This window comes from Tachypleus tridentatus, chromosome 13 (genome assembly GCF_004210375.1).
Source record: "Tachypleus tridentatus isolate NWPU-2018 chromosome 13, ASM421037v1, whole genome shotgun sequence".
NCBI classification, from domain to species: domain Eukaryota; kingdom Metazoa; phylum Arthropoda; class Merostomata; order Xiphosura; family Limulidae; genus Tachypleus; species Tachypleus tridentatus.
This window is the reverse complement of record NC_134837.1, coordinates 159691352-159742102: the sequence shown is the minus strand read 5'-3', so window position 1 is coordinate 159742102 and position 50751 is coordinate 159691352. Positions and strand designations below refer to the sequence as shown.

At 32.8% G+C, this 50751-nt stretch overlaps 2 protein-coding genes across 5 annotated transcripts; both read left to right on the top strand.

Moving 5' to 3' along the window:
* The first annotated feature begins 10974 nt into the window (after positions 1-10974).
* Positions 10975-22972, top strand: LOC143239109 (beta-1,4-glucuronyltransferase 1). The gene is made up of 3 exons (XM_076479940.1): positions 10975-11421; positions 18266-19446; positions 20951-22972. The coding sequence occupies exons 2-3, from the start codon at positions 18280-18282 to the stop codon at positions 21131-21133; spliced, it is 1350 nt and encodes a 449-aa protein (XP_076336055.1). The 5' UTR covers positions 10975-11421; positions 18266-18279; the 3' UTR covers positions 21134-22972.
* Positions 22973-36940: 13968 nt separating this feature from the next.
* Positions 36941-50270, top strand: LOC143236048 (GSK3-beta interaction protein-like). 4 transcript variants are annotated; one of them, XR_013019433.1, is made up of 3 exons: positions 36948-37165; positions 38808-38863; positions 39748-46497. XR_013019433.1 is itself a non-coding variant. In XM_076474292.1 (3 exons), the coding sequence occupies exon 3, from the start codon at positions 48237-48239 to the stop codon at positions 48624-48626; it is 390 nt and encodes a 129-aa protein (XP_076330407.1). In that variant the 5' UTR covers positions 36948-37165; positions 38808-38863; positions 48205-48236; the 3' UTR covers positions 48627-50270. The 4 variants fall into 4 exon arrangements, 3 of the variants coding, with proteins under 3 accessions (XP_076330406.1, XP_076330407.1, XP_076330408.1); XM_076474292.1 differs by lacking the exon at positions 39748-46497 and adding an exon at positions 48205-50270; XM_076474291.1 differs by lacking the exons at positions 38808-38863; positions 39748-46497 and adding an exon at positions 48205-50270 and having other exon boundaries at positions 36941-37165.
* Positions 50271-50751: the final 481 nt, after the last annotated feature.

The window sequence follows — 50751 nt, the reverse complement described above, 5'->3', positions numbered from 1 at the left end:
ATTAGGGACATCTAAAGCAGATAGCCATCTGCTTTATCAAACTATCTATAATCACTGTCTGTTTCTTCTGTCTTTGGTCATAGTTAAACTTGGCCCAACTATTTTTTACATATGATTAACACGATCCATATAAAAGTCTTTTTTTGGTTATTTCTTTTATGGTTTAGGAAAGGCAGCCGACGCTGTTCCCTAAGAAATCATAAAAATAAGTTATATGTTGAAGCCTAATTATATACGCTACTTCTTCCAATTCATAACCAAGGTTATTGCGGAACCTAGTGTGAAACCCTATTAGGAAATAGCCGAAAACCATACACATAATTACAGCTTCAGGACCCTATGTATAGTTTATTTACCGATATAAAGACTCCAAGTATTCACTAACGGCAGGCACACTGTTGAGTATACATCAAACGTGAAGCCCCACTTTCTATAACTCCGACTTGGACCAACAGCAACGATCAATTTCAATGCTCTGACCTTTCCTGTGACTCCAGACCACCCTTACTGATGAGCTACAAATTTGAAAAATGTATATAGGTACAGGATAAGGAAGATGGTTTGCATTATGTGTGTTCATACCTTCCCCTTTTCTGATTTTTTGTTTAATAGTGTTATAAAGTGTTATAACAGAAATCAATGTATTTGTTTTCAAATATTTGATGACATACATTCTAGATTCAATATCTCATTTCAAATATTTGACCTGATATAGAAATAAATCTATAGCTAAAATATCACAATTAATCAAAATATTTTTCAGCTGCAAATTATACAAATTTCAAAGAGCAATTAGAACTTATTTGAGCGATTTAAACTCATTGTTTTAATTTTGTTTTCCACATCAGCGACACTTGTCTCATACTCTTAAATCTGGCAGCTGATTTTCCGATAAAAAGACTGTGTCTGACAATTTTTAGCTTAAATCTGTACGATTACCTGGTATCTGAAGAAGACCGTGCCTGAGAATGTTACACTTAAATCTCTACGATGATCTGAGAGCTGATTTTCCATAAAATAAGATTATGCCTAAGAATTATACTTAAATCTAGATGTTAAGTTAACAGCTGATTTTTCATGAAAGAAAAATACTCAGAAATTATACAGTAAAATCTGTGTTATAACGCAGATAAAGCTTTCGGTATTCAGAAGGACAGTCAACTGTTAGTGAACCAATAGATATATTAAGAAGAGAATAATTTTTGCTTGAAGTCCTTGAAGAGTTCATGTGTGTTTTAATTATTCGCACCATTGTACAGTAGTGTGCTGTTTGTCAGTCAGTTAGAAGACACTAAAATTACGCGATATAAGACCACCTTACGATGAAAATTGTACAGTCGTGAAGCCAGTAAAATGTCAGATCAAGTCTCTATATTCACGGATTTCTGCGTGATCACACTGTTAAAAGGAATATTGATTTTCCATGAAAAAACAACAACAAGAAAATAAAACAACTGTGCCTGAGAATTTAAGATTAACTCGCTGTACGTATATCTAGAAGCGTTCCATAATTTTTGCGTTCACCAAGGGTATACATGAAACCATTATTTAGACACACACTTAAAGCTGTAGTAATTCAGAAGAGCAGTCAATCGTTAGTGAATCAACAGATATATTAAGCAGGGAATAATTTTCGCTGGATGCGCTTGAAAAGTTCAAGTTGTATTTTGACGTGTACTGTTAGATTTGTCGACATACGATCTATAAATTTATTTTAAGAAAATTTATTTCAGTATGATAATGTAAAGAGCAGAAAATATTAAAAGAGGCACCTACCTCCATCTACCGCAAAGATTACCATCCGTATAGAAAAACTGTCTTCACATTTTATATGTAACGTGGAATAATTTCTAAACGCAACTATGATTGCCCTCATTTGCTTTAACCCGTTCAATAATTTTCTATTTGGTACCATGTTCGTTTCTTACATCTTTAATGAGTTAAGGTTAGAACCTGCACGAATGACCTATATATATTTTTTAGATTATTTACTTGCAATTGATGAGGAGAAAGAAAATTGAGTGTAGCCTGGGGTTAGCATGCTTTGAATTGAATCTGAAAATCCACGGTTTTTGCTCCTTTGTCGCAAAAATCCACTCCACAGTTTCGTGCTGTGGACACGTTATAAGACTGACGGTCCAATCCCACTTTTCAATCTCATGAAATAATAAAACAGGTACTGGTGGTTGATGTTGACTAGTTCCTTTCCATGTAGTTCATCAACTCCAAATTAAGGTCTATCCTTTGTGTAGCTTTGCACAACAACCTAAAACAAAATAGTTGATTGAGATAAGCGTAATTTTGAAAATAGTTTTGTACGGTTTTACCCGCAGAACAAAATAACAAACTTACGATTAGGCTGAAGAGCTTGAAAATATTTTATTTACTTTTTCTTCAGTCAGAAAAAATCGTAATCTCTCAATAATTGTAGGAATCGATGAATGACTTAAGTACTTGTGACGTAACTTACACATTATACATACCTATTATTGGTAAATGATGTTTTGTTTTGTTTTTGGAATTTCGCACAAAGCTACTCGAGGGCTATCTGTGCTAGCCGTCCCTAATTTAGCAGTGTAAGACTAGAGGGAAGGCAGCTAGTCATCACCACCCACCGCCAACTCTTGAACTACTCTTTTACCAACGAATAGTGGGATTGACATTCACATTATAACGCCCCCACGGCTGGGAGGGCGAGCATGTTTGGCGCGAACCCGCGACTCTCAGATTACGAAGCGCACGCCTTAACGCGCTAGGCCATGCCGGGCCGTGATAAATGATATAAATTTATCTTTTCTCTCACATGTTTAATTTCTTTTCTCATAATAGCCGTAACTATCTCAGTGAAAAAATACTACAATACGTATTATCATATAGTAGTCTACCAACTTTGGCCGTTTCAAGGTTACTTAAGGAAACTTTACAGATATAATAATATACAGTATCATCTTTTGTTTAAAATATTTCCATTGGTTCTTTTTTAACGTAAATTATCACTGCCTTCATTAGCTGGGCAGTTGGTCTTATGTCAGTATCAGTAAGAAGGATTGGTTCCTCTCGCGTGTTTTTATCACAAGTATAGCGAAACTGTACAGATAGTTAAAAACCGAGATGCACAACTGTTCTTTGAGTCACACGCATGAGATGTCACTTCAGTGCAGGAGGGTACCTAAACTATTTGGTACTTGGAATGGATTCTTCTTTGCCCCCCATAAGTAATTGTAAAACTTAAACACACAGTAAAATATATTATTTTTGCAAACAAAAATTAAACAGTATAGTACTGTCGTAAGCAAATTCGAAATAACAAACAATGCAGGGCATTAACATTTCAGGGAACAGGTAATATTGCATCTTATTTTCAACGCTCAGCCTGTTCTTCGAAGGTAAATAGTGAGGATCCACAGTCTTTGTTTTCGAGCTTTAATTTCTACAAACTGATCAATAACCTAATCAATATTCACCTTCTTTGCATATTCATATTCAATTGGAAGTACAGCCAGATTTAGCAATCTTGTATGACTCATGGTCGAGCAAAATCAAACGCTGATTTTGACAGCTTGCAAATGCCTCCGAAGCCGTCCAATTTCCGCACTGATATCTTCATCAGAGAATTTATTTCTGAATCAAATTTGGAATAAACTTCCGAATTTCCTCTTCTGTTGAACAACCAAAGTGTTTGGCTGAGTAATAGCGAAGATTGATGGAATTTGATTCATTGTCTTAGAATAAATCTCTAATTCTTGATGAAAGTGATCAAAACATTCAAACATAGTCCTTTTTACTTCAAATGGCAATGCGAGACCAGTATTCTTGCCATTTCTCTTGGTATCCTTTTTCGGAGGTTTGCTCTCCTTCTTCTCTTCATAGAAATGTCCTCACGCTTTGTACATGCATAATGAATGGCCCTCTCTACAAGTTCATTGCGCTAATATTCAAGAAACAGTGTTGGAGCTTGGAGCTTCACAATGCACTTTTCAATGCTGATTCCAAATGTTTGCAAATACTTTTTTGTGAGATTAATTTATTCGAGATATTTACACTAGAAAGAAAGGTAACTCAAGAAAGAGAAATCACATACACCAAAAAGAAAATATGAGGTGATCCTCTTGTATTCACATTTTCTTTGGGATCGCACAGTACATCAAAAGTTGAGGTCAGTTTTTCAAAATTTGCCTTCACTGGGTTCACAACGTCATAAATGAGCGCTTCATCTTGTCTGGGAAAATATTTTGTCTGTCATGCCTACATTCTACATCAGTATTTCCCATCAATGAGGTAAGACTGAAAATAAGGAACAGATACTATCCAAGGTTTCGAAAAAATCACAAATGAATAAATGCTTGCAAATGAGTGCATTCCGCAAAGGTTTAGAAAGTGATTTGCACAGGGCAAAAACAAAGTCTTGGGATTAATTTGACTGAACACAACCATGAATTCCAGTCATAGTTGCAGCGTTGTCATATCCTTGACCAGGGCACATGTTTATGTCCAGCCAGTCTTTCGCCATATATCTCAGATTATCCTCTGTGAGCTCAGCAGAAGTCTTTTCGGCAATAGGGAAGAAACCCAAGAATGATACCTTTACTTCAACCTTGTCACATTTAATATGGACGTATCTTATCATTTCACACATGTATGTGGAGTCACAGTGTCAAGTGAACAAGACTTGGAATGTCAGTTGCAGCCAGCTGGCTATGCTCAACAAACTGATGACTAAAAACGTCAACAAGCGTTCGCCTTTTGACTTTCGATGTTATTTTTTATTAAATATTTGATTTTTCGTTTGTAAATTTTGTATTGTCAATAAAAATAAAACTTTATTTTATAGTGGAAATTAAGATTAAACTGTTGTAACAGTTTGAATATTTTTTAATATGTTTTCACACTTTAGCGAATTTTTCATTTGGATTGAAAACTTCTTCTGATATTTCAACTCTCCTGATGGCACCGATACTAAGGGCTCGTTAGGCCGATCGCGATGCAACAGACATAATGATTGAAAATCTGTTTATATTCTCAAATTACATGCACGACACCATTACGGTGTGAACTAATGTTGCTGTAGTGTAATTTTATATCAATCTTTCTGCAGGTAATAATTTACAAAGCAGAAGTAGGATAAAAATTGTCCTTAGAGACAGATCCCGTTGACAGGCGAAATATTATTTTTGTCGTTATATTAATATAAATTAATAATTTATAATTGTCATCATACCTGAAACACAGACACTTCAAACATATGACATGATATCTATGAAATCTTTTAAGTTACAGATTTGATTTTCTGGCCAGTTTATGATTTATAATACGATAAAATATGTACATAAAATAGCTATTTATTACACAGTTACGCATACCCCACACGGTTTTTGATCTGTAAGACAGTTTTTCATATATATATTTAACATAGTATTAGTACGCCTAATAACGTCATGCACTTTGTTGACATAAGTGAAGCAAAAAAAATGGTCTAAAGTATTAAAAATAATATAAATAGATAGTAGCTGTTTGATTTTATTTCATACATAAAATTTATCTATGTCTCTCTTTTAATAATTTGGGTTATGCTTGTTTAAAGAAAAAAGAAGTTACGACTTTACCAATGCAAAAGCGCAAAATACGATACTGGTCAGGTTTCCCTTCAACTCACATTAATTTTCGCGTTTACAAATAATAGAAACCGTTGTTAATTGACAATACTCAAGTCCCGCTTAACTTACACTTATCACGCACACGAAACATTATAAGAATTGTTACATCGTAGGATAATTAAGGAAGGAATGCAAGGAGTTCCAGAGCCTACACTGTAATGAAGAAGCTAACCCCTAGATTATATTTATGATTTTGTCATATTAACTTGAAAAACTATAAAACAAAATATACGCATAGTTGAAGTGTACAGTTCTTGACGTCACCAATTTCAAAACTTCACTGTTTTCAAACTATTTTAGCTAAAAATAAAACCGAACTTAACGCAAAGATCAAAGACTTGAACTTCAGTTTCGTTTACTGACAAGTTGATTTTGTGAAGGCAGGAAATTTAACGAGTTGCACCATCTGAATAATAATTACAACACGAGGTACAATTTAAAATTAAGGCTATCAATTTCTCATCAAACCTGTATCTATCTCTCTTTCGATACGCCTCGTAAGCTCTCGAACAACGGTTCTTTGTAAACGCCACCTGCTGGCTTAAGTAAAGCGTGGGTGTTTTGTTTCCCAGAGGTTCCCAAGATAGTCTTAATAAAGTAGAAAAAATTGAGTTGTCACCATTTTTTTTTTACGTGAACGCTGTTCTTACAGTAAAAAGCAAACGTAATAGTCTCCCCCAGTGGCAAAGCGGCATGTCTGTGGACTCTTACCGATAGAAACTGGATTTCGATACCCGTAATGGACAGAGCCATTGTGTGGCTTTGCGCTTACTTGTAAAAAATGAATCAGTAAACGAACGTAATCAATATTTAACAACAAACAAAAGGCAACAGAGGATCGAATCTTGGATTGTTTCAGTTATCACGATAGATGTCGTTAGATAAGAGATGTTTTGGTTTGAATTTCGCACAAAGCTACTCGATGGCTATCTGCACTAGCCGTCCCTAATTTAGCAGTGCAAGACTAGAGGGAAGGCAGCTAGTCATCACAACCCACCGCCAACTCTTGGGCTACTCTTTTACCAACGAATAGTGGGATTGACCGTCACATTATAACACTCCCAACGGCTGAAAGGACCAGCATGTTTGGTGCCACTGGGATTCGAACCCGTGACCCTTGGATTACGAGTCGAACGCTTTAACACACTTGGCCATGCCGGGCTGATAAGAGATGATAACAGATGTAATGAAATAACATCATAAGAATTAGTTTCTTAAGTTAGTTTCTATAGGTAGAAGGGTGCTCACCGTATAGAAAGAGTCATGTTTTCCTTGTTTTATTCTCATATTTTTGTTCTTTTTATGGAGCTTTGTTAGGCGTATTTAGCGCAGTGATTAGGGGGCTTCATTGTGGTTCCCACAAAAAGAAAAAATCGTACTTAGGGCTTCAAGTGCGTTGATGAGAACACAAAATTCGATTAGTTAGTTTGTTTTTGAAATTCGCGCAAAGCTACACGAGGGCTTTTGCACTAGCTGTCTCTAATTTAGCAGTGTAAGACTAGGGAAGTCGATTAGAATAACCTACGTGTTTACTGTGAGTGATGTAAATTATCATTTCATAATTAGAGAAAGCTAGAGCAAATAGCACTCGAGCAGCTTTGCATGAAGTTCAAAACTAAATAAAAGCGTATATTTTTAATGTCAATATTAAATTAAGTATATTTTTAATTTCAATATTAGATTAATCTTGTTCTATAAAAACGACGATGCAAGATATGTCTATTTATATTTTAACTCAACAGAATGCTTTCATCAAATATAATAATTTTATATGTATTGGAATACATATGTATAAGAAAGACAAACAGGTGTAAAAAAATCTACTGAATGTGATTTCTTAGAAATTGGTAAGTTGATTTTAAACTAGCAAGTTATAATTAATTATAGTTAAATTGGCACACACAGTGATAAACAAACTGTTTCCAATTTAGCAAGGCCCGGCATGGCTAAGCGCGTTAAGGCGTGCGACTCGTAATCTGAGGGTCGCGGGTTCGCATCCCCATCGCGCCAAACATGCTCGCCCTTTCAGGCGTGGGGGCGTTATAATGTAACGGTCAATCCCACTATTCGTTGGTAAAAGAGTAGCCAAAGAGTTGGCGGTGGGTGGTGATGACTACCTGCCTTCCCTCTAGTCTTACACTGCAAAATTAGAGACGGCTAGCAAAGATAGCCCTCGAGTATCTTTGTGCGAAATTCAAAAACAAACAAACAAACCAATTGAGCATGATCACATCTCAAACACGATACGATAAGTGTATATGAAATAACTATTATTTCTAAGCATATCTAATTTTTTTTCCTAGTAGTAAGCTAGGCAGCCTCTAATATTTTTTGCTTTTCCTAATTTAGCAGTCTGATTATAGAGGGAAGGGAGGTAGTCATCACCTCCCACCGCCAACTCTTGTGCTGCTCTTTTACCAACGAATAGTGGGATTGATCGACACATTATAACGCCCTCACGGCTGAGAGGGCGAGCACTTTTGGTGCGACTGAGATTTTAACCCGCGGTGCTTAGATTACGAGTCGAGTGCCTCAACCACCTGGCCATGACGGGCAGCCTATAATATTATTACAGGATAACTCTTATCACTACCCTTTAAAATAGAGTAACATAGGCGCTCTCCTATCCTCAGGCATCTTCTCACTTACTACTGATGTACCAGAAATGATTCAGACCAATTTCAAAGTTTTTCACAGAAAGCTTAAAGTTAGGAACATTTCTTATATCGTAGTAATAAATGAGAATACAGCGTTTAAAATTTCAGCCATTTCAAGCTATTGCACAATAGACTTGCCATCATCACCCTTTAAGAACCTAGTCACCATTTTAATATCTTTTTGACCTTTAGTATAATTTGAGAATCTTTAATGTTAGCTTTAAAATTATCTCTCAGCTGTGTTTTCTGAGGTTATTTGAATTTCCTAATCTCTACTTTCAACGTTATGTGCGACCCTAACGGTGTTTGTACAACTCTTTATTACATGTAATGATATACAGTTAATTAAGAATTGTTTCACGTTATTAAGGGTCTGTATGTGTGGAAAATGTTGGCTTATATTTACTTTCAAAGCTTATATAACTAACTCTCCTTCTTTCTGTCTTCATCTTAGGTTTTAAGCGATAATGGACAGATGCACGCAAATATCTTTTCACAAAGCTGCTTGTAGTGCCATCTACGCTTCGACTTTTTCAACATTCTTAGAGTTTAATGTTTACTGATTAAAAGTTTCACCGTCCTTTGCATTTTTAAATGCCACGATCAGATGAGAAAAACAAAAACGAAATATTTACCTCAACTCTGAACAATAACGAAATGTTCAAGTAGCTAAATAATACCAATAATCTACTATATATATTTAATTTCATTTCTCGGAATGGTTTATAATCATCGATTCATGTATTTTTATTTTAGTGAACTGTGTGCTTCGTATTTACAGCAAAACATGTTACAATATTTTTATGTTCTCGTTTTGTAAACGGATCAGATGAAGAGTTGGTAAACTGTACATCGATATTATTTCGTGTTTCTGTTTACAATCACAAAATACCAACGGACGTTTTTCAAACTAATTTAGTGCATTCTCTAAATAATAACAGTGATGAGGCATAAGTAAGATAAATTCTACGAACCATTCACATTTGTAAATAAAACTAAAATCGACTAATATATATATTGTATATATATATATATATATATGCATATATTAATGATTATAATGTGCTGGTTTGCTCAGGGCAATACTTCTGCATGTCATTTTAAGTAGTATATATATATATATAATATACATATATTAGTGTGTGTGTATATACATACTAATATATGTGTGTGTGTTTATATATTTTAACATTCTTAAATTTGTACTCAGCTGCAGGTCAAGGAAACAGCTATATAAAATACGATATAATGAACTCTTTGTGACTATGCAGTGTGTAAGTTAAAATATTATACAATACACGAAATTTACTTTTGATTTCGATTTAACGACTTAATGGTAAACAGCTATATAAATTTTTTAATTTCGAATTATAGATATCAGAAACTGTTATTTACTCTTTCAACATGACTGTTACAAAAGATCTAACGATTTTCGTACAAAAAAGTTTGAATTTTCAGTGGATAATATCATTTTAGTTTAATTCTGTGCTCATAAAATTATGAATTGCGCACTGAAAATTCGAAGCTGTTCACATTTGTTACTTGGTGTATGTAAAACACCATTAGTGAAATGAGGCGTTTTATTAATGCCATCAATTACGTAATATTAGGGCTGTACCGGTCGTTGATGGCGCTTTTCGAGGGATGTAAATTCTTCGCCCCTACTTAAAAAAAAATCTATCCTTCTCTACAAGGATACAAATTCACTTACCCTATGGGTCGACACTCTTTATTGGCGCATCACTCACACTATCCTAGTGGTAAGGCTTTGCATAATATCCATTAAGCTTTCATTAAATGAATTATCTATGTTTTTATAATAACGATATAAACAGTTTTGTTGATAGGGAAAGTGATTATTACTTTGTTCGGCGGAAACAATGAGTCTATTTAAACACGGTTTATGATTACTTATAGATTTCTGCCAGATTTTTATCATGATATCAAATTATCAAAGGTGATGCAGTTCTAGTACTGAACTACCGATATGAAATATTAATAGCGTGACAGTAAAGCATATGGTTCATAAGTTAAGACACACAAATCAAAGCCTACGAGTCACATTCGGCAAAAGAAAGAAAAGTGGTTTTCTTTTTCAGTACTCGCGCAAGCAAAACAGATTTATATTACTGAGTTGAAAAACTATAATTCTAGTGCTGTGCATAACTCACTTAAAAACGAAAAGTTTAGATGTGAATGTGATTTTTAAAAATTAAATTCATGTTGACAAACATTTCTGATTTTCTGTCACATATTGATAATAAAAAACATTATTTTTAAGGAAAGTACAACACAAATAAATATGTTGATAAAAGACATTAAGATCCCACTGATTATGAGATACATGTATTTTTGTTTATTATACAATGAATATACATCCTTAAAGCGAAAAATAATCACTTATATTCACATGTTATTATTGTTTTATATTTATTAAATATTAAAAAAAAACATTAGTTTACTAAAATGATATATCTCGTGAACATACGAGAGAAAATTTTATTTGAGTGTATGGCGATCTAAAGTTAATTGAATCACGATACGAGGACATCACCGCAGAACTTCATTTTGTAAATTGATTCTGTGGCAGTAATGAGTACCGTAGAACGCTAGAAACTGAAGCTAGGCATTGAAACACCAGGGGACACTGATACGTGGGACGATGTCTGTTTAGTTGCAGTAGATCGATCTGAAGAGGAAGACTTAGTTCATGCAGGAAAAGCCTACTTTGAAGGCAGGGGAAGGTATAGAAAAAGTGTAGGGATATACCTGCTGAAAATATATAAAGGCTTTGTATCAAAACTTGTCAGAAGCTAGAACCTCACGTTTTTTGCTACCTTTTCAAAGGACGCGTGTTTACATCTTTCAGCGTTAAGAATTTTATTAGTTTTGAGCATTTTGCGCCAGTATGACGTTACTAAAGTTTAGGCTTATCTCCGTCCCTAGATCTTTAGTAAGTTCTGAGAAAATGAATTTCTTTCTTCCTCCATCTGTCTATGTTTGTATATCCATAAATGCTACAGCTGAACGTCGAAACTGAGTAAGAACGAAGTATTATTTTGTTTTCCTATCACAACTTCTCGTGATTCCATGTTTAAAATCACTTTATGGTAAGTTGTTTCCTTATTTCATTATAAAAGCAATATACCATGAATTATTACAACTCTAAGAGTATTGACTTCTTAATGATATTGGTATTTAGATATGATCGAAATTAAAAACAAAATTCATTTGATGTACAATTGTTTATATTTTATTGATGTATTTTTTTTTTATTGTTTGTTGAACAAAAAGCAACACAAAGATCGAAACCGGATGTTTAGCGTTATAAAGTTTCAGACTTATCCCTGAGACAATGGGGACGCTTATATTAATTGAAACATTTAAGTAATTTGAAGCTCAAAGTATGAGATTAAGATCTTAAATCATGAAAAGGTAACATATATTTTAAACTCTATTCATGAGTTTTATTATTAACAGTTTATAACTTATAAGATTACCCAATATTATTATATGTTTTTACCGTTTTTTGTATAACTTGTTTTATTCAATTCGAATGTTATTGTGGGATATTCTCTCCTATGTACTAACAATATCCTCCCTTATTTATTGATTTCTATATTTATAATGAAAAGAAAAGGTAGGAATATAAAGTTGGATTTTGTTTTCACTCTAGTTTGATTACATCGTCATTTATATTCTAATATATAATTTGAACTAATGTTAATATACCTGAAGGTTTAATTTCTAAACATTTCCTGCAAGGTTGGTTGAAACATTATTATCAAAATAAACACAGAGTACAGTACTTTTTTTCAGTGTTAATGTTCATTTCTGTCTTAGTTAGAAACGATACGAGTAATTACTGTTGTACTTTCTTGTATAATAATTTTTTCTGAATAATACATCCTGTAAGTACAAATTTTAAATGTATTAACATTCATTATAAAATATAATAATGTTAATGGGTTTGGTTTGTTTTGAATTTCGCACAAAATTGCACGAGAGCTATCTGCGCTACTCAAACTTAATTTAGCAGTGTAAGACAAGATGGAAGGCAGCTGGTCATCACCACCCACCGCCAACTCTTGGACTAATCTTTTACTAACGAATAGTGGGATTGATTGTCACATTGTAACGCCCCCACGGCTGAAAAGGCGAGCATATTTTGTGTGACGGGGATTCGAACTCTCAACCCTCAGATTACGAGTCGAGCGACTTAACTACCTGGCCAGGCCGGGCACGTGATAACTGTATAATAAATAAACTGGGTATAAGCATAACATTTTAATATCATATACACTGCTGACCAAAATCTTAAGGCCAATGAACATAAAAAATATGCATTTTGCGTTGTTAGACTCAACCACTTATTTGAGTAGAGCTTCGAAAGATGAAATTAAGAAAAAGAAAAAATAAATAAAAAACTTTTTAGCATTTTATAAAGCAAATGTGAACACTATGAAATTAGCTTAAATACTAGTTGGACAAAAGTTTAAAACCATACTGAAACGAAGCGTTAATCGGTAAACACGTAACGAAATTTAATCATTTGTGTTCAAGCATTAGCGTTGTCAACATCTCCCACTGACATCTCCTGTATTACATTGGGTAAAAACATGGCAAAGGCTAAAAAAGTTGACAGAATTTGAACGTGGCAGAATTATTGAGCTGCAAAAGCAAGGTCTATTTCAACGTGCCATCGCTGGTGAGATTAGGCGTAGTAAATAAAACTGCTGTTGAAATTTTCTTAAAAGACCCTGAGAGATACGGAACGAAAATTTCAAGTGTCGGCCCAAGAAAATTTCGCTTGCGTTGAGCAGGAGGATTCGACGGGTTGCCCGACAAAACACCAGCCGATCATCGAACTAGATTAAAGCCCTTACTGACGCAGAATGCAGCTCAAGAACAATAAGATGGCATCTACGAGAGAAAGGCTTTAAAAATCGTAAACGTCTTCAAAGGCCACGCCTCCTTCCACAGCACGAAACAGCTCGGTTAAACTTTGCTGAGAAGCACCAAACATGGGACGTAGAAAAATGGATAAAGGTTTTGTTCTCTGATGAGAAAAAAATTAACCTGGATGGTCCAGACGGCTTCCAACGTTACTGACACGATAAGGATATCCCATCGGAGACATTTTCTACACAACACAGTGGAGGAGGTTCCATCATAATCTGGGGTGCTTTCTCCTTCCATGGAACAATGGAGCTTCCGGTTACACAGGGGCGTCAAACAGCAGCTGACTACATTGGCATGTTGAGAGAACATCCTTATTGACTGAAGGCTCTCGATTTTATGGAAATGACTGGATATTTCAGCAGGACAACGCTGCAATCCATAATGCCTACAGGACAAAGGACTTTTTTATGGCAAATAACGCGATTCTTTTGAACCATCCAACGTATTCGCCCGAACTGAATCCCACTGAAAATGTTTGGGGGTGGATGGTAAGAAAGTCTATAGAAATGGACGTCAATTTCAAACAGTGCATGATATTCATGAAGCCATCTTCACCACTTGGAATAACATTCCAGCCAGCCTTCTGCAAACGCTTATATCGACCATGCCAAAGCGAATGTTTGCAATGACCGCCGTGGAACTCACTACTGAGAACCCGTGTTGGGAATTCCCTACCCTGTTTAAGGTTTCCTTTTGGTATGGTCTTAAACTTTTGACCAGCTAGTATTTAGGATAATTTCATAGTGATCACATTTTCCTATTAAATGCTAAAAAAGTTTTTATTCTTATTTTCCCTTTTCTTATTTTCATCTTTCGAAGCTCTTCTCAAATAAGTGGTTGAGTCTAACAACGCAAAATGTATATTTTATCTTTATATTCATTGGCCTTAAGATTTTGGCCAGCAGTGTATATGTTCCTTTGTAATCCAGCTTTGCCGAGTACAAAAGTCGGAGTAGGAGCGTTCTTCACATGTACGCTATACATATCAATTAATCCATTCCGATGCCATAACTATTGAATATCAAATAAACGACCCGGTATGGCCTGGTGGGTTAAAGTGTGCGATTCGTAATCTGTGGGTCGCGGGTTCACAACCCCGTCGCACTAAACATACTCGCCTTTTTAGCCGTGGGGGCATTATAATGTGTCGGTCAATCCCACTATTCGTTGGCAAAAGAGTAGCCCAAGAGTTGGCGGTGGGTGGTGATGACTAGCTGCCTTCCCTCTAGTCTTACACTGCAAAATTAGGGACGGCTAGCGAAATTCAAAAAACAAAAACAAAACCAATATCAAAGAAACTTGTCATTTTAACTCACTAATCCAATATAAAACCAAATTCATATTAAATTTTCCCATGTCTTTAAAAATGTAACTATTTCATGGAATAACCCTTATATCTTTTTTTTGCAGTAGCTACAGTAAATATTTGAGTTTGAACAAAACTCACACCACACACACACAAATTTTACGAATAAAATATTGTAAGTAGAATTTTCAGCACATGTCATTATTTTCAATAATAACCAAAATATACAATAATAAAATATTCAGCTACAAATAAAGATATTACTACTGATTATGTTCTCTACACTTCTGATGTACACTATTTATTCGCTAATTTTCCTTCCTTTAAAACACATAAGAATATTTGCTTATAATAATTTGAGATGTAACTTGAATTTAGGGATATATTTGGTGGTGTAATAATTTCTAAATACCTTTTTTTGCTTTAGGAGAATGGCTTGTATATTGTTTGATTTGCTGTTTAGCTTTTGGAATATTTTATGGAGGCGATTACTTGAATCTTTGTTATTGCACTCATAAATCTACTCGCATAGTCGTTATTGTTTGTTCGTGGATTTTTTAGATTAATTGAATGAGCAGGAAAATTTGTTGTGTATACAAAGATGAGAATAAAGATAATATTACATCTGATTCACAATGTTTAACTTCCCGTTTATTCTAGGGTTAGAATAAGCACATAACGTGAATTAGAAACGTATTTCAATAATTAAATTATTTTAGGTTATTTCGAAGTTCTTGATGTATAATATAGTTTTCCATAGAAGCAAAATTTAATACACGAAATGTACCGAATTTAGACAGTATAAATCTTGACCACATCTCTGCTGCAAAATGGAATGCTTTGAACAAGAAATGACGCAATTACTTTGTCACCTGCCGCGTTCTAGACTCGACTGATACTCTTCCACACTTCTGATTCACCACTCTTGTTTTATTACAATTTTCTGGAACAACGAATTCGACTGAAAGTTCTCACAGAGATTTTGCTCACCTTTAGCCAGTTTGTGTTTATTTTTTGTATTTTCAAGAGAAGATAAGAGCAGTACAGTTTCCTTAAAATAACGTGCAGAACGATTAAGGTAAGACATGTAAAGTCTATTACAGGAGCTTCAAAAAAAGTTATTTATGTATTGAAATATCACTTTTTTAGTAGAAGTCGTTCACCAGATCTGTCGGGTTTTCACCAAGGGCAGAGCTGAGTATGTAATATGTCGCTCAAAACGTTAGTCAAACTGTATATTCATTTAATTTAAAATAATCTGCTTGTTATATTAGTTATTTCTGCATTTTTCTTCAAATATAAAAATAATAGAAGAAAACAGATGAGATTTAAGGGATATGTTTCTCTTGCCGCAGAGCCATTATCCTAAACCATTGAATTACCGGTCGACTACAATAGACTTCTTAAGTAAAGTTTATAAACTATTCGTGAACTAAATTACTTATAAGTGCATGATTTTCTTAATTACATGGTCTCTAATAACATATAACTCTGGAATAAACGTAATCAAAAATACTTTTGGTTAGACATTATAATAAATAATTATTTATACAAGCTTTATTCAATTGGTAAATTATTAATTTTTTTTGTTCTTATTTTTAAACTGACAACGACCAAATGTTAACAAAACGATAAATTATTTTTAGGATATTCTTTATGTAATCACAAACCAGTGACTAATAACGTACACTTCATTTTATGTGTTAGTAGTTTACACATGTAACCGAAGTACATTTGCTATTTGTAAAACAAAACAAAATAAAATCGACCATGTAAACCAAATAAATCGTACTTAATTTTGTTCAGCGTTTTGCTAACGCGATTTTATGGGGGCTTAGAAAAAACTGATTTTTAAGATAAAATACCTCAGCTCGTACATCTAAATGTTCTTTCTCATAACGTTAAAAGTATCGTGATTAGATGAACGTTAGAAATATTTTTATTGCAATGTAATTGCTTTACTATCACCATAACATTCAAATAATAATGTAATAGTTTTTATAGTTTTCTTCAATATAGCTCTTCAGCAATGGTAAAGTTTAAATGTACTGCTCAGTGATAAATGATGCATACGTATATTGAGCAATAAACAGTATTTCAAACTAGTGCTGCTCTCAAATTAACTCATACACGTTATTATATATGAGCTTTAATTTTGATGCCACTTATTTCTGCAAAATTTGAAAGCTGTCAAAATAATTCAAATTCCATAGTCAAATGTTTATTTTGTAAGATAGCAAACAAGGTAAGTGAAATTGGTAGAAAATCAAATTCCTTTCTTATGGAGGTATACCGTGCATTTTCTGCATTCTTACATTTTTCCAAAATTTTAGTTTATTAGCAGTATATGCAGTTTTCATATTACATACAGTCAAGAAAGACGTTATTACTTTCGCTCTAGCTATCAGCTGTTTGCGTCGTTCTCTTGAAATAACACCAAGTCTTACCATGTGAAAGACAATAGTAAAGTTGCATTTGTTTTATGAAAGTAGACAGCAAGTTTCTGCGTGGTAGCGCAAATGATATCTCAAAGTTACAAATTTCCTTGTTTTCTAATTGGAATGACAAGTTGCCTGTGACAGTACAATGCTGTAGTTTCTTTGTTAAATTCGTGCAAAGCTACGCGAGGGCTATATCCGCTAGCCGTCCCTATTTAGTGGTGTAAGACTAGAGGGAAGACAGCTAGACATCACCACCAACCGCCAACTATTGAACTACTCTTTTCCAAAGAATAGTCTAATTATAACGCCCCCACGGATGAAAGGGCGAGAATATTTCGTGTGACGGAGATTCAAACCCAGGAACATCAGATTGCGAGTCGAACGCTCTAACCACCTGGCAATGTCGGACCCTAATGCTATAGATTTTAAGTATATAACACGATACTTTCTCAGACTGCAAAGTATTTATATACAGAACATATAGACCTTATACAAGGATATATTGCCACAAAAATTCAAAAGCTAACATCCACATCTTCCAGTACAGGCGATCTTTCTTTATGGTGAACACCCTTCCCCCCACACTGATGTTTTGTTATTAAACAAAAATTATTTTCTCAGTTTAAAATTGTCCTCAGTTTATTTTCCTTGTAGAAACCCAGGTAGTTCCTCAGAAATAGTATATTACTTGTTAATGTTTACTAGTCGAATTTCTCGTTATATATTACGTTATTCATTCTTAGATCAGTGTGGATACAGCTAAAACACACATTCACTCCAAGACACTGAATGGTTACTGGCTAACTCTAGATCTTACATTAGAAAAGTGTTCTTGATATTCTGACTTTTAGATAAAAGATGGAACATTTTGTAGACATGTATATGAGACATTGCAACATCGTTAACCTTTATTCATATAATTTATAAATGTTAAGTATTGTCAAATTCCAATTTTCAACCTTAATTATTTAGTGAAGCAGAAGTTTCTGAGATTGTTGCATAATGATGTACAGCATAAAAATCGAATATTATGCAAAAAAAGTAATGATTTTATCTATTTTACCAAACACTGGTTTAAGGACGTATTGAAGTTCTTACCTATAATATGATAATAGTAACTATTTACTAGTTGTAATTTAACACTTAATATTTAAAATAAATAAAATTGTTTTAAAATCTCTGTTTCTATTGCGTTAAGTAATATTATATTGAATCACAATAATGTTATTTTTTTGTTCTTTACAGACTGTTACTTAGTTATGGCCTCACAATGCGCTCAACGATTTAGAAAAACTTCTTTCTCCACGTATCTGATTGCTATATCAATCCTCACCTGCTGGAACCTTGTTGGTTTTCTTATCCTTCAAAACCACTACAGTGGAGAACAAAGATGGACGTTCAGTTTTTTTACTGAATACACCCAGGCCTCGCAATTTACTTCTCCAGCTCATCAGCTAGGACTTTTAAAAAACCAAACTGAAAGATGTCCATTGATTATCACGAAACAAGACTTAGAAACTTCTCAGTATAGTACGTTCATTTTTAACGTAAGCAAGGGAAAGCTTGATAACTCGAAAAGATATACAATTCACGACTTTGTGGTAAATAGAACAGACTGCAGTCATTCATCATACAGTGATAGTATCTGCCTTGCAACACAGGGATCAGTTGACCGTCTATATTGGTTAGTTGATGTAGCAAATGCTTGGGAAGGTGATATTTCTGTGGCAGTTTTTGTGCCAGATGTTGAGTTTTTCATAGCCAAAGTTTATATATCTTTCTTAAGACATTGTTTTGTGAATGTAAAATGCCATATTAGCTTCCACATTGTCTATCCAACACATATGCCACCACAGATTATATCAGAAATACCAACTTTGAATAAATTGACTTGTAAAGCTTACAAACAAGTACTAGAAGGTTTGTTAAAAGAGCGTCCTGAGAAATTTGTAAAGTGGAGAAACAAGCTTCTCTATCCTCAAAATCACATGCGCAATGTTGCCCGTGATGGTTGTCATACAGACTATCATCTACTTACTGACATTGACATCTTGCCAGTACCAAGATTAGCTGGCGATCTGCAAAAGTTCTTGGAGGAACAAAATAGAACTTCTTCGAATAAGATAGCTTATGTACTTCCCACTTATGAAGTATCAGCCACTGTCTCATTACCAACCAATAAACAAGCCATTTTGCAGTTGGTTGTTAAAGGTCAAGCTCGGCCTTTTCATCAAGTCGTTTTTGTTCACAATCAATACGCAACGAATCATTCATTGTGGGAAAAACTTCCAGAATCGAAGGTATTAAGAGCTGCTTATCCTGTTACAAAGTATGAGTTCTTCTATGAACCGTTTTATGTTTCTAAGATGGACATACCAAGACACGACGAGCGATTTATAGGATATGGGTTCACAAGGAACACACAAGTAAGTTTGAAGATTTTATGTGAAAGGTGCTCTTGACATTTGGTTAGTGATTCTTGGAAGACCTCAATATCGTGTACGAAGAAAATGTAAATGAACTCTTATTTAAAATGAAGTAAATGTCTGTAATATAAATTTTGCTCCCAAAGAACATGAGTGTATAAAAAACTTAAACATGAACAAACCACCATCTGAAACTTCAATATTTATTGGCTGTAATCTCTTTCTATTTGACATTCTCGAACTTATGACGTCAACATATTTTTACTTTTGACTGCAGTTTTTAACGGCTCATTAAACGTATTTAGCATAAAAACAAACTAATATATCTCGTGTTGCTATCAGTATACAATTGTATATGAAATTGCTAAAAATTTTGCTCATGTAAAGACACGACTTTTTTCTCAATTACGCAAACAAGATCTCAAAACGATGTGAAACGTGAAACACGTCGTACCGTTCTCAGTGGAGTTTAAATATTTAATATTTAATTGATTACATATTTAGATTGTGAATTAGAGGTATTTATAAGACAAGATAACGCTACAGAACTTATCCAGACCTCTTTTTACACATTAAGTCAAATATTGGGTTATTTGATAGATGTCGATTAAAATGAACATGTGAAATTCATGATGCATAAAAACTTTTTTTTAAAACTATCGTAGCTTATTGTTTGAAAAAAAAGTATCTTTTAACAGGCGAATCGAGTACGTAAAATGTATAACAGTTATCTTGATCATGGCATTAAAACTATACGATAACTGTTTTAGGCATAATGTTCTAATGTTAATCTTATAAACCTAAACAAATTTATTCATTAACCCTACAAAATTACCACTCACAGCTATTATTGAAACTTTAGTCAATAATTCTTTTTATATCACATACATTAGATATTTAATATTATGTTATTACGTTGGACCATAAATCTAACGTCAGGCATGACCAGGTGGGTGTTCGACTCTAATCTGAAGATCCTCGCCCATTTTAGCCGTGGGGCGTTATGATGTCACACTCAATCCCACTTTTCGTTCGTAAAAGAGTAGCCAAAGAGTTGGCGGTGGGTGGTGATGACTAGTTGCCCTCCCTCTAGTCCTTTTACTGCTAAATTAGGGACGACTAACGCAGATATTACTGGTATTTTCGCGAAATTCCAAAACAACCTCTTAATCTTAAAATTATTCTTTGCTACACTTGGAAAATATAGTCTTGATTTTCATAAACTAAAGCAATGAATAAACAAATATTGAAGACTGAACACGGTAATTAGTGTACTATAATTTTACAGTATATTTCATTGAAAAGTAATTTAAAAACTTTTATTAAATTATTATGATTAATAGTTTTGATTATTTAAATATCACGACTGAATCATCCCAATTGGATATTCTTGAGAGTGTATTTACGCCAATTAAAATATATGATACAATATAGAAAAACCTTATTCTTGTACGCTAGAGTATTAATAAATTAAACTTTAATGTCCGACGTGTCTTTCTTCTAGGTATTTGAAATGATAATGGCAGGATACCAGTTTCAAGTGTTGGACCCAGTTTTTGCCGTTCATTGTGGACTCCAGACACGACGTGGCAGAAGTGTATGGAGAGAGAGACAAAATGTTATTAACCGTAAATTATTCCTCAAATTCAAAAAAGATATTCTTAGGAAATATTCTAAACAGCCATAAATCAATATTTTGTTACAAATCTACTTTTTAGTATAAAATTATTTACAGAAGAACTAAACTCATTATTCTAGTGATAATGAAATTAATATGTAGTTTGATTTAGAATAGAAACATTGAACTGACGTCCTTTCGCCGTAAACTTCAATTTAAGTTGCAATTTCAAAAATAACACCAAGATGGTGATACAGCCTTATTATACAAATTAATAATAAAACACAAATGATCAAAATATTTTCGTTTCATTTAGATGAATCTTTGGTTTAGATCGCCAAAGAACGAAAAAATGTATAATACCTTTCAGGACCAAAATGTCCTCTTATTATAAAAACAACTATAGTAACTGCGTCCAATGAAGTCATACGAATTTATTCTGATTATTTTCACTAAGTTAATAATCATTAGGGTTATTTTGATGTAGAGCGAAACTAATATCACGCAATTAATTAGAATGTATTCTTCCTGTTCATTATACGCAGCGTATATACCCTCCTAATAACTCCTAATGAACATTAAACATTTTTAATAATCTGTGTAACAAGAAGTTAGAGAGCACTGAACCAAAAGCAAGATAACGTTTTCGTTTTGTTACTGAATTTTAATGACATTCTTATACCTAATAACAAAATACACAAGGAAATTATAGCGCTCTAGAAACCAAATATTTAGCTAATACGTTTAGATTGTGACTATACGGATTTGTTTCAGCCAATTATAATCTAGATAAATATATTTCATCTACATTGACCGTGTAGAAACTATTAAGTAATTTGATTACCCTTCACCTAAGTTGCTTTTGAGTAAAACAATTGTTATTAAGGGAAATTATGACCACTTCTTACACACAACATTTGTCAACGATCAAACAATTCATTTCTTTAATGCTCATTTAAGTTTGCTTTTCATCTGAGACTTATCCCAATGTCTTTGTTTCGTTTTTATCAATTCAGATATACGTCAACACGTGTTAATATTGATTTATTTTTAGCAATATTTCTGTCTTTAAACCGAGATTTTATCTTAATAAATTGGAAAGATGTATGTGAATATGATTATCAAATCCAGTTTTATTGCTATATGCACTACAATTTGTTCTGTTGTTAAAATCACCCGTTTGTTATCGAAATTAAGGGCGATAAAACTGCTTGCTGTCAGTTCAAATAATTTAATCTTGGTTTGAGAGTTGTTAAATTGTATTTGATATTTTCACTGGAATTTCTATCTACTATTGATCTTTCACAGTTACTTGCATTTTACGCTCGTGACATAGCAAATAGTTCATATCCAAACATATAAGTTGGAAAAGAAAGTAAAACAAAAACTAGACAGCTTGAATATTTACATTATATGAATTTCAATATTCACGAAGTATCCTGATTGCTGATTGGTTGATAATCTCTCTCATGAACCACCTGCATTGTTTTATCTGTTATCATGAAGCTGAGAGGTAATTTTAATATATAAAAGTTTTGTTGTGATTCGTTGAAATAAATATACGTGAAAATAATTTGTCAAAACATTTTAGAAAAACAAGTACTCCAAGAGATAGAAATAGGAAACTGCATGAATAAATGTCTCTAAACACAAATATAATATGCATGGTTGTCGCAAAGAACTGATGGATCGAGCTTCACCCACATACTTTATCTTTACGTGTTCATGTAAATACACTGGCGCTTGCGTGCACACACTCCGAAGTAAGGTGTGATTTAGTAAACTATATTTCTATAAGGTCAGTAACTCGTTGTGTAGTTTGGTAATTATTGTCATTTGATAGATGATACCAAATAAATTAATATTTTGTTTCTGTATTAAAATCTTTATCCAAGTAAAATATGAAATAAATAAACTATAATTCATCATTGTTGTGAGTACTTCTTGGATTTCAGATAATTTTGTTGATGTCCGTATGTATTACGTGATCAATTACTTTTTTTGTAATTTTGACAACATTGGAGACGATTAGATTTCAAACTAAAAATATAATTATCTAAAAATGTTTAGTTGCTTTACATCGTATGTTATTATAAGTTCAACAGAGAGGAAAATATTGCTTCGTTCATCAATGATATTCAATTTTGAAAACGTGGACAGTGATGTTTCTCAGATACAGTTGATGTACCTGTTGAACGCATGGAAAAGATATAGAAGCTTATTTAAGGGTATATACCAAGTTTGGTTACACGCAGTTGATCCAGTGATTCGACCATTATAAGCGGACACAACTCACGCGGTAGAGACATATGGTCTTCCCGAGGAGGCCCCACATGGCCAGATGGTTAGGGCACTCGACTTACAATCTGAGGGTCACGAGTTCAAAGCCCTGTCACATGAAACGTGTTCGCCTTCTCAGCCGTGAGGGCGTTATAATGTGATGGCTAATGCTACTATTTGTTGGTAAAAGAGTGGCTCAAGATTTGGTGGTGAATGGTGATGACTAGCTGCCTTCTCTCCAGTCGTACGCTGCTAAAGTAAGGACGGTTAACGCATATAGCCCTCGTGTAACTTTCTGCGAAATGTAAAAAAACAAACAATTTTCCTGAGATGACAGAGGAGTCCGATCCAAACACAGATCTCTACGTCACTTTCGAGGGACCCTTAGGGCACATCCCAAGATCAGTGACATTTATTTTAGGAATTCGCAACTTATAAGCAGACACACACACATACAAACTTATGCCAAATAATGATTTAGATTTTGCAATACACTAGGAAGTGCACGATCATTATAAGCACGCAATCTTAGAAAAATTCATTAAAATATGTTTAGCACTTTCTATAAGACTCACACACGAATACGCTTGCATAACAAAAACAAACTAATTCACTAGTCATATATACTTTTAAGAGTAGCCTTCATTAGGTTGATATTGTTAGTTTTTATGCTTACTGTGGAAGGTTATAAATAATCGTTTTTAAAGGAGACGTTATACGTTTTTGATTCTTTTTATTTGATCACTAAGATTTTGAAGTCGTTTAAAATAGAATAGGAAATTTTTTTGTTTAATATATATTATTATAGCCTTAGAATTATAGTTGTTTGTTTGTAGGTAAGCAAAACGTTGCGCAAGGGGCTATCTGTATTTTGTCCACTATGCATCGAAATCCGTTTCGTAACGTTGGAATTATAGTATCTACAGTGTTTTGACTACAGTGGGAAATTAGTATTTTTCTTTTGAACATCATATCATAGGAAATGTAATGTAATTTATCCGTGATATTTTACCTAACATATATATATATATAGTGTAACATGCCATAGACGTATCTCTCTTTCCTAAATAAAATATCAGATACCTTAATTATTATGACAGGGTTCTGCCGTGTGTATAAGTGTGTGGTCTGCACGAACCTCATTTACTTTATAACAATTTATTTTTATGGTTTTAATAATATACCTATGCATGGTTGTGGGTTCGAATCCCCGTCGCACCAAACATGCTCGCCCTTTCAGCCGTGGGGGCGTTATAATGTGACCGTCAATCCTACTATTCGTTAGTAAAAGAGTAGTCCAAGAATTGGCGGTTGGTGGTGATGACTAGCTGCTTTCCTTCTGGGCTTACACTGCTAAATTAGGGACGGCTAGCGCAGACAGCCCTCGTGCAGCTTTGCGAGAATTTCAAAAACAAACACTCATACATGTTTGTTATAATATGTGTGACAAATCAGAATATCAAATTCAGTTTACAACTGATATCGTTTAACAGTCATTTAACTGCGATTATTAACCGTAAAATTACAAACGCAATCTATATCCCATCGATTTTCTAATCACGTTTTTTTTCTAAACTAGTTATGCACCAAATTGCATGTTAACTCATGACTGTGTTAGTTATAAAGTTCTTAATAACATGCGAGTCACATAAAAACAACCATCAATATAATAATTAATCCCACTAGTTACTGCTATACATAGATTACAATCTGTATTTTATGTAGAAATTTAATCAATACGTTTTATCAGTCATAACATCAAGAGTAATACCATATGTTTAATCAGTCATAACATCAAGAGTAATACCAAACGAGTGTATATAATTATTCAGCATTACATAATGTGTATAATCCGCATCTCGTGAACGAAATAAACATAAGTTGATAACTTTTGGATTAATAGATACAGTATGGTTGAAACAAAGTAACTAATTAAAAATTATCATTTTTCCAGGCGATGAAAATTTCAAAGTCATGCGATTAATATTTTCGAATTGATATTGTAGTTGTCAGTAGGATTTAGTTTTATTTAAAGTTTTAGTATTTTCAGAAAAAAGTGACCCACAGATATGTCTTGAAAAACCTTGTTGCACCATGGTGGGACAGTGGTAAATCTTCGGATGTACAATTATAAAATCACCGGTTCGATTTCCCTCGAGGGACGTAGTAAATAACTCTGTGTGACTTTGTTATAATAAAAATACACGCAAACTCTTTTCTCTCTGTTATTAGAAGTCCCGTAGTGGCACAACGGTATGGCTGTGGACTCGCACTACTAGAAACCGGGTTTTAATACTCGTGGTGGCAAAGCACAGATAGCCCATTGTGTAGTTTGTACTTAATTTCAAACAATCAAGTAGCAAGTACCGTAAAACGAAAGTGTGTTCTATTATTTTTATAGCTGTATTATCAGTTCGAGAATTTGCTTCATTTTATATACCTTGGCTTTTCCATAAAAGCTGGTGTTCTGCATTAGGAAGAAAATCGAAGTTATTGATTAATACGTCAAAGAGATAAAGGTATCTTCAATTTCCTTATACATTGCTTATCGAATACAACTCTCATTGATTAATTTTTTTGCATATTTAAAACAGTTAATGTTTCTTTGTTTTTCCCCTCACACATTTACTACAGGAAATATTTCACAGAAACTCGTTATTCTGTTCAAATAACAATTCATGAAATATGATTTAAATAATTTGCGCTGCAATGTTATTGCATATTTGTTTATTTATGTAGTTTAAAATTTTCGATTTGCAAAAAGTTTTGGACAGACGTTTTATCTTAGCATCTTTACAGTGACACGGATATAACTTAATGCGTTTCTATAAGAGCAAGTGGACCTTCCAATGGCTCACCGAAATGTCTGAGGGTTTATAACGCTAAAAGCTTCATTACTTGAGGTGGGCAAAATACAGATAACCCTCTGTGTAATTTTGTGGTTTACATCAAACAAACGAGAAACGGCAAGTCGTTAATAATTGTGGTTTCTTCTGTGTGGTATTTTCTATTTATTTACTTCTAAAATGAAGTGTTAAAATCATAAGTGATATTATCTCGAAATGAAAAAAAAATCACATTAAGCAAAATAACTAAACGTTTCGCATTGCACAAATTCCCAGAAACTCTAACTGTACAAGAATACAGAGTTTTATGAGAAAAATCCTGTTGTCAAAACTGTTAGTCAATTAAGTATTCTCTAGAAAACAAAAAACATGCCATAAAGCCAAAATAAACAAATAGATTTCAGAAATATTTTTATTTTATGTAAAATAAGTTATATTTTATTTATGTAACAAAATTCTGTTTGAAGTATTAAACGAGAGTACACGAGCAATTAATTTAATCTAAGTACAAAAGACAAGGGTTTTAATATTTTCAAGCACAGGTAACTTGCAATCTAAAATCTAGCTATACATTCCAAGTTCTCTCTGATTACTTCATCGTTTCAGTGGTTTTGACAATCAAAAACACTTGTTATTGTTCTTTTATCAGTGTTAGTTGCACTGGAGAAAAACCCACAATAGCTAGATTCAGTTACAGACACTATATCAACTACACTATTTTCCATCTGCCTTACTCTCGGTAATGCTCAAAATAAACTAGTAAGAGACAAGGAGCAGAGGATAAAAATGTAGATAGAATTACAATCATGAAAACTAAAAGAGTTGGTTGAAAATCAAAGCTAATATAAATATTATAGTTATGCAATGAAGATTTCAAGGTTTTCATGTTAGTACAAAGTACACTGAGGCTTTGCCATAAATTATTGCCATACATATTTCTCTTTTACAAGAAAAAATTCTGAAACTTGCAAGTTTTACTAGTAACAAAGAAAAGGTTGCGTGATTGACTTGTTTATGGAAGAATAATATGACCGCATATTCCACTCAATATATCAATGAAGATTGTTGCTATCCATGTCTTCATTGAGTATACCATCACTCTATGTATTTTGTCTACTTGTCACTGGGAGATAATTTTAATCATATGGACTTTGATGATGATGTCAAGCAGTTTTAAACTCCTTTGGTTATCGTAGGAAATTTGAATAAACATGGTCCACCTTAATGAGAGAGTTTTATAGATGGGACGTAGATCTGTGGAACTTTTTTTATCATGATATATATCTATTAAACACGGAGATCATGCCAATCTACATGCTTCATGCTAGGCTTGTATTACCATTTATCTGTTATACTGTTCATTTTCCTCCCCTTGCATTTCTTGGAAGGAAGATGATGACTTCCGTGTCAAAGATCACTTTGTCATCATTTGGATATAGATTGGCGAAATAGTTAATGTTATCTTTTTGTAACTATTTCAGGGGATTGATTCTACTTTAATTACTTACCCTTTATTAATGACTCTTTGGAAATACTGTCAGATTACATGCTGCTGAAATTTACTTAAACTAAGGGCTCAGTGCGCTTCCCATATTAACTTTATCTGTAATGGATCATTGACTGTAAGGAATCAAGATGAACTTAACAAAGAACGTGGATTACTTTCTACAACATACCTTTCAGCCGTGGGGCGTTATAATGTGACGATCAATCCCACTATTCGTTAGTAAAAGAGTAGTTCAAAAGTTGGCAGTGGGTGGTGATAACTAGCTGCCTTCTCTCTAGTCTTACACTGCTAAATTAGGAACGGCTAGCGCAGAGAGCCCTCATGCAACAAACAAACTTTCTAGAAATTCTCTAACTTTACCACCTCATACTCTTTTAGAAAGATAGAGTCAGAGCCCAGCAAACCAGACATATAAACACAGAGAATATTGAATGAGATTCACTTCCGCCAACTCTTCTACTCGTGTGGGACAAAATTTGAGGTTTGATGGGAATTACATGTCCCTTCCCCTATTGATCTTACAACTCGCTTACCAAGAACTGGCTGTACACAGTTTTTAATTTCCATCATTGTAAATCATTGTCATACATTTCTAATCCAAAGGTTCATCTAGGATGTTCATTAGTAAGTTTCTTGGTATATTAAGCTAAGTCATTAGGATTTCTCTTTGATAACAAGCTAACAGTTACTCTTCATGAAACAACAACTTAAGTCGAGTGTAATATGGCATTGGACACCTCCTGCGTTCTTTATTCCGATTATTTGAAAGTAGATAGACAGTTTTTACTTTAAATTTAGTTTATCCTCATTCATTCCATACTGGGCTATGAGTTGTTTGTGCTTTGGCTAAAGAATTTTACCGAAGCTGTCGTCTTATCAGAGCTTTCTATAATCCTCCAGTTTGCACACAGTTCCGTGAATCTCAGTTTCACATTCAGTATGTAAAAAATACACAGAGGATGGTATGTATATATGATGCTATCTATATTAGTGCAAAATCCATAACAATTTCATTGTATCAACATGGCCATTTTCTCTATAGATTTTTGAGGTAATATATTTAGGGAACTACTGTGTGGTTTTGCTTTGCAAGCACATAATTTATCTTCCCTTTCTTTTAAATCCATTAACTTCCATGGACTCAATCCTTGCTGAAAGGGTCAGGCTCCATCCATTGGCCAGGATTTCGGTGAGTGAGGGCAATACCAAATAGTGGAATAAAAGGTTTCGGTCTCAGTCACTCATTGGCGGAAATAGAAACAATGGTGGGTATTGATTGAAGCTTCTCTTTGGCCATGAAGGACAACAAAATTATCGAATATTTATTAATGGAGACCAAAAGATTTCAAGTGTTTGAGAAAATACTCTACAGACAGAAATGAAATGCATACTTGCATTCAAACTGTTGTAATGGAACGTAGTGCAGTAACATTCTGTACATTTTTGCGTGAGAAAAGGAAAACAAATTTAATTTTCACTGACTAACTCACCAGAAATTCATACAAGAAAATTCTCTACAGCAGTGTCAAATGCTTTATATCTTGAGAACAGTATACTGATATTAAAGTTTAGTACGTATTATATCTAGACACAATTATTAGAATTAATAACTTCTACAACAATGAACATAATATGTGATAAAATGCACGCATTGTAGGTGAAGTTGAAATGTTTCTTACATAAACAAGAAAGAAAAAGAGACACCTAATATGTTTTGTATACCACATTGTAAATTCAGAGGCTTCTAAAATGGTAACAATCGTGTACAATCTTGATAAGCAGTTATTGCATACGGTGGTAGTTTGAGGGTCATCGTTACACTGCGATAGTCATGGAGAAAAGTCCATGTACATAGATGCTAGTGTTAATGGTATACTTAAGCAATCAGAATAGCCTATTTAGTACTTCCAAATATACCGTTTTTCCAGGTGTATTCAGTATTCACGAAACTTAACTTGCAAAATGTGAAGAAATGTATTACCCATTGAACAGAATATTCTGTTCAATAAGATCTACATCAGAAGTAGTTAGGCTTAGAGACTTCCCAGCTTTTGGTACTTTTGTCATCGAACAAATTTGAATACTTCATGTGAGATTACAGGTAGAGGGGTAGTAGAATGAATGTGTGTGAAACCTCTGGCTAGTCCAGTTAAGTCAAAATAACCCATAGAATTAATTTGATCATAAAAGCCAAAACTCAGGATTGAAAAATCTATAGTCAACTTGACTCTGACTGCTCAGAAGTTCAAGTGCTATTTTTAAATACTTGTATATACTCATGTATGTGTGTATCAACTGTAGGCAATAAATCGTTTACCTATGAATGATCCATCCTTCAAGTTTTGTGAGGGTTATGCATTTGGCCAGCCAACATTTCTGGTTTAAACGAATTCATATAAGTGGCAACAGGTAATGCAGCTACCTGTAGCCGATATCTCTTCCATCATTACCAATTGTTATAAAAACAAAACTTGAGCCCATTTGGGAAGTACAAAAATAACCCTGTAAAGGCTTTCTTTCGAGAATAACTGAAAGTACTTTTATACCAACTATAGCTTGCGATCATGGGAATCCATCATCACAATCATCTCATCCCTGTAAGAATTCTTTCAGATGCAAGTTTACTACAGGTTGGAACAACTTCAAAGCAAGTCTGAATGCTTGTTATTTTCTTCTTCATGCCATATCTGAAAGCATGTGCTTTAACTGCATTTTGTATAGATTTGTTTGTTTCTTTGTAATTAATTACAAAGTTGCACAATGGACTGTCTGTGCTTTGCCTACCGTTTGTATGGAAGCAAATGTAAATGCTAATAAAATACTTAGTAGAACTATATCATCATAAAATATTTAAATCTGCATGATAGAACATACCACATCATAAAATGGAAAACTGGGTATACCAAATTTATTTTTGGTATGATATGTCAGCTAGTGTATGTGTAATTCACACTCCTGAGATAACTTATACAACTACTAAATATTTTATATGGTCCAATCAAAAGTATTTTCACTATAGTTTCCAAATACACCTTGTAATGCTGTTTTCTTTATACACAGTATGAACTCACCTATTACTATTATTTTGTCAACAGCGTGTGTGTGTTTTTCTTACAGCAAGGCCATATTGGGCTATCTGCTGTCTACCGAGGTGAATCTAACCCTTGACTTTAGTATTGTAAATCCGAAGAATTTCGCGCAAAGCTACTCGAGGGCTATCTGCGCTGGCCGTCCCTAATTTAGCAGTGTAAGACTAGAGGGAAGGCAGCTAGTCATCACCACCCACCGCCAACTTTTGGGCTACTCTTTTACCAACAAATAGTGGGATTAACCGTCACATTATAACACCCCCACGGCTGAAAGGGCGAGCATGTTTGGTACGACCGGGATTCGAACCCGCGACCCGTGGATTACGAGTCGAACGCCTTAATACACTTGGCCATGCCGGGCCCTTTCAACAGATATCTATTACTTTCCAAATATTGTATTATTAAAAACAAAAGTTTTTTTTTTTTTGAAAGCCGTCAATAATCCAAACATTGGATGTATTCTATCTTCCGGCAATAATTAACAGGTCATTAATATCACTCTTTACTTTATATCTCGGTTTCTTAATATTGTGCTCAAATCTTTTATTATCTTTCACACGTTGCTTGACAGACATGTTGTTTGTGTATTTGAATCACTTATGTATTGCAATGCTCATGAATATCTTCATGCAACATTTACCCATATATGTAATGGCACAAAAATATCTATTGATCCACATATATTGCCATTAGGTTGTTGATAAATAATGGCAACATTCTTATATATGATTATGATATACAAATAACAATATATTATACATATTGTAATAGCGTTGTACATGCTGCTTCTGGCAGGTGTTCCATTTATCATAGTAATCAATATAGGTTACTTCTATTAATATCCATGTTGTCCGATACAGTATAGATCATAGCATCTTCAGCCTGTTAGAGCATAAATACATTATATACCCCACAGAACAAAAATCAATTACTCATTGAGATAGCCACAAATTATCACAATATTACACAACCACTCGTGGATCAATCCATCCATTACACCCATGTCACAGAACAAAAGATAAAAGTAAAATCCAGTGAGAAAAGGACTTTCTCATTTATATTTATAGTGATCTGTTTCATAATATATGTTTATTAAGAACACAACTCACACAACAGCTCACGTGGAAGCCACGTATGTACTTGTGCGTATAGGCTATATAAACATTTTTCTTACCTATATACAAGTTCTGGTAGTTTTACATTAACATCATTCTGAAAATGTTCAATACAAAATCTAATATATGAGTGTTTGGGAAGCTAAAATTACAATATCCTTCTAACCTTCAAATGTATTAGGGGTTTTAGCAATAATTATCAGTCCTTCCAACTGTAAGTGGTTGCATTTAAATAACATCAGCCATCCTGATTACATGATTACTGTGAATGTATCTTGCAAGGTGTCAAAGATAAATACCACCACTGAAAATTTTTCTTATACTCAGTAAATGAGGATCATAACATCCTTTCAGTTCCATTAATCTTGTTATTATCAAAGTGTCTTAGCTTTGTAATGATCAGATGAAAATAACTGAACGTAGTTTAAACAAAACTAACCCTTAGATCACTCGATAGCTCTGAAAATAAGTAATTTTACTTCCTTTCAGTCATTGATCCTTCAGTCAAGTTGCTGTTTTAACCATTGATAACTCTGACAAGATCAAGATGCTGTAACTGACATCTCAGCCGATCATTTGAGCTATTACAAAGCTCCTTCACCTATATTTAGTTGTCTGATTCCTTTTAGATAGTCAGAAAAGTGGAACCAGAATCTTCCACTTCGTTTTAACTCTTAATTGAATACAATTATTTCGGAAAATGAATTACATTAAATATTTGAGGGAGTGGTCCACATTAGCGATGGTTCGTTTGTGGATTCTGACAGCCCTGATTTCTTCATGATCCTTGACTGCTCATCTTCCCTTATGAAGAGGCTTACAACTTCTCCGTTAATTACGTTATTCACTATTTTGTTTCTACGGTTTCATCTGCTGTGGAAACAACTTGGAAAGACAAAAATCATTTACCAGTAGTACCTCTAGCTTTTCTCAACTGTTCTTAGATGCATCAACAACAGTTGGGATTAGTCTATACTAGTGAAGAATTATGCGAGTCCAGTAGAGATCGTCCTGTATTTTTTAGCTGTTTCTGTGTATAACTGTTCATTCTAATTCTTAACATGATATTTCAAGGTATAACTACATTTATAATAGACTCAAATGTACAGACCCCTCAGTGGCTCAGCGGTATGTCTGCGTACTTACAACGCCAAAAACCGGGTTTCGATAACTGTGGTGGGCAGAGCACGGATTGCCCCTTGTGTAGCTTTGTGCTTAATTCAAAAAACAACAAAACACATGTATTGTAAGATAATAAAATATACAATTATTGCGTTTTTTGTTGGTCTTTTTTTGCTATATTAGGATAACTTTTCTCTCTTCATATATTTCATTTACGGACGTTTTGCCACTCACGAATTAACTATAACTTTCATGAGGTAGTTCTGCCATACTTAGGTACTTAAACAGTGGACAATTCTTTGTACATAATAACTTAAATATTAATGTTTTATTTATCGATTTGTTAATATCATCCAAAATTTAAATGTTAATTAATCGTTGGTGCCTTCATCACGAACCGAGGGTTATTAATATTGATTAATCATCTGAGAAGAAATGGAGATTCAAGTAATATACCTAACCTTAAACAGTTTCTAGATGGGAACATGATAAAACAAGAAGACCACATTAAAGGCTTATTAATCTTACATTAGAGGAGAGAAAAGTATTTAAAATATAATAACTGATGCTTTGCAAATTAATTTAACAACGTTTTAAACTTGTTGAATTGTCAAAGTGGGTTTAATAGGGAATATCTGGTTTAATAACTTTTTTAACATTCTTTGAAGATATTAGGGCTTTCATAGATGTGGGTAAAAGTATGAATCTGGTACATGTGGATTTTCAGAGGTCATCCGATAAAGTGCCTATGAGAGACTTATTAACACGTTTACATTTGATGTTTATAGTAAGTTATTGGGTATTGCTTGCTGCGAGGAGAATATTACTTTTTTACTAATTACTTGGTGTATTGGTCGAGATTGGATTTTAATTATAATAAATGTAACTGAACGCATGTAAATTATCATAATTGAAATTATATATCTAATTTTGATATAAAAAATATTTACAATGTATTGAAGAAAATAGTCTTGCTGCTTTGGTTGATCAATCTATTACAGCCTTCCAAGCAGTACACTGTTCATATGGTAAGGGTAATAGGATTCTAAGTTTTATTTAAAGTCTAAAGAGTTTATAATGTCATTGTATAAGTCACTTTTAGATCTAATTTTGATTACTGTGTTTAGTCTTGGTTTTTTGTATCATTGGAGAAGATTCAAAAAATGGCTGCTAGATTAATACGAAGAATGGGAAAGTTGTCACGCCCGAACAGAGTATGGTATTTAAAATTGTTTTACCTTGAAAAAAAAGACAGTTTACAAGGGGATCTGATTGAAATATTTAAAATAACTTAATTTTTTGGAATACTATGGAACATATTCATCCATTTAACCTGTTCAATTTTCTACACTAAACTAAAACTATTAATAAATAAATTTTGAGAAAAAGTTAGAGCCAGTGCTTATCATTCATATATTTATCAAGTTTTATATTAAGCACACTTAAATTTACTGTTTCCACAACATTCAAAGGCATCTCCTACCAAATGTCAACCATCCTGTTTGAAAAATAAAACTGTCTTAGCTGAAGATGACTCCTACCTACCAAAATTTATATTTGTGTCCCCTAGTTCTTCTATTCTAACTGACAAGTATGAAAAAATATGATGCATAAACACTATCAATTTCTTTTACAATCTTAGACAATTCAATCAAATCCTCTCTAACTCTTATTTCTTCAAAAGAAAACAATCTCAGATATCTTAGCCTTTTATTGTATGATAACCTCCAGTCCAGACACCATTCTAGTAGCCCTCCTCCGAACTTCACTGACAAATAAATGCTCTTCCTAAGGTAAGGAGCTCAAGACTGAAGACAATAGTGCAAATGTGGCCTGAATAACGACCTATACAACAAAATTTTAACCTGTCTAGATTTGCATTGCATTCAATATTTCTTTAAATGCAACTTAAACTTCTATATGCCGTACCACTAGCAACAACACATTGCTTAGATTGCCTAAAATATCTCTTTCATAATGCCGTTAAGAATAGTTCTAACCAAATTTTAATAATCCACACGCATTATCTTGTATTTACTGCAATTAAAACCAACTATGACACGTTAATCCCTTATTAACGTAGCAGTAGCATTCTCCTCACAGACAACAACATCCAAAACTTTAATATCATCAACAAATATAAGTATATTATTGACCATTCTTTCATATATTACATTGATGTAATTCAAAAACGCCAAAGGTATTAAGACTGAGCTCTGAGGTACCCCACTTTTGACATTAATGTGGTTTGAATGAGCTCCATTTATAATAGCCCTCTGTTTTCTTCCATCCAGCCATTTATCTATTAATTTAGCTCTCATCCCATTTTCCTATATAAATATTTTTACAAACCTTTTACATGGCACCTTGTCAAATGCTTTCTAAAAATCCAGATACATCAAATCTTCAGTGTTATTCTCATTTACGTAAATAGTAACAGTTTGAAAGAAAGTCAAAATGTTTTTTCTTATTGAAATGATGTTAACTATCCAATAAAATTCTAAACTTTGTTTAAACGACTTTATAAAACAGCTTTTATCAATTATAAGACTTTCAAAAAAAAAAAAAAATCCCGCAACTGATGGAAGGCTAATGGTTCTATAATTACTGGGAAAATTTTATCACCTCGTTTGAAAAGAGAAGTTACACTACCTAATTTCCAATCATATGGTACCTACTCAGTAATATTAGGGTGGCGGGTTCAAAACCCTGTCGCACCAAACATGCTGGTCCTTTCAGCCGTAGAGGCGTTATAATGTGATATTCAATCCCATTATTCTTTGGTAAAAGAGTAGCCGAAGAATTAGAGGAAAGTGGTGATGACGAGCTACATTCCCTCTAGGGACGGCTAACGCAGATAGCGCTCGTGTAGCTTTGCGCAAAATTAAAAAAGCAAACAAAAAACGATCCTGCCCAGTATTAAACGACTGATACAAAATAGTGCAAGTGGCTCACATATTAAATTTTTAACCTCCTTCAAAACCGCTGGGTAAATATCATCTGTTCTAGGAGCCTAATCCTTCCTTAAACTTCCCAGTTTTTTTCTTAACAAGCTCAGAATTAATGCAGTCATCTTGTTCAATCTCGTTTTCACCTATAAGATTGTTTGAAATCGTTAACTGAATTATAGAGTTGATACATCATCTCTTTTCGTACTTGATAGTGATAATGGTAGGACAAGGGGATACCAATATAACTATTAATAGGATAAGATTCAGGTAGGAAAACTTTAGATTTTCAACAGGTACTTTGGACTTTGCAAATGGTTTTCCTTTAGAATTAGTGGATGCAGCAGATGGAAAAAGGCTAAAAGATGTGTTTTGGAATTCCGCGCAAAGCTACACAAGGGCTATCTGCGCTAGTCGTCTCTAAACTAGAATCTTAAGGCATCTAGTTATCATCACCTTACACTTAGCTCTTAAGCTACTCTTTTACTAACGAATAGTGGGATTAACCGTAACATTATAACGCTCTTACGGCTGAAAAGGCGGGCATGTTTGGTGTCAGGGATTCAAACCAACGACCCTAATAATAAGAGTCGAGCGCCTTAACTATCTTGCCATATCGGGTCCAGTTCAAAAGAAGAATTGAAAAATACTTCCTTGACAGGAATTAACATTAAGTTGGTTTTTGCTTGTTTGTTTTTGTTTATTTTTGTTACTGGATGAGACAACCTGAATGGACTAATAAGCTTCTTGTCCTTAAATATAATATATTCTGTTAAGTTATAATCAAATGTACGAAGTACTTGTAATCTCATGTTACAATAAGAACTTAAATAAACAATAAATTACGTCTTATGTATCTCGTTTCAAATGAATATATACATTACCATAATTAATTTATTAACAAGTAAGATATTACCTCTTATATAATTAGTTCGTCATAAAACTTATCTCCCACCAGATGCCACTACTAAAAATATTAGTAAGGAGCACATATATCGATAGGTCGTAGAATATTGTTTGTTGGATTATAAAATACGATTTGAAGTTGACGATAGAGTGAAAGTTAACAGATCATTCCATTAGAAAGGTTGTGAAATTGGAAATATGTGAATAAGTTCTGGGTGGTGAAATATATCAAGAACTTCGTTTGCAAACAGTTATTTAGAAGTTGTTTTACAGTTTTTCCGAAGCTAAGTAAGTAATTGCGATATTAATATTATAGATTTTATTTTTATTTTTAGTTCCTTTACGAATAAAAAGAGTTTGTAATAATTATTAATGTTACAGTAATAGTATTGAAGCTAGTATTATAAACTGTGATATTGTGGCGTGTTTACATATAGAAAGTTCTTACTGTAACAGTGTAAGGTAAGTTTTAAGTTGTAACTTTATTGCATGCAATTTGAACTTGTTAGTAATTTATAGGTGTTAGTACTAGTGGTACTACTAGTACTTTTCGTTTTATTTTTTTAAGTAGCTTAATTTCTGCAGATGTAATGGTAAGATCTTTTGATTAATCTCGTTAAAACTCAAAAACGTTCCCGATTTGTGTTTCTGTAGAGGAAGTCCTAACAATAAATTAACATTTAAATTTTTATTTTTAGTATGATTAAAATGTTTTGCTTGTGTAACGAATCTAAGTATGTGGATACATTTGAAAGGGCTGTATATGCATCATTTATTATATGATATAAAACTAACATAGATAAAACGTTAATTTTAAAGACTCGTTGTTTATTGAATAATTAAATTCAATGTTAAGAGGAACTATCAGAGGAATATTAAAAATTTTACCCAGTATATTCTGTGTGACTTTTAAAGTTTAGGCTATAGGTCAGATAAAAGGAAGGGGGATCTTAAAACAGATTTAAGAGACTGAATAACTGGCTACTGTATTGTGTAAAACCTAATATATAAGTTTAAACCATATGAAAAATTTGGGTGAAGTTTGGCATCAAGTAATGTAATTACCTGTACAAAAATGTGTTTGTGGCCATGAAGCCTTCACACTAATAGTAAGTTAATTGTTTATGAAAAGATTTGAAAGAATAAATGTGAAGGTTTTATTTTTATTAACTGTGTAAATGAACGATTAGATGACTTATATGCAGTAAAGACTGACTGCACTATCCATAAAGTAATAAACAGTGAAATAAATATTTTCTTTTTAAGGATTTAAGAAATATTAATTTTAATGCTAATAATACCACAAGAAAGAACATTTCAAGCAATTGCACACTTTTGTATGGAACCAATATGAATTACTGAATAATGAACAGAATTTGCTTAAAAGATGGACATGGAAAATGTGTATTGCTAATAATGATATACCTATTACTAAAATCCTGGTAAGTTTAAGATATAATATTACATTCTCTTTATTTTATTATGTCAGTAAGTCAAAAATAAAATAAAACTTTGACTAAATTTTAAGAAGAAGCAGAAAATTAGATAAAAAACAATTGAAAATTTGTAGAAAATTGAAAATAGATCTATAAATAAGCCAGGAATTTAAGAGATGAGTTAAAGGAGATGTAATATTTAAAGAATTAAGTATAAAAATCAACATAATTGAAGACAAGAAGTACAAAGGTACTGAAGATGTAGAGACAACAACAATAAACCAGGCAAAATGACAAATTCAAAAAGGAACAGAAAAAGCTTTTACTTCACCACTATACAATCAAAGTGTCTTCAAGCTCTGTAACTTCATGATTTTCATGTACCTGTTTTGGAAGATATGAAATCCTTTGCCAGTTTTTCAGTTATAAACATAGTAAATTTTGTATGTTTGTTTTTGTGTACTTCTTTTGGAAGGTAAGAGATTATTTTCCAGTTTTTAGTCCTAAACCAGGCCTTGGCAAATACTGTCAGATCTAGGAGCCAGCCCAGGTATGCTTAACATGACTTTACTACTATTTGCACTACGAAATGGTGGCTAAATATATTTATTTTCATAAGACTAAGTGCTGCTATTGATCATATATCATATAACAACAGTCACCTTGATAGCATTGCCTGAACTAACTGTCTTTGGCAGAAAATGCTTATTTTGTTTTTTAAAAATTTAAACAAAAATAATTTTTGAAATGGAACATGCAAATCTTAAGTCTTCTAGAGATAAGAGGAAAGAACCCAAAAAAAAACACGTTAAGTTAAAGATAAATTTTGAAAGTTTCTTGTTTTGAAATATAAAATTTGATTCAAATGGTCAGCCTCTATTTAAAAGTAGTTGAGGAAAATATTAGACTTTAAGGACTTTTGAAAAGAACTTTTGTGTAAGAAAGTAATATCTATAGTGCAGACCAATTTTTAAGAAGTGTTTTTGTTAATGAAGATTAGGAAGAGAATATTAAATTGATCAGTTTCTTTAAGGGTATCTTGAGGTTTTTCTTTTAATTTTTGTTTGTGTTGAATAAGTAGCTGTTTTGGAGAAGTTTGAGAGACTTCTTGAGAACAAAACACGTAGCATTGATTAGATTTATTTTAAGAAAATAAAAATCATTGCAAAGTTTTCAAAAATATAGGGAGGATTCTGACAAATCTTTTTGTAAGGTGTATTAATACTGTGGAAATTCCTAATAACTAGAAGCCTGTAATATGATTGATATTTTCAAAAGGGTATAAGGAGGAACTACATGTAGATATAATGTGTAGACTTATTAATTTAACTGATGTTGTTAAGAAAGTATTGAAATTTATTTTCAGAATAATTTAAAAAATAATTTGTAAAATTAGTATTTAATTAGAAATTATCATTTTCACGGTTTTGATAGGTTCTTCACCTTTGCTGGTTGAGGGCATACTGGCTGATGTACAATATGTTTACATTTTGATCTTCAGTAAACTCTCTGATGTGTAGGTAATATATGTATGGGTTTGGTGGAAATGTTAAGTAGATAGAAAACTAGCTTAGTTATAAAAAGCAAAAAGTGTTGGTAGATGCCAATTTTTCTGTTTGGGGGGGGGACTAGTGTGGAGTTCTCAGACATATGGTCTGTTTTGATAGTTTTGTTGATCAGTGTTATCCCAACCTGCCTGATGAGTCCTGGTAAGTAAAAGATCTCATTGTTACTAGGTATAGCAGATATAGTGTAGACAACATATAGTCTTTACTTTCACTAACAGGTTGTAAGAATTTCAAATGTAGCTTTTTTTTTTTTTATTCGTGGTGTGGTTGCTTGACTTGCTCTTGAAATGAGAATACAGCTAGCTTGTTGCCAATTCTGCTGAATGGTAGTAAAGTTAATTAATATATTTAAGTGAATAACAGGTGTTAAAAATATATCATGTAATGCCTGGACCACTACTGAGTCCTGTATTTTAGCTGACCTGATAAGGTTTAAGCTTTAACAGTGAGTGAAAGACCTTGATGACACTGGATATCTCAGATGTAGTGTGGTTGATGTGTTATAACATTTTCTGCTTTGCTTTTATCCACAAGTTTTTAGTATAGGTTAATGAATAATGCATTGTTTTAGGCTGTGGTATATAATCCTGCATTTTCTAATGATACTGATGAATTAATTTTTTTTAATAATGCTTTTCTCACCCAAAAGATCCTTTACAGTTTAATTGGTCAGATCATGGATAATTGAGATTTAATACTATGAAGTGTTAAACAGTGCATTTGGATTATTATAAAGGATTTATGCCTTAGGTGAGGGGAATACTGATGTTAAATTTGGTTTGTTTAGTTGTGGTCAAAAGAGCAATTTAGTTTTGATTCTATTTACAGTTACGAAAATTTTGAGGAACAAGAAGGTTAATGTCATGTAAATCATTCTAATGATGCTCCCCTCAGTGTGGATTCCTGTACGTGGTCAGGGGACCTTCCAGGGAAAGTTTTGTTCTGTCAGTTTATCTCCTCTGGGATCTAAACATCCATCCATGTGTTTGCTGTGTGTGGTAACCTGTGAAGGGGAGGAGAGGATCTTGGTCGTTGAAGGGTCCAACCCTAACACACCACTTCAGCCTTGAATTCCTGTAGATGGATGGTCTTGGGGTGGCTCTCCTTGAATCAGTCAGAGGGTTCGCTTGGGCTAGGGTCAACCAAGTACCAGTGTTGGATGTTCTGAACAGGAGTTATAGATACTGTATCTGATGCTGGTGTTTGGGTATAGTGCTCATGAAACCCTGGCATTGCTGCAGTGTCCTTGTTTGGTATTGTAGTGTGTCCCCTCATAGGGTTTCATGGTGGATGGGTTCAGTGGGCACCAAAATATTCCTTTTTTTATTATGGATCCTCCAAATAAAAACTTAAATAAAATAATGAAAAACAGTCCATAGGTAAATGACCATATCTTGAAGATTCCGAACAGCAATTTTCAACATCTGTAACACCTGTTGTACCTTAGTTTCTTGTACTACATTCTCTTTTGGACAAACCTTTAGTGCAAATGTCTCCCTTTTTCATTCAAAAGTGATTAGAGGGACTTGCTAGCTCTCCAAAGTCAGTAAAAAAATTTTTGATTCCTGTAGTTTTCTCTTACAGCTGGAGACTAGATGTAAACATTGGTTTTATGCTATTTATGTTTTTTAAACTTTTTGTTTTATCTTAATTTCCTTTTATGAATTTTACTAAATTTAATTTTAACTTTTTACTTGATGTTTGGTGCAGATAGCCTAGCTGCTCTGTGCCATAAAACACCAAATCAACCAACCAACCAATCTAATGATGCCTCAGTTGAAGTACCACATGCTGTTTTGCTTCTCTTGCTTTTAATAAGATGACGAAAATACTAGAAAGAGATACTATAGATGGATTGTTGGATTGACATTTAGTTTAAGTAGTTTAAATCATGTTTTGAATGTTTAAAAATTTCCCATATTCTCAAAATAAAGAATGGATGTTACAAATAATGAATTAGTGCACACATATTCCATTTCTTCATGCATCATAATCTTGGAGCTTCATGTAATGTTACATTTAAAAGCCTGTATTTGTATCAGTGATGTGAACTGGTAACATTATTAGAGCTGAGCCATTAGTGGAATTTGAATTTTGTCCATACATTAGGCTCAATAATCAATTACTTTAGAGTAATTAACTATCCTGACATGGAACTCAAAATTTAGAATAATTGAAATCTAATAATTGGAAAAACTAATATTGCTTACTTGATTATCCTTTGAGTTCCAACATCAGTCACCTCTATATAATAAGCAAGTTGATCAGTTTGACCAAACTTTTAATTATGAAACAATACCTACCATGAATTTGAATTTACTAAATGTATCTTATGAAATTTTTCAACTTTTTAATAAATGTTAAAAGTACATTACTTTAAAAAAAAAATTAATGTTTTTATTAAAGTATTATAATAAAGCTTTGTCTTTTATTAATTTACAGCCTTTATTGAATCAGTCTGAGTGAAAGTGATTTTTGTGCTATGAGTAAAAATATTTATTTTCATTTTAGTCATCATATTTTATTTTCATAACTTTCTCAACCATCCGATATAAAAAGTTAATGTTTTTGCATACAAAACTATATCTACTATTTTATGTATTATAACACTAACCATAGAAAGATTATCAATATACAGTGAAATGAAAATTTGGATGGGAAAATCCTTAATAGTGTTACGAAGGAACGGGGTCTCAGTGTAATAGTCGTTTATTCTCTAGAGCTATTTGTGGGTGTGCTGTTACTGATGGTAGGGCAAATGAGATTTTAGATTGAATACAACTCTAAAGAAGTTATAATTTCTTTTGTTTAGGTCACTTAACAAGGTTAGCCCACATTTGGAATATTGTGTTCAGTCTTGGGCTGCTTATCTTAGCAATGACATTGCAATCTCAAAAAGGGTTGAAAAAAGGGTTACTAGAATGGTGCATAGGATAGAGGGGGTTGTCATACAAGGAAAGGTTAGGATCTCTTGGAATTTGTTTCTTTTGAAAAGGAAGTTAGAGAGGATATGATTGAGATGTTAAAGAGGGTAAAGGTAATTGATAGTGTTGATTCATTACTTTTTTTCATGTTTAACAGTGAGAATAGTTGGAGTAGGGACATGTATAAGTTTTGGTTGAGTAGGAGTCATCTTCAGCTAAGACAGTTTCATTTTTCTAACAGGGTGGTTGGAATTTGGGTGCTGTAGAGGCAGTAAGTTTAAGTGAGTTTAAGAAAAAGCTTTAAGTATATGAATTATAAGGACTAGCTTTAAGTTTTTTTTATTAATTATTTTTATTTAGGCTAGAGGATGGAACAGCTGAGATAGACCCAATACGTTATTTTTCATTCTGCATTGACTGCAGTATTGCTCAGAATTTTTCAAATTATTTTCTTTAACAGGTCAAGTTGTTTACCTTTTTCAGATGTTTCCCTTTAATTTCATATTTTTATGATGTACTTTGTACCCATTGAAGCAGTAATTCTTGCTTCAAAAGTAATAAATCATAGTGTGAGATCACATTAACTGTTTCTTGTAGAGCTAAAATGAACAGCAATAGGTGCAAATTTGTTTCATACTGTGTTATAGCATGTAAAATTTTAGCTGTTTTATTTCACTGAAGTTTTCTTAGGCTAAACTGAAAAGTTTGATTTTTATAATTTGAATATTTTTAACTGTTAAAATAGTGTGTATATATATATATGTGTGTGTGTGTGTCTATATATATAGTAAATCACTAATTGGAGCTATTATCATCAACATATAATGCAGTGAAATGATTAAAACTAGAAAATAGGAAAACAAAAACATACCTTTTAGTTTTTTTTGTAGAATATCTTTAAAATATTTTTGATTTATATTTGTAATTTCAGTCTGTCTCTTTTTTATGTGTAGTTAATTTTCAACGTTTTATTTCCTTCTTTTGACCTTTACCACTTATGCATCTCTACACAAGTCACCAGTGCTCTTGAGGCATACTACAGTGTCTCTGGCAAACATGCACAACCCTTCAGCAAACTTCTCATGCACTGCATAATATGATAAGCCTTGAGAATTGATGCAAACTGTTATGTCTATTCAAGAAATATAAATTTAAAAAATAGTAATAAGGCCTAAATACAATTACAACAGTATCTCTAACTCTATTTTTGTAAGAAACAACTGTAAGTACTGTAGGTGATCAAGTAGCCAACAATACTATAGTCAATTGCATGATCTGTGAAGACAGCTGTGAGCCAGTTTCAACTTCTCTCTCTTCTGTCTCTATTTCAACCTAGTTCTTTTTTTTTTCTTGTAATCTCCTCAGTTAGGTGTTTGCATTTCATCTTCTTATATGCATAATCTCTATTTCACCCATTTGCTTAGAGACCTGGTCTTTGGAGATATTTTAAACTTTTTTGAAACCCCAGGCTTTGGTTGACACCTGCAACCATCTATTGAACCCTCGGTTTTCCATTTTGCTGGTCCATAGATACCTCTGGCTCCAAACTCATTCTTGGGAGTCACATCAAGCTACCCCTTTCCTGTTTCTTGTTCTCTAATTTCTGTTCATCATCCCTAACTATCATGGCTCTTATTGGAGTTGATACTAGGTTCTAGTCTTGCAAGAGTCTTCCTCTGCAACTCTACCATCCTCTGTTTTTTTCCTTCTCCAGGAATTGTGGGGCTCTGAATGTTTGTTTTCTTTCATGATGACTCTCTCCTCTTTTATGCTGCATCTCATCTTTCTCATTGTTGTCCTTCCTGTGCTCTTCTTAATAATCCTCTGCATCTTCATTATCTTCAGGATATAGTGTCTTCTTTATTGATGGTAGGAGTTATAAAACCTGTTTCTCATCCCACTTAGAACTTTTATTCTTATCTTTTTCTCATTATATCTATGAGGTTGAAGTTTGGCACCCTGTCAGTAACTTTTCTGAATTACCTTCAAATTGATCCTCTGTTCAACAAGGATGACTTTTTTAGTTTGAATTTGGCCCTGTTTCTTTTGTTGTGCTTACTGAGGTTGGACATTTCAAATGCTTTTCCTCACATTCCCATTTGCCCTGGATCTTATATTTCTTCCATTTTGTTCTCAATGGTTATGGCTTTCAGTTTTGTGTTTTTTCGCTATGGCTTAGCTTCATCTATTTATGTTTTCACTGAGATCATATATTTCTTTATTTAGTGCATGCATTTCCTGGGCCTTCAAATCCCAGTTCTGTGCCTTTCCCTTTGGCCTACCTAATCCATTTATTCATTTGTTTTTGGCCAGATCATGCATACCTCTACTTGTTTTGTGCAATTTCTGGGCCTTCATTTTCAATATTTTGTTTTTCTGATTTCTCTCGATTCTGTCTCAACAGGAATTGGTAATTACTACCTTTTGTTTTTCAAGATGCCTTTTTGTTTGGACTGGCTGGTCTAGGTTTCAAGTCACCTCTACTGTTCCTTGTCCACCTGTGAGTTTTTTTTTAATTCCAACATAGGTGGTCTCAGTCATATCCCTTGTGTAGTTATAAAATGGAAACTTTGTTGTTCAAGACGTGTCTGTTTTACATGTGGGTACTTTTATTTTTTTTCCCTAGAAGCCTTGATTGCTATCAGTCATTCATACTGGGGGATCATTGGAAGATGTGTTCTCTTATCTAACCTTGCATCTCTACCTTCCTTTTAACATCCCTTTGTCATGGTGGCTTAATTGCTCCAATGCATCTCTTGGTATAGAACTCACCTTCTGTCAGGCTTCCATCTTGCCATAGATGCTTAACTTGGAGAGAGGTTAGTTCTTAACACCATATAAATGATGACTTGTTTAGTAATCTAACAAGTAAGATTTGTTACTTGTATAATTTGTCTTTCAAGATGCATTTACTCCTTCCCCTTGCTTCTACTTATCATAGTTCGAGGTTTGTTCCTTGGATGCTTCTTGTATTCTTTCTCATAGAGATAGGTTGGTGTTAATTTCAACCCACTCCTTTCTTCTGAAGTCTTGGGCTACCTGTGAAAACAGTTAAGTATTTTCCATTTCTCCTATATTTGTTTATTGTACAATTATTCTAATCCCATTAGTCATATGTTTTGTACATGCTGTTTTGTTCCAACTGCTCCATTTTGAGGAAAACACTGTTACCTATTCTTACCAGAGTAAATTACCTTTCCTTTTACGATTTCTATCTTACACTTTAACTAGTTAAATTTGCCAAGTCATTCATCTTCCTGTGTTGTAGCTTGTACAGTAAGCTCTTTTTTTAAAAAATGCAGCATAATTTGTTTAATTTTAATGTTTTTTTTTAACTTAAACGTTTATGGTTATAATAAATAAATAAACACACACACACACACACACACACACACACACACACACACACACACACACACACACTCTCTCTCTCTCTCTCTTTCAATATGCTAACACTTACACTAATGATGCTGCTTACAAACTTATCATATCAAAATATAATATTCATTCATTGTGCTTTGTTTATTAGTGTATTATGTGTTAGCCTTGCTGTACTTGAAGCTGTACTAAAAGTAATTTGTTTTTTTTTCACTAATATATAAACTGCTCAGTCATCTGAGATGTCTTGCATGTTCATGAGACTACTAAAAGCCCCAACACAAATTATTGCTCCTACGTATATCATATGTTTTATCTAGCAACCAAGTGAGGTGCACATGTGAATACTGATCATACTATATGTTCATGAATATAGAAAGGTATGAAAACTAAGGTACCATAGAATAACACACAGTGTGAAATGCATCTGTAGAATAACACAAAAGAATCTTTGTCATACAAGTGTACGTGTATAGTATGTAATCTGAAATAGACATAACTATAAAAGTAGCAACAAAAACTATTCATCTATCATTTTACATAACTGTTTACTGTAAGTACTAGTGTTTTGTTAGAATTTTCCTTCAAGTCAGAAATGGTTGGCTAAACCTAAAGGATGAATATGGTGCTAAAAACATAAACTTCTCTTTTTTTGTGACTGGTTTAACACTTTATGTTGGTTTTAACTTGTATAATGTTTTTCAACAAATGTTTGGTCAGTTTTTGTATGGTGTAAATAGCAAAAAGGTATTTTATGTTATTTAAATATTATTCCATAGTTTAGTAATGTTTTGGTGCATTTAAAAATATTCTGGAATACAAACATCAAATTGCTAAGATGTATGTACAGTTGGATTTTGAAGTCATCATTGTCAGTTTCAACGTGTACAGTATTGTTTAACATCTAATTAAAAAAACAAAAACCCTAATCCTCTAAGAGCATGCGTAAACTTTATAAACTTGCACTGACATTGTATTTAAAGTTTGAAACATTTATAATCCATGATAAAAGTACCCAATAATTTATTATGCATTAAATATTATTTTATTTTAGTAATTCAGCTCCATACTATAAATATTGCATCTGTTAATTAAGAAATATCAGCATTCATTTTGAAAGTCACCATACTTGTACCTTTATCAAATAAATGTAGTACAATTATTTTGAGTTGTAATATGATTTCCATCCATTTCATGGTGTAGGCAGTAGCTTGTCTTAAGTTTTTAGTATAATGTACCTTTAAACCACATCCTCCAATGAAGTGTGTGTGTGTATATATGTTTATACATATTAAATACTTCAATCAGAAATTATATATAATATAAAGGGTAACTGTAATATGAAATGAGTGGAATAAAGTTTAGCAATGAGAAAATTCTTGGAATTTTCAGCTACTGTTATGAAACACTGAAGTACATATGTTTAATTACTAACTGTAAGTAGTGTGTTGTAATAGAGTTAGGCATATCTGTTCTGTTATTTTTGTTTATTATTCAGTTAAGAATATGTGCAGGATTTATGAGGAAGAAAACTTTAAAAAGTAAGCTGTACCTGTACAATAGAGGTTTAATCACATAAATATGAGAGGACCTTGCCAGGTTCCACATTTTCACATACTGTTTTACATATATGCATTTGTAAAGTGATAAGTTAATCTATTAAAATATCATCATACAATTAATTTGTGTGTGATTTTAATCATTATAGTATATTAAGCAAGAATGTACTTTCAAGGGTTATTGAGCGATATAACCTCAGTGAATTTCCTTTGCACTGATTGCATTCATTTTCTGTATATGTTGTTTCTTATCGTGAACAAATTGTTTGTCTTAATTGTCTACTTTGGTTTTAAGAGGTGGTTGTATGTTATACTTTATCATAAAAACACTGTATTTACTGCTAAATTAATAAAAACAAAAAATTGGCTTACAGTTCTTTTCATAGATTGTAATTATTGTGTTAAATGTTGATTTAATATAAGAAACTTGTAGACTAATGATTCCTTAACTTATTATTTTAGTCTTTTAAGAGGTGATAAAGAACCTTCAAATAATGGTTGATAATAGCAACACTGGGAAGGACATGCTTGATGAACCAGGATGGGAGGCAGAAGGTCAAGCTGTTGTTGAAGATGTGAGCTTTGCTGTCAAAGAAATTCACATATCGACAGCTCTTCCCATTACAGAAAGTGCTGTATATTTAAACATTGAAACAAAAGAAGGACAAAAACTATGTGTAGAAATGTCATCTAGAGGATTCTGTGTTGTTGGTAATGAATTCAATTCCAAAGCTGAAACAGACTGTAGTGATGATGCCATTTATTTTGAAACTCCGTATGCTCTTTTAGACAAATACAGTCCATTATATAGAGATACGTTTGGAAACACACTTATTTGCAAGTTAAATGAGATAAAGGAAATGGAAGATAAGAATAATAAGTAAAGCTAATCTGAAAATTTTAGATTTATGGAACATTACTGGTATTTTATCAGAAATATTTTTTATTTATTACAATAGTATTTTAGAAGGAAATATTTTGTATTCATTATTTTCAACTATAGTCTTCTAGTACTTCTTTCATTGTACATACAGGTGTATTCTAGTAACAGAAATTTAATATTTAATATAACATGAACATGCAGATAGAGCTAGTACATTTTTTTAAAGATGTTTAGGGCAAAGTAAATTTAGGAACTGGATAATTTTCTCCAATAGCCATAAGCATAGATGATATTTCACAACTGTGATGGCTATGACACACAGAAAAAGTAAAATCTCTAAGTTTCAGTTTAAAATTTATTTTTGTTAAGTTTTCAAGAAATTTACAATATATTTTACTCAAGATTTGCTTGGAAATTCATACATGTTTACTTTTTAAAAGTAATAAGTGATTGATTAACAGTAAAATAACCAGTGTTTTGGTTATGGGAATATCACTACGGGCATTTCTGAAGTTATGGATTTTTAGTATTGTTATCAATAATTTTCTCTGAATGAATTTTGATAGCCCTACAAAGCAAATGTATCTCTAGACAGAACAGTAAAGAATAGTGGAGAATGCATTTATATAGGATAATGGGTATTCTAAACTGTTAAAGAAAAATTTAAATTTATAAACTCTACAGTAAAAATTTTTGAAAGTTTCATATAGGAATATATTTAAATTAATGGGATAGTTAATTTACCTTTGCATATAAATTTCAAAATTGTTATTATAAACCGTGAGAGTAACATACTATTTTTCCTCATGCTGAAGGTGCCAAGAGTTTTACCATACATTCGTATGAAATAGTAAACTTGTTTTATGTTGCATTTACACTATATATATATATATATATATATCATATGCACTTAGCTTATTAATTAAACTTATGGTCTAATTATATAACAATTTTGTAAATCGGAAAATACTTATATTCGGAAGTATCTTTTGATAAAACTGTACTAATCTTGTATACAAAATAATTGTATACCCATGTTTTGTTTTTGCAATATATTCAGTGTCATCCAAAATTCTTTCTGTTTTTTATATTGGTAATATAAAGAATATATTAGGCTCCTAATTTGTTGTTTTCTTCTTTCCAGTAATTCAAAGGGAACTACTGATGCTTATGCTTTTGCCATTTAAGTTTTATGTTTATTTACGGAGCTGTGTGTAACGTTTTGTGATTTTCAGGATTTTTAATGTACAAATAATTAGATAACACAACAGGCTGATATTTGCTGTGTATTTTGAGGTTTATTTATACAACTGGTGTCAACAATAATATAAAACAAAAAGTAACTAAAGTACATAATTTTAATGTTCGAGTTGAATATTTGGCAACTTAATGGCATATATATGTATTTTATTGATGTAATAATAATTCTGTGGTATCTAATTAAAAATTGTGAGGTTCTTTTAATGATTTACGATGTTATTTAGTATTGAATATACAGAATATTATGAACTTTCAGTGTTTTTTAAGAATTATCAATTATAGGCACTTATGATTCCAACCAATGCAGCTTTAATTTTTATATCAAATTTTGTAGTTTTGTATGCAAATTTTAAGATTAAAAAAATAAATAGCTTGATAGGCCAAATAGTTTCTTTTGCCTTTTAATTCAAGTGTTTTTTAGAAAATTTTATACAAGCATAGAAGATGGCTCTTTATTTACAAACCATTTGTTTGTATTTGTTAATAGACTATAAAAATGTTTTGTAATTCGAAGTGGACATTTTATGCATGCACTGGAAATGTGTGAAACAATATGCAAATTTTTTGTCTTCCAGAGTACAAGTGAATTAATGGCAAGAATTTAATGAACAATATCTTATCAGATACAAACAAATTTAAACTACTACACACAAAGCCAACAAAAACACATGAAAAGTAATTAAACAAGATATTACTACAAATTAAAAAAATCAACACAATCTGAGAAAACATTTATTGGAAATACCCATACCAGCCATTCTGAGATACAATGATGCAATAAGGCTCCAATATAACATATTCAACCTTCTACACAGACAGACGGACAGAGACTAAGGACAAGCAATCTTTTCTGTGTTTTAAATTCT

Coding starts and splice junctions, on each gene's coding strand:
- LOC143239109 (XM_076479940.1), top strand. CDS start 18,280: ATGGCCTCACAATGCGCTCAACGATTTAGAAAAACTTCTTTCTCCACG. Junction 19,447..20,950: donor GGTTCACAAGGAACACACAA/GTAAGTTTGAAG, acceptor TCTTTCTTCTAG/GTATTTGAAATGATAATGGC.
- LOC143236048 (XM_076474291.1), top strand. CDS start 48,237: ATGGTTGATAATAGCAACACTGGGAAGGACATGCTTGATGAACCAGGA.